The following is a 71122-nucleotide window of genomic DNA, read 5'->3' as shown; positions in this document are numbered from 1 at the left end:
TAGATTCAATGGAGATATTGATTTTCGATTCAGAGACCAAAATGACCATTTTCTACTTCCACTTTAATCCTTGTGACACCTCATGCACCTTGTCAGCGAAAAAACATTTGTCACCCCATCAATTAACAAAAGTTTTTAACGCCAGAGACTAAACTGATAACGGAAATGCACGTTTAGGACTACTTTGTATTTAAATAAAATTTCGTGCTTATAATTTAGGCGCGTTTTGATTTTCGTGCTTGTAAAAAATAAAATTTAAAAACAACCCTGAAAATATATATATTTTTTGTTTTAAAAAGGTCTCTGGCCCCACTATTCAGTTGAAGTGGCATGATTTTGGCCACGTGGCAGTTGCTGACTGTGTAACTTTTGCCACTTAGCAGTCCCTGGCCCCACATAATTTTTTTTCAAAATTCTGAAATTAAAAATCATAAAATAATTAAAAAAACTGAAAATTAAATTTTCGATTTTTAATTAATTTTTTTTTCAAAATTCTGAAAATTCTTTTTTTTTTTAAATTAAAAAAAATCTGAAAATAAATTCAAAAATCATAAAAAAAAAAACTGAAAATTATATTTTCAAAAATTCATTTTTTTTTTAATTTGAAAATTATATATTACATTTTTTTTCGAAAATACTGAAAATTATATTTTCAAAAGTTATAAATTTTGAGATTATATAATTTTTTATTTTATTTTTCAAACATTTATTTCCAGATTTTAAAAAAAAAATCCAATTTTTTTCTTCATATTTCAAAAAAAAAATTGGAATTTTTAATATTTTTTAATTTTAAAAAATAATTTTCAGAATTTAAAAAATATTTTTAAATTTTTTAATGACGTGGACTGCCACGTCAGGGAAACGTCACAAAAGTTGCACAGTCTGTAACATCCCGTTTTCCCAACTTGAAATTTTTTAGCATAAATCAGAGTAAAACACCTTAAATGGAATGCTACACTTCTTTCAAACGTAAATATAGCAAAATTACTATTTATTTCAATCATTTCATAATATCAAAATTAAATCTCAATGCAGCGGAAAATATCTTAATAAAACATCATGTTGGCACAACGGCCTCAACTTAAACAACTTAATAAAAATCCAGTTTAAACAGTCTTCAACATAAAAGTCATAACAAATCACGTAACATATGGAAAACAATAAAGATCTTCATCCCGTTATGTATTAGAGCACCTAAGACTCGTGTAAACTGCAACTAATAGCTACTACTCTGCATCACCTCCAAGTTACCCATATGAAGGACAACATTTACAAGCAGAAGGGGTGAGATTCACAAACAATATTAAGCATATAATTCATCAATTACATTTAACAACTTAAACTTCATCAATTTATAATAATAATTCTTCGTATAGTACTTCATTAAATCATCAATCAACTTCTAGTCAACATTAATATCATATTCATCACATCATGTACATTCATCATATAACAACATAATCATCACATCATAAACCTCATTGTATAACAACATAATTCATCATATCATAAACATCTTATCATAATAATATAGACAACACAACATAATCATCACCTCATAATAACATAGTCAACATAACTTAATCATCATCTTATAATAATGTAAACAGCAACAAATCATCATAATAATGTTTTTACTTCTTTAACTTTAGTAACACTTACTAATTCAACCAACAACGACGACAACAACAAGATTCAACAACAACGACAACAACTCAATCAACAACAACAACAACAACAACAACTCACTCAACAACGACGACAACAACTTAATCAACAACAACAACAACAACTCACTCAACAACGACGACAACAACTTAATCAACAACAACAACTCACTTAACAACAACGACGACGACGACTTAATCAACAACAACGACAACAATAACTCACTCAACGACAACAACAACAACTTAATCAACAACAATGACAACAACTCTCTCAACAACGACAACTACAATATGCATGTGGCACCATTTTCAATATGTTGAATGACTAAGCATTTCGAGGCATAAGCCCTCAAAAATTTGAATGATAAACATTCCAGGGCATAAGCCCTCAACAGTTGAATGACAAAGCATTCAAGGGCATAAGCCCTCAACGGTTTTATGAGTATGCAATGGACTCAACTTTGTGTATATCAACATACAACTCAGCAACATCAACGGCAACGTAGACAACCACAACAACGACTGTGCATAAATAATTATGACTTACTCCATAACTTGGTCAACTTAATGATATTAATAATCAACAACAGCAGGGACAACAACATAAGCAACTTGCAACATAGCAATATTAATAATAACAACTTGAATGATATAAACAACAATATTTTCTATATCACACATTTTCCTCATAATATAAATATCTTAAACTAACTAACAATCATTAATAATTTGATTCAGGCTCTTTGTAAGTCTATAACTTATTAACAACTTCTATTCCTATCCCAAGATCAACTCACAACATGGATTAAATACTCTTAAACACCTTAATTGAACTCATAGTACTTCTAGTTTTGAGCTTTGGAATTATCCCATAAGTTTTGGATTAACTTAGAAATGGTTGTGCTGAATTTTTTCATAAGATTTCATTAAGACCTACTTGGAGTATTTTCATCATATCTCAAAAATTAAAAATCATTTTCAAGTCAAACCAAATTCATTGGAAAGCTAACAAAATTATCTAAAACTTTCATGTTTACACCAAGATCCAGTTCAAAGCGGAAAGGGGTGAAAAATAGTGAAATACGAAGGATCTGATTCACAAAAATCGTGCCACGTTTTTATGCCCAGAACCATTGAATTTTCGGCCAACAAAAGTGTGCCACACTTGCAAAATCGTGACACGTTTTAACAGCATCAGGTCCAGAAATCTGCTTCTCAAAAAGTGCGATTTTCACCATTTCGCGCGTAAAATTCCAACCGTTAATCGGATTTTGATGTCGTTTTCGCCTACACTCTCCTGACACTTGGCTCTATCATAATCTACAACTATTTCAAGTCTCAACCACCCCAAAATCGATTTCCCAAACCTCACATAATCTCTTGTTTGCAAAAATGTTTAGACTCCGACTTTTCAAGCATAAACTCCAATTTCCATCGACCCAAACCCGAAAACTGATTGGGAACTTAGTCCGTGATTAATCTGCAATCTAACATCCTTTATCACCCTAATCCATCAGATTACCTACTTCTTCCAACGATTCAATTCTACATTCTAACCCTAATTCCCAAATTCATAAACAACTACATGTTAAATCAATTTCAGAATTTACATGCACTATGATTATTGAGAGTTAGCCTCACCCTTACCTTAGATTGAAGGACATAACTCTACAGAAAATCCGGTTCTCTTCACTTGGCTCTCCTCTTGGTTTTCTCTTGCTTTCTCCCAAAACTTCTGTTTGTACGTGAAACTGCTTCTAACCCTATTTTCTCCTTTTTCTCAGTAAATATAATCTTCCAATATTTAATTAACTCCCACTTAATTCACTTAATTCTCACTTATTCTATTAAATAATGAAAATAGTCATTTAATAAAGGCTTAAATATTGCACTCGTCCCTGCAAATATGGCCCGTTTAAGTTTTGGTCTCTGTAAAATAAAAATTCAGAAATCTGAGCCCATTTAAGTCATGACAAGTCACCAAATTGCCTACGTGGCGCAAGCTGATTGAACCCATTTTGTGTTTTTTGGTCCCTGCAAAAAAATTTGTTTTTTTTGCAGGGACCAAAAACAATTTTTTTTTTTACAGGGACGAAAACTTAAATGACCCATATTTGCAGGGACGAGTGCAATATTTAAGCCTTTAATAAAATACACCACACCACAAAATCAACATAAATCATTTAAAATCATATAAAAACTTTAAATCAACTAAAAATAATTAAATAACAATTAGGGCGTTACACAGTCAGCAACTGTCACGTGGCCAAAGCCATCCTATGTCAGCAAAAAAGTGGAGTCAAGGACCTTTTTAAAACAATTTTTTTTTGCAGGGATGTTTTTTTTTTTTTTTTTTTTTTTACAAGGACGAAAATCAAAACGCGCTCAAATTACAGGGACGGAATGCATATTTAAGCATTTTTTATATATTGAATAAGTTGTTACAATGTATGTATGCCAACAATTTGAATTGTAACAAATATTATTATCACACCCCAAAAAAATAAAAATATAATTATCAAGACATAGATACGATTATTAAACATCTACTAAAACTTATCTCATCGGGCAGGAATGAATATGAATACGAGTTTATTGTGAAGATAATCAAAGAAGTTTCCAAAAAGATTTACCGTTGCGGATTACCCTGTTGGAACCGAATATCGATTGCTAAAAGTAAAGTCGTATCTTTTAGATGCAAAATTTGATGATCGAGTCCAGATGGTGGGGATTTATGGAATTGGTGGATTGGGTAAAACAACACTTGCTCGAGCAATTTATAATTTGATTCGATTTTGGTGTTTAATGGAAAATTTGATTTTGAACAAAAGAGATAATTAAATGAGATTTAGAGATTTGTGATTTAGGGATTTGAAGAATAAATTTGGGATTTAGGGATTTTAGATTCAATGGAGATATTGATTTTCGATTCAGAGACCAAAATGACTATTTTCTACTTCCACTTTAGTTCTTGCGACACCTCATGCACCTTGTCAGCAAAAAACATTCGTCACCCCATCAATTAACAAAAGTTTTTAACGCCAGAGACTAAACTGATAACAGAAGTGCACGTTTAGGACTACTTTGTATTTATTCCCGAGTTAGAGACTTTTGTGACAGCGAGGTTCTGAGTCAAGGATTAAAGTGACTATTTACTCGCAATTTTATCAAACTTATTTTTTTTAAGCATCAAAAGTTTTCTTTTTTGTCATAGTCTAGGATATGAGTTTTTCTTTTCAGCGAAAAAATTATTTTTATTTTTTTAACTACGAGAATGTAATAGTTTCGAATTTCCATATTCTTTTTGAAATTGAAGTACATACTTTTATTTGTAGATTATTGTAGATTAAGTTTACAATTTGATTTTAAAAATGCAATTATAAATAAACTAAAAAAGTTAAACGTAATTTGTTTATATAAAATTAGATGAAAAGTTAAACTCAAGCTTTCAAACTGCTAACTTGTTTGGCTATCATTTCAAACTTGGGTACCCACTCTACTATTGTTTTTTCTTCTTATCATGTTTTAAATTGTTGCAGCTGCTACGACGCATGTTGCGACGCAAAATAATTTTAAATTTTCACAAATAACATAAAGTGACATCATCAAAGTTACTTCATTGTTTAACCACTATTCTAGAGTTTGATTTCTTTTCTTCAATAAAGGTATGTATATTCATAATCTCTAAATCATATTGGAATTTGGAGTTCCGGAATTTTAATTTCTTATGGAAAGATTTGAAAGAACATGGTTGAAATCATCTGATGTGATTTCTAATGCAGTCGTTAGACCTTGATTACTTTCCCAAAACATTTTTCAGTTTCATTTTTTAAATTTATGTTCATTTTTTTTCAGTTTTCTACAGAAGAATGCATCTTTAGAAACATTGAAAATATTCTTTTAACAATTTTTAAAATTTTGGAAAATGTTAGACCTGATTTGGATTTATATTATCTTATGTTTTATTAGTTGACATGAAAATGAAAACATGAAACATAGGAAGCAAACAACTCTTTATTTTTTATTGTCAAATCATTTTATCTTAATTGCAAAAGAGGAAACCTATGCTTTTCTATTTTTCTTTTACGCTTAAATATGCAATTCGTCCTTATAATTTGGGCGCGTTTTGATTTTCGTCCTTGTAAAAAATAAAATTTAAAAACAACCCTGGAAATATATATTTTTTTGTTTTAAAAAGGTCCCTGACCCCACTATTCAGTTGAAGTTGCATGGTTTTGATCACGTCGCAGTTGCTGACTGTGCAACTTTTACCACGTAGCAATTCCTGGCCCCACATAATTTTTTTTCAAAATTCTGAAAATTCTTTTTTTATATTAAAAAAATCTGAAAATAAATCTAAAAATCATAAAATTAAAAAAATATGAAGATTAAATTTTCGATTTTTAATTAAAAAAGTTTTTTTTTCAAAATTCTGAAAATTCTTTTTTTTTTTAAATTAAAAAAAATTGGAAAAAAACTGAAAATTAAATTTTCAAAAATTCATTTTTTTTCGAAAATACTGAAAATTATATTTTCAAAAGTTATAAATTTTGAGATTATATAATTTTTAATTTTATTTTTCAAACATTTATTTCTAGAATTAAAAAAAAAGTCCAATTTTTTCTTCATATTTAAAAAAAAATAATTAGAATTTTTAATTTTAAAAAATATTTTTAAATTTTTAATGACGTGGACTGTCACGTCAGGGAAACGTCGCAAAAGTTGCACAGTCAGCAACTGCCACGTGGCCAAAGCCATCCCATGACAGCAAAAAAGTGGAGTCAAGGACCTTTTTAAAACAAAATTTTTTTGCAGGGATGTTTTTAATTTTTTTTTTTACAAGGACGAAAATCAAAACGAGCTCAAATTACAGGGACGGAATGCATATTTAAGCCTTTCTTGAATAAGTTGTTACATTGTATGTAATGTATGCCAACAATTTGAATTGTAACAGATATTATTATCACAGCCCAAAAAAATAAAAATATAATTATCAATACATAGATACGATTATTAAACATCTACTAAAACTTATCTCAACGGGCAAGAATGAATATGAATACGAGTTTATTGTGAAGATAATCAAAGAAGTTTCCAAAAAGATTTACAATTGCGGATTACCCTGTTGGAACCGAATATCGATTGCTAAACGTAAAGTCGTATCTTTTTGATGCAAAATTTGATGATCGAGTCCAGATGGTGGGGATTTATGGAATTGGTGGATTGGGTAAAACAACACTTGCTCGAGCAATTTATAATTTGATTGCTGATAAATTTGAATGTTTGTGTTTTCTTCACGACGGGAGAGAAAGTTCAGCTAAACATGGCTTAGAGCATCTCCAAGAGAAGCTTCTTTCCAAAACAGTTGATTTGGACATTAAGCTAGGAGATGTTAATGAAGGAATTCCAATAATAAAGCAAATTAAAGGCTAGGACGAAAGAAAGTTCTTTTGATTCTTGACGATGTTGACAACCTAAGGCAATTGCAAGTTATGGCGGGCGGACTTGACTGGTTTGGTCCTGGTAGCAGAGTGATCATTACTCGAGACCAACATTTGCTAACAAGTCATTCGATTTATATAAAATATCAAGTAAATGCGCTAAATAGGAAAGAATCCCTTGAATGTGGAAAGCTTTTAAAAATAGTATAGTTGATTCAAGCTATGATGACATTTTAGACCGTGCAATAGCTTATGCTTCTGGCCTTCCGTTGGTTTTAGAATTAGTAGGTCCAGCTTTGTTTGGAAAGAATATAGAAGAATGGAAATCTACATTAGATAGGTATGAAAGGATTCCTAATAAAGAGATCCACAATATACTTAAAATAAGCTTTGATGCTTTGGAGGAAGACGAACAAGGTGTTTTTCTCGACATTGCTTGTTGCTTCAAAGGGTATGATTTGGGAGAGGTTGAAGATATTCTTTGTGCTTATCATGGTCAATGCATAGAATATCATATTGGAGTGTTGGTCGAAAAAACTCTCATAAAGATTATTCAGTTGAGTTCGCATGCTATTGTGACACTACATGACTTGATAGAAGACATGGGTAAAGAAATTGTACGACCAGAATCAACGAAAGAGCCTGGAAAGCATAGTAGGTTGTGGTTCTACTGAAGCAGGTTTTGATTTCCTTTTTCTGTGATAATATTACTACATATTTCATAGTATAGTGTAATTTTTCTTGCTAAATTGAACTTGTAAATTATTAATGGCCGATAGGAACTACATGAGTATGGAGGTGCTGAGTTTATTTTTACAAGAAGTACAAGGTTTCCGGAGTGGTTTGAGCACCAAAATAGGGGGCCATCGATATCCTTTTGGTTTCGTAGCAAGCTCCCCACCATAACACTCTTCGTCGTTTGTAAATTGATGTGGGGTAAATATGACTCAGACTCAACACATAACGAAGGCCACAATAACGAACTCATTCCATTGAATGTACAACTGTTCATCAATGGCTATGAATACGGATTTTGCAATCTCGAGGTAAAGCAGTACCATAGGCATGTGTTTGATTTGCAACTGCATGACAAGAGTCTCAAATCTATACTGGACAAAGATGGAAATGTTTTAAAAAAATGAATGGCTCCATGCAGAGGTTAGGTATATGAAATCAATTCGTATAAAAAGCGGAATCCATGTACTCAATCACAAAAGTAGCTTGGAGGATATTCAATTCACCGATCCTTCCTTGTAAAAAGAGAAAAATAGTTGATGGTGATGATGATCAACATTCCGAATATTTCATTCAATCACAAAACCACCTCTTCGTGAAAATACATAGGTTTTTCTTTACACACTTTGTGCTTGTATTATACTTGTTTCGCTACAATTCACAAGTCAATTTTACACACAACCACTTGCAAAAATTCTGTATACTAAATGAATGATGTAACTGTCTTTATTTTATTGGTATATATTGGGAAGGATCCCCTTTCTTTTTCCTTGAGTGTCAAATTTTCATTAAAGCCAATGGAAGCTCTACTTTCAAGGTATCTTTGAATTATGTGATCAAGAGAAAACAAATCAATATATTAAAGTACAGTAAAAAAGAGAATGAAAAATCTAAACAAAACACCCTTCTTTGACTTACACCTTTCAAGAAAGTCAACATTTTCATAAGATTTGCAAATTCATAGTATTTGATCATTTGTCACCATTGAGATGGTTAGAATGAGTTTGTGTCACTTTTATGTTTTCTGTTCTCCAAGAAGAGTCCACTAGTGGAAGTTGGTATTCATCTGGTTTCAATGCCAAGGAAAATTCAGGCAATGTTGGAGCTGTCTCCATGATCCTGTTATAAAATATAAAATATTGTTTTCATTAGTCCTCTTCTTTTTCATTTACCACAAGAATGATTATTAAATTGCAGTTAGGAAACAAGGTTAGTCATGAAATCGGGAAAATTTACCTTTCGTGAGTGTATAGATCACGGTTTATTCGCACCTTGCTTGAAGTATCCTTAGGAATTTTTTCAGAGAGATATTTCATGGTCCCCCAAAGTGGTGGATTTCTGCATCATGACTGCAAGTTAGATGGACCATAATACAGCACAAGACCGGCATTATAGTATAGTATAGTATAAGAAACCACTGTCATGATAATTCTCAATGAATCATGATCGATAAATGTCTTCCGAAGATGTTACAGACTCTTGCAGAAGTGGAATAAAGATCCTCTCTATTTCTCAGAAAATTCGAAATTGAGAGCTCTATTACTATAGTTTTTGGTATATAAAATTCTTATTATGTCACAACTCACAAGCTCTTGAAATATGTGTCTTTATACACCTACAAATATAGTTACATACTAACAACATCCTCATTATGATCCTCAAAAGTCAATCGGAGATTCGAGAATAATTACCAGTTTTCACTCAAATTACCTATAGTGAGAGCAAAATCAATTTGCTTCCAGGGGTGAAACTATGGACCAAATTTTCAAAAGTACAAAACACTAGAAGAAACTCATGATCACAAGGATGCCAAATACAACATGCTTCACAGGATTAATCAAAACAAGAGAGTACAAAATTTTGTGGACCATAGTTTATTTTTGTGCAAAACAGAAAACAAATGTGAAAATCGCTAGATTAATGAGCTAGAATTGTAAATAGTGATTACTACAACCCTTTTCTTGGGAATTGAAGGGTTAAGACCAAAAAAAAGAGTAGTTATATTATTAACCATGGAATTCTTATATAACAGACTTCATTTTCTATATGCAAAAGAACTTCATACGACAGATATGTGTATACTTTATACTATACGACAGATAATAGCATAGCAGTGTGTAAAGGGGAAGATAATAGATAACCTTGACAATGGAGGAGCAGTGTTGAATGCCTCACACAACTTTTTGCTTTCTTTGAAATATTCATCTGCTGCTTGCAAAGCAGCTACAGCCATCCCATGAGATTTCTCTGTATTTCCCTCATCAAGAATCAAACCATGATAATAATATGCCACAGCCTGGTAAATCGTTTTTAAAGTTCATCGTAACATTAAATATTGTTTTGTCAATAATACCCTCAAGTAGTTATTGCAAAGATAGAAGTAGGTGGAATGAGATAATAAATAGTTAAGGCTAATGTTATAGAAAAAATACAAACCGTTCTATCAAAAGTAATAAAATTTAATAAGTTTTCTTGGTATGATTAATATCTTTAAAACAGCGACTAAAATGGAACAGAGAGAGTAGTACTATGCTGGAAGACATAATAACCAAGTATAACGACATAAATAACTGAGAGGAAAAGCGTATACCTTAGCTTCAACATATTTCCATTTCACAAGAAGGTGATGTTTTTCTCCCCATCCATTCGCTAGCGGAAGGTTCATAATGTTATCTTGAGCCTGTAAAACAGAACAATGTAAGTAATCAAATCAATTTTTTCTGAACAAATGCACACATGTTAAAGACATAAAAAGAGCTTATTGAATAAAAACAAACATATCTAAGGACAAAATAAATGTTATGACACAATGCAGACCTAAAAGGAAACAAGTCGAACATCCCATAAGAAATTTTCGACATAAGCAAAAAAAACAGTTAAGTACGGATCTCATATCATAAGAAACAAGTTATCATACCTGTTGCCAACATTTCAGCATCTCACATGCAAGTCTACGCTTCACTGCAAGAGTTGCTTTAGCACTATCAATCGCCATTCCAATTTGTATATCTACACCCTGAAGGAAAAAAAAAAGTAAAGGAAATCAATAAACATAAAATATGGATGTGAACAAAACTAATGATATCTAGTATCTAAACATTGAGCATTCCCCTTATTCTAGTGAAAGATTCTCCATACAAATTATTGGCTTCGAATCAGACATTACATTACTTGAAATAAATCCCCTAGATAAAAAAAATTCCCTTAGAACAGTATTAAGAAAACTAATGAATTTTAGGATGGACGAAACAGTTGTTACCTCCATGGAAAACATGAGCATAATATTATGATGGATGCATTATTCCCTAGCGATGCTAAATCAACGGTTTGCATAATCGACATAACTTTGCGATAAGATAACTAAATAAATTTCCATGTTAGGGAAGCAGATTAGTTTTTAGCCACTGAGGAACAATGATACAAATGACACTTGACGAGTCTATGCAAAAGAAACATCAATACCTGTCCTAAAGCTTGTAGAGAGAGTGCTCGGAGAACTCCTTCCGCTAGGTCAACTGGTAAGTTTCTCCTAAAATCAAAGCCAGAGTAATAAACATCAAAGGAATGAAGAAGGTTATTTAGATTAAACAATACAAAAATGGGACAATCCAGATATGTACAAACCTGAGTTCTGCAGGTAGCTGTGGAAGAACATGTTTGACTGCGCAATCCAGATATCCAGAAGCCTTTAAGAAGATATCAATAGAAGTTCGTCTGCTTTCTATTAGTCGATACCAAAAGATTAAATTTCACATTATCGGATTGTGGCAAAATGGAACAAAAAAAAAAGAATATATTAACTACTTTTCAGTTTAATTTGCCTATTGCGACAAATTAGCAATTACTAGTCATTAAATGTACATGCACGCATGCACGATCACAGAAGCACACAGAAGAAACAAGATCATTTGATAATGTCAAGTTATTACGCGGTTGTCACCATTTATACGCGATTTGCAAGCATTTACCAATCTTTTTGTAGTATTACTTGGTACATACCATCTGATACTCTCTGCTGATGACCGTCACTGGATGATCTTGGAAGCAGCAGCAAATTAGCCTTTGACAGTAATAGCATTGACATCAAATGCAAAACCGACAACACCTCATACCAAGCATTAGACATGGTTGTTTCCTGTAAAGAGCGCACAAAAGTAACCGGAACAAATTGATCAGCATTCTTCTCTATAGGAAGTAAATTAAACTCAAAAATATGTATGAATTTTAGAAGGTACCTCTTTTTCATCTTCTTGGTTCATCCAAACAAACTGTACTTTGTATTGTAAATGACTTCCTACACCATAAAGATAAGTAATAATAATCAGTATTTTGTCTTACAGAGAGCATACATCAAACACCGGGGTCTAGCACAAGTGGTTGGTGCGCATGGTGTGTAAATGGTTTAAACATCGAGGTACTAACGAACAAACACAAGATTTACCGTCTTTAACTAATCCTAGAAGAACCGGCAAGTAATCTTCAAGAGCCTGAAGAAGATTAGCGAGCGTTGAACCACCTGAAGATGAAATCACACGACACCGATGCATCAATAAATTACAACACAACTTATATATCATAGAATAATTTTACCTTTGCTAAAAAACTAACCATGTTGAGTAACACTTTTTCTTTTTGTTCTTGTAATTGTAGGTCCTTCTTGGCTAGCCATTACAACTATACGCGTTCTAAGAGCAGATATCCGTTCGATTATATTCTTCGACAAATAATCACCAAGTGATGATTGAGAAAAATCAACAGGTTTCGGGATTCTTAAACCAGGAACATATACTGAAACCTCTCCAATACTCCCCGGCCTCCTTCGATTTCCACCAGAATCCTTTGGAGTTGATCCTATACATCCCATCTCTGAAGGTTTATTATACCTGCTGAATGCTGATACAAACAAGTTACAATAAATCAACCTAAGAATCTCTATGATTCATAGAAATGTTGATTCATTTTATTGAAGTATTATGATATTGAAAACCACTTACAAGGAAGCTAAGAGATTAACACTAAAAAGTCACTAACAAGACTAATTAAATGCCAAGTTGCCAACCAACAAAAAGTAGTATTAGGTTGCTCACGAGAAGCATTACATTTAACTTATAATGGCACTCTCCATTCTCCACATCATTACTTTATATAAACAAACAAATATTTTATTCATTAGCATTATTTTTGTACCCTTTTTTAGGCTCTTGTCATCATCACCATTAATGATTGTCTCTTATTCATCCACTCTCTCATAAGCTAAAAAAATCTTCTTTATTACAAAAGATAAAAAAAGTCAAAATATTTTTGAACAAGTTATTTTCATAAACTATCCTGAAGAGCTTATGAAAATTAGCTGAAACAACTTATAAATATGTCAGAAGTTGTTTTCATAAGCGTTGTCAAACCGTCTAACAAGTATTTATGTAAGTACATAATCTCAAATAAGACGATCCAAACTGACCGTTAATTATTTAACTAACAAACCTTGTCCTTAGCCTTGGTTGTTGACTAGTCAAGTCAAAAGTTATGGTATTTTCTGCATAGAAAATTCACAGGTAGGGCTTTTGAGTTTAAGAAAGAAAATATAAAAAATAGAGATAAAAAGAAACAATATCACAAGAACAGCATGAGATAAGACAAGTGATGTCCGTGTCAATGTTTAAAAATTGAGCCAACTAGACAAAAACCAAAAAGTTTTCAAAAGATTAAACTATGCTTACACGGTTTTAATAACACTTAAATGGTTGCTTCAAGTAAAAGTTTTAAAGAGATAAAATTCAACAAAAGAAGGATAATTGAGAGTAAAGGGTATCCAAAAAGAAATCCAAAAAAATTAAACAAGCAACAATTGGAGAAACTCAAAGGAAAACTTTTGGTTTCATTAATCTCTTTCTTGTGCCAATTCATGAAATAACGTGTCTTTTGAAGCTTCAGAAACATAAAACTAAAATTAAAAATAAAAGGCTAACCAACAATGTTCCAAAAATGAACAATTCAAAAAATTAAATATTAAAACATAAAAAAAAATAGGCTTAATTACTATTTTGGTCCCCTAACTTATTTTTTGGTTTCATTTTGATCCCTTAATTATTAAAAGTTTCGTTTTGGTCCCTTAACTTACTTTTTGGTTTGTTTTGGTCCCTTAACTATTAAAAGTTTCGTTTTGATCCCTTAACTTAATTTTTGGTTTCGTTTTGGTCCCTTAACTCTTCCTCCGTCAACCACTTTGGTCCTTTATGTTAGGATGAATGTAGGCTTAATTATTCAGTTGGTCCCTTAACTTATTTTTTGGTTACGTTTTGGTCCCTTAACTATTAAAAGTTTCGTTTTGGTCACTTAACTTACTTTTTGGTTTCGTTTTGGTCCCTTAACTACTAAAAGTTTCGTTTTGGTCCCTTAACTTATTTTTTGGTTTCGTTTTGGTCCCTTAACTCTTCCTCCGTCAACCACTTTGGTCCTTTATGTTCGGATGAATGTATTAGAGTTAAGGGACCAAAACGAAACAAAAAAAGTAAGTTAAGGGACCAAAACGAAACCAAAAAATAAGTTAATGGACCAAAACGAAACTTTTAATAGTTAAGAGACCAAAAGAAAACCCAAAAATAAGTTAAGGGACCGAAACGAAACTTTTAATAGTTGAGAGACCAAAATGAAACCAAAAAGTAAATTAAGGGATCAAAAGAGTAATTAAGCTATGAATGTATTAGAGTTAAGGACCAAAACGAAATCAAAAAATAAGTTAAGAGACCAAAACGAAACCAAAACTTAAGTTAAGGGACCAAAACGAAACTTTTAATAATTAAGGGACCAAAATGAAACCAAAAAGTAAGTTAAGGGACCAAAACGAAACTTTTAATAGTTAAGGGACCAAAATAAAACCAAAAAATAAGTTAATGGACCAAAAAAGTAATTAAGCCAAAAAAATATTATTGTCGATCAATTATTTTGATTAAAAAACAACAACAAATATCCATAATTTGGATTATTAAAAAAAACCATGTGACAAGGGACTTGGGTCCGTTTAAACAAATGGTCAAAGATTTCATCGGTGACTCATGTAAAGAAAATTTTTGCATGTAAAGAAAATCATGTTGAGAGGGGAAAATCCACCTATGCCACACAAGTTTTTTGCAAAAATTAATCACCCCTAAATTGCAAGGAAACCTTCGTATTTATAACGTAAAAATATCAAACAAACATTTTTTGGATTCATCCTAAAACCACATTTGAACTAGCTTGAGCTAATTTTCCAACATGGGAAAAATATAGGGACTAAAACCGAACAAAAAATAGTGGAGGGGTCAAAACAATATAGAGAGAAAAAAAGGAAGAGAGATAATAAGACCAAAATATAAGTATAAGAGATAAAGTTGTTTAATAGTTGTCACAAAATAAAAAATAAATGTTCAAATATAATTTCTCAATAAGGGTGGGAATAGGGAGACACAATAGAGAGAAATATTACTTTGCATTAAAAAATTGATCAAGTCCCTATATTTTTCGTATCATTATTTTTGAATGCAAAGTAATATTTCTTCATTAAATTGTGATTAAATCAATGATATTGTGTCCCGTTACCATAGTACAGTTGACAGAAACATGCATTATAATATGCAGAGTTGGAGTTCGAATCCCGGAGGTCCGGACACCTCATTTATTCATCTTTTTAGCCTACTTAACAAAAAAAAATCAATGATATTGTAAATCTTTGTCTTAACCTTTTGACTTCTACAAATTCAGAGTTTTTATATTTCATAATTCTATTGGAAGGTAGTAGAGTTTGAATAATGATTATTTAAATAAACAGTTGATTTTACTGTTTTTGATTGAATATATTGACCTTAACTAAAATTTATTATCCACTTTGAGTCTAGCTAATTATCTAATAAGATGATATACTGTATGTATGTGTGTGAAATTGTTAGAAGAATCTTTGGTAAGTGACGATGTACAATTGATAATAATTCAATTTAATTTAGAGAAATTGGATTTAGATTCTGTTTTTGTTGTGAAGATTTTGTTGACGAGTGATATATAAGTACCTCTATAAGACTGAAAGAACAATAACATTTGACGAGATTTAATTGCACAATATAATTTTTTTTTTAAAAGGAACTAAGATTTCTTGCAATATATATTTTTCCATAGACACAGTCAAATGTATTTAACTATAAGTCTAATTGGTAAAGAATTCAAGCACCCATCATTTATTTTTTGTATTAACCTCTGGTTTTTTTACGTGAAATGAGTTCTACCTAATTAGGAATTCTGTCAGAAAGTAAGTAATGTCTGACAAAAAATTGTTCAAATAAAAAATCAAACTCGTTTTTTTTTTTTTTAACTATTTATCATTTGATAAAACTCATTAACTATTTGGTTCAAACACCTACCATTTTGATCACAACATATTATCGGTTGTTACATTTGTTTCTAAAATATTTTTTCAGAATCTACCTATAAAATTTAATAGGATATATATGAAGAAAAAAAAAAACATTGTAATGGTAATTAGGTAACAATTCATCTCAGGGTAAAACTTTGAATGTTACCACACTATTCATGATTGAGTCATTTAAATAGTATATGTCTGGACTAACCAACGCCGGTTTCACGAGTGGCTTAGTTGGTTGGATTGATTTATTTGAACCCCACTTTCGCATCCTCGGTTCGAAACTGGCGAGAGGGAGAAAGAGAGAGTATATTTGATTTAATAAGGTATTTTAAAATACCTTTCTTTTTATTTTTTATTTTTGGACTGGATCTTATGTAAATATAGACTGTATTGTTTTTTTGTTTTGTTATAATGAAGTCCTAACTTTCCTTTAAAAAAATAATTCCAAACTTAAAGAAAAAGCATAATATTTTGTCTTAATGCAAAATTAACTTCATCGTGAAATTGTGATCGAGTAAGTTGGATTATATTATGGTCCTTATGAGCATAGCTAACTTGGTAGACATCTAGGGTTGAATTAAGGATTTTAGATTTATTCATTTTAGCGAGTGAATTTTTTGGCACTATGTTACTTGAACAAAACAAAAACAATTGTATTATATTTGTTCCTATAAGCACAACTTAATATGTAGGGATTGATGTTCAAACATAAATTTATCCATTTATTCATCTTAAAGAGTGGAATTATAGCCTCTAAACTAATTAAAAAAAAAAAAAAATATATATATATATATATATATATATATATATATATATATATATTTTCTTAAATCTTGTATTCTTAGAAGAAAGAACTACTTTAAAAACGATTTACCAGGCTGTGGCATATTATTATCATGGTTTGATTCTTGATGAGGGAAATACAGAGAAATCTCATGGGATGGCTGTAGCTGCTTTGCAAGCAGCAGATGAATATTTCAAAGAAAGCAAAAAGTTGTGTGAGGCATTCAACACTGCTCCTCCATTGTCAAGGTTATCTATTATCTGTTCTCAAAATAGACCTATGTGATTGTGCATGTAAAAGTACTATCGTACTATTCTTGTTATAAAATACTTTGGTTTACGATGAATTTAGTTTCTTGTTAAACAAGGGTGTTTTAGGAAAAATTGGAGTCTAGCTGGTTAAAACAAAAGCTCATTTTGGATTGATAATATCAGCTTTAAGCCAGTGTTGATCCTTGTTCTTGTATAGTTAATAATTTATGTCCATATGGTAGAGTATACACATATCTGTCATATTAAGTAGTACTTTTGCATATAGAAAATGAAGTATGTTCTACAAGAATTCCATGGTTAATGATATAACTATTCTTTTTTTGGTCTTAACCCTTCGATTCCCAAGAAAAGGGCTGTAGTAATCACTATTTACAATTCTAGCTTATTAATCTAGCGATTTTCACATTTGTGTTCTGTTTTGCACAAAAATAAACTATGGTCCACAAAATTTTGTACTCTCTTGTTTTGATTAATCCTGTGAAGCATGTTGTATTTGGCATCCTTGTGATCATGAGTTTCTTCTAGTCTTTTGTAATTTTGAAAATTTGGTCCATGTCTCACCCCTCGAAGCAAATTGATTTTGCTCTCACTATAGGTAATTTGAGTGAAAACTGGTAATTATTCTCGAATCTCCGATTGACTTTTGAGGATCATAATGAGGATGTTGTATGTATGTAACTATAGTTGTAGGTGCATGAAGACACATATTTCAAGAGCTTGTGACATAATAAGAATTTTATATGCCAAAAACTATGGTAATAGAGCTCTCAATTTCGAATTTTCTGAGAAATAGAGAGGATCTTTATTCCACTTCTGCAAGAGTCTGTAACATCTTCAGAAGACATTTATCGATCATGATTCATTGAGCCTGTAATGCCGGTCTCGTGCTGTATTATGGCCCATCTAACTTGCAGTCATGATGCAGAAATCCACCACTTTGGGGGACCATGAAATATCTTTCTGAAAAAAATTCCCAAGGATACTTCAAGCAAGGTGCGAATAAACCGCGATCTGTACACCCACGAAAGGTAAATTTTCCAGAGTTCATGACTAATCTGGTTTCCTATTTGCAATCTGATGATCATTCTTGTAGTACATGAAAAAGAAAAGGACTAACGTAAGCAATACTGCTGTATTTTACGACAGGATCATGGAGACAGCTCCAACTTTGCCTGAATTTTCCTTGGCATTGAAACCAGATGAATATCAACTTCCACCAGTGGGACTCTTCTTGGAGAACTGAGAACATAAAATTGACACAAACTCATTCTAACCATCTCAATGGTGACAAATGATCAAATACTAGGAATTTGCAAATCTTATGAAAATGTTGACTTTCTTGAAAGGTGCAAGTCAAAGAAGGGTGTTTTTTTTTTCTTCCCATTCTAGTCAATAGGAAAAAATAAATTAGGTTTTTTGTTTAGTCTTTCCATTCAAGTTTTTTATTGTACTTTAATATATTAATTTGTTTTCTCTTGATCCACATAATTCAAAGATACCTTGAAAGTAGAACTTCCATTGGCTTTAATGAAAATTTGACACTCAAGGAAAAGGAAAGGGGATCCTTCTCAATATATACCAATAAATAAAGTCAGTTACATCATTCATTTAATATACAGAATTTTTGCAAGTGGTTGTGTGTAAAATTGACCTGTGCATTGGGGTGAAACAAGTATAATACAAGCACAAAGTGTGTGGAAAAAAAAACCTATGTATTTTCACCAAGAGTTGGTTTTGTGGTTGAATGGAATATTCAGAATGTTGATCATCATCTTCATCATCATCACCATCAACTATTTTTCTCTTTTACAAGGAAGGATCAGTGAATTGAATATCCTCCAAGCTACTTTTGTGATTGAGTACATTGATTCCGCTTTTTATACGAATTGATTTCATCTTTGAACCTGCATACCTAACCTCTGCATGGAGCCATTCATTTTTTAAAACATTTCCATCTTTGTCCAGTATAGATTTGAGACTCTTGTCATGCAGTTGCAAATCAAACACATGCCTATGGTACTGCTTTACCTCGAGATTGCAAAATCCGTATTCATAGCCATTGATGAACAGTTGGACATTCAATGGAATGAGTTCATTATAGTGGCCTTGGTTATGTGTTGAGTCTGCGTCGTTACCCCACATTGATTTACAAACAACGAAGAGGGTTATGGTGGGGAGCTTGTTACGAAACCAAAAAGATATTGATGGCCCCCTATTTTGGTGCTCAAACCACTCTGGAAACCTTGTACTTCTTGTAAAAATAAACTCAGCACCTCCATACTCATGTAGTTCCTATCGGCCATTAATAATTTACAAGTTCAATTTAGGAAGACAAATTACACTATACTATGAAATATGTAGTAATATTAACACACAAAAAAGAAATCAAAACCTGATTCAGTAGCATGCGTCTAGACATGGATGTCAAAGATTTGCAGTGCAATGCGGACAAACGTTTTAATTTTGGAGGAACCCCTTGAATTTCTCGAAGATACTTGCAACTGTTGACATTAAGCAAACTTAAAAGACAACATTGTTCAAGACATTTCGGAAGAACTGTGAAATTGTTCCATGACAGATCTAAATGTTCCACATTAGCAAACCATGTTAGAATTATTGGAAGAAAATCATCTGACGGGTTACATTTTGGGAGTCCAAGTATTCGTACATCTGAAGGCACTATGGAGCTCAGTTCAGCATTTTGTTTTGGAAATAGACAACCTGAAGCATCAGTCAATAATTTTGGCATCGTGAGAATGCTACTTTGTAGAATTTGCTTTCCATCTCCCCATAGTCGTAACTTTTCAAGCCGAGTGAGATTTTGAAATGAAAATGGCAATTCTTTTATGGAAGTTCCCACACAAAACATGTCAGTTATATTCTCCATCTTTCCTAATATTTCTGGAAATCTCTCAAGACTATTACAATATGAAAGCCCCAATGCTTCTAGAGATGTCAACTTTAAGGGTGGAAAACTCTTTAGATTGCTGCAACCATAAGCATCCAATATTTTCAGCTTATTAAGGAATCCAATAGAATCATGAATTGTGACTAAATTCTCACATTTTCGAAATGAAAATTCCACTAAATTTTTGAGACCAGATACGTCCAATATCTGTGTTAGACATTCAGAGTTGTCTAAATTTAACTTTTTCAAATGTACAAACCTCTGCAAAAAAAATGGAAAAGAAAAAAGTGATTAATCCATAAGTGATGTGTATTGGTATATACTACATAATGAGGAAAATGGAATTACTATCTCTACCTTTTTTAATGAGCTAGACAACTCAAATGATGTAAAGCCATTTCCAGGTAGCTTGCATATAGAAAGTTTCTTTGGACAAAAATCATGTGGCAAATACTGTGAAGGATATCCAGGCCATTCCAAGACTCTTAAACTGTTTGGAAGTTGTTCAGGAGCTCTAGAAAAGCGACCATTTTCTATAATAAGTGTTTTGAGGTTTTTCATCTTCTTCAATTCATCTCCTTTCCATTCTACCTCTTCCTCCATCTCCTCTTCCTCCTCAAATAATGGGAATTTCAAATATATAATTTCAATTTGACTTGTTCCCTATGAAAAATTGTAACATAAACATTAATAATCAAAGTAGATAAACCAAGGTTAAAGATAGAAATTAAAACCAAACCATCCATGTATAAAATCTTACTCACCGAATTTTCTTCTAAGACTTGAACTATATCTTCATAGAACCACAACCTACTACGCTTTCCAGGCTCTTTCGGTGATTCTTGTCGTACAATTTCTTTACCCATGTCTTCTATCAAGTCATGTAATGTCACAACAGCATCCGTACCCAAATGAATAATCTGTATGAGAGTTTTTTCGACCAACACTCCAATATGATATTCTATGCTTTGACCATGATGAGCACAAAGAATATCTTTGACCTCTCCCAAATCATACCCTTTGAAGCAACAAGCAATGTCGAGAAAAACACCTTGTTCATCTTCCTCCAAAGCATCAAAACTTATTTTAAGTATATTTTGGATCTCTTTATTAGGAATCCTTTCATATCTATCTAATATAGATTTCCATTCTTCTATATTCTTTCCAAACAACGCGGGACCTACTAATTCTAAAACCAACGGAAGGCCAGAAGCATAAGCTATTGCACGGTCTAAAATGTCATCATATCTTGAATCACCTATACTATCTTTAAAAGCTTTCCACCTAAATAATTCAAGGGATTCTATCCTATTTAGCGCATCTACTTGATATTTTCTATGAATCCCATGACTTGTTAGCAAATGTTGGTCTCGAGTGGTAATGATCACTATGCTGCCAGGACCAAACCAATCAAGTCCTCCCGCCATAACTTGCAATTGCCTCATGTTGTCAACGTCGTCAAGAATCAAAAGTACTTTCTTTCGTCCTAGCCTTTGCTTTATTATTGGAATTCCTTCGTTAACATCTCCTAGCTTAGTGTCCAATTCAACTGTTTTGGAAAGAAGCTTCTGTTGGAGATGTTCTAAGCCATGTTTAGCTGAACTTTCTCTCAAGTCATGAAGAAAACACAAGCATTCAAATTTATCACCAATCATATTATAAATTGCTCGAGCAAGTGTTGTTTTACCCAATCCGCCAATTCCATAAATCCCCACCATCTGGACTCGATCGTCAAATTTTGTATCTAAAAGATACGACTTTACTTTTAGCAATCGATATTCGATTCCAACAGGGTAATCCGCAACATGAAGAGGGACACGCTCAGTCTTGTTGGAAACTTCTTTGACTATCTTCACAATAAACTCGTATTCATATTCATTCCTGCTCGATGAGATAAGTTTGACTAGATGTTTAATAATTGTATTTATGTATTGATAATTATATTTTTATTTTTTGAGGTGTGATAATTATATTTGTTACAATTTAAAATTATTTCACGTCACAACATGTGTCGTAGCAGCTGCAACAGTTTAAAATATGATAAGAAAAAACAAGAGTAGAATCAAGAGTGGGTACCCAAGTTTGAAATGATATCCAGCCAAGTTAGCAACTTGATTAAGAGCCATCTTCCATTTTTGGAGCTTCTCTTTGTTATTTTTGAACCTCTCTTCAAGATCAGTCATTCCTTTACCATAACTCCCAGTCTGATGTCGCACATGAGAAGGATCCACATCATAGAAAATAGGCAAAACGAGACGACCCTTCCTCTTGACACACTCAACTATATGCACAAGTTCATCTAAGCAAAACGAAGAAGAAGCATAATTGGTAGAGAAAATAGGAATGGCTATCCTAGATTCTTGAATTGCCTTCACAAGTGAGGGTGTGATTTCGTCCCCTCTTTGAAGCTCTTTGTCATCAATGAAGGTGCGAATTTTCTTGTCAGTTAGAGCTTTGTAGAGATTGCCGGTAAAACCAAAGCGAGTATCTGCACCTGTGAAACTGAGGAAGACATCATAGGTGAAATTACAAGAGAAATAAGAGGAAGGTGATTGCATAGCTATGGGAGTTGAGAAGAATAGTGATGAGGTTTTTGTTAAATGAAACAATAACATAAATGAAAACAGTAACAGAAAGAAACTTTTACAAATGGTATTGCAGTTGACCCGGTGTGACATTCCTTTATATTTCCTATACGGTCCCACTATTTTGACATGAAACTGCCGGCCATAAAGAAAAGAACAAGAATTGTATTATTTGAACAACTTATAATATAACAATAGATTTATAAAAAAAAATAAGCATTGACACGAAAACTAAACTAATAGAAAGATAGAGTAAAAATATAGTAAATATAAGAGATAAAGTTATTAAAAAAATAATTATACAAATATAACTTGTTCGAAGAAAAAAACCTATAGGATATATGACACATAACCGTCCCGTTATTTATGATGGGGATTGGGTAGTTGATTAGAATTGAGGAAAAAGAGAGATTCTGAATTAAAATCCAAAAATATATATTAATCTAATCAATTGTCATTAAGTCACTACAGCCACTGCTTCAGTTCTAGTTAATGGAAGTCCTACATATGAGTTTCCTCTTAAGAGGGGTCTGCGTCAAGAGATCATCTCTCTCCTTTTCTTTTCCTTCTGGTCGCTGAGGGATTGAATGAAATGATGACGTTCGATGGTTGCAAATAATTTATTCATTGGTTACGGGGTCGGTATTAGAAGCTCAGCGGTGGTCTCCCACCTCCAGTTTGCTGATGACACGTTGTTACTCGGTGAGAAAAGTTGGGCCAATGTGCGTGCCTTGCAAGCGGTTCTGTCTTTATTTGTGGTGATGTCTGGATTGAAAGTGAATTTCCATAAAAGTTTATTGGTCGGTGTTAATATTTCAGAGTCTTGGTTGAATGAGGCGGAATCTATTATGAATTGTAAGGTGGGCAAAGTGACGTTTCTGTATTTAGGCCTCTCTATTGGAGGCAAACCTCGGAGATTGTCGTTTTGGGAGCCTATTGTGGATACCGTAAAATCTAGATTGTCGGGTCGGAAAAGTTGTTTCCTCTCTTTCGGAGGTCGTTTAGTTCTTCTCAAGTTTGTTATGATTTCTCTGCATGTCTTCGCTCTTTCCTTTTTCAAAGCTCCGTCAGGTTTCCACTAGTGTTGATGACACAGAGGACCTTATCTGGCATAAGCAGGTACCCTTGAAGTTCTATATTCTTGCTTGGCAATTGTTGCGAGATAGGTTGCCGACAAAAACCAACTTACTGGACCGTGGCATCATCTCAGCCGAGGCTAGTATGTCTGTTGCGGGGTGTGGACATGCTGAGTCTGCATCTCATTTGTTTTTGCATTGTGATATTTTTGGATCCTTGTGGCAGCATGTCAGATCTTGGTTTGGTGTTTCAGGATCATTTTCTAAAGTTTACTCATTTTCTAGGTGGTTCGAAGGCGAGACGCTCTTTTCTTCAACTTTTATGGCTTCTTTGCATTTGGTTAGTTTGGAATGAACATAATAACAAGTTATTCAATAATATCCAAACTCCCATCATAGATCTTATGGAAAAAATTAAGTATAATTCTTAATGGTGATTGAAGACTAATAATGTCACTTTTGTATATGGCTCTCAGAAATGGTGGTCGGTCCCATTGTTATGCTTGGGTATCGGCTGACCGTAATTTTTGTACCTATATAACTGACTGGTTGTATTTTGGAGTGACCCTTTTGATACACCTTATGCTAATAAGGTTCCACTCTTGTTGTTAATATATTCCATTTTTGATTCTTCAAAAAAAAAAAAACTAAATGATATTTTGAAATAAAAATTTAAAAAATATAATAATTTAAATGATTAATAAATTCTCGTGAAAATAACTCGGTTGATAAGGATATTGAATTATATATTTATTTGAGTTACATGTTAAGGTCAGAAGCATAAGCTATTGCACGGTCTAAAATGGGCTCCGTCTCCGGTACATGAGCTTCATGGCTCTTGTATCATACATGGCTCCCATTTTCAATTATTTTTTTGTGCAAAATGAATTTCAGCCTTTGGATGCTAGTGAATGGATGGAATGTAAAGGTTATGTGGACCATAATGTGTGAGTATTTAAACATTAATGCTGAGTTTTTAAAAATGCAATGGAATGTGGATTAGCTTTAATAAAGGGTGTTTTTGCCATTTTTTCAATAAATATTTGTAAACATTCAATAATATTAACAATTATTTAAATATTTTTTAAATAATTATCGAAATGTTACGTGACCAAGAGCAACGCGTCTTTTACTAGTAAATGGATAAAGATAAAATGAAATTTAATTTTAAAGAGGTTTGATGAAAATTATCAAACTCCATTATAATGTATTAGCAATTGTAACCAAGAAATCAAATTCCATTAAAATTCTTCCAAACGGTTGCTAGGTTTGTTACATTTATTAAGACAATGCCAAAAACACCATTTATTAAAGCTAATCTATATTCCATTGCAATTTTAAAAACTCAGCATTAATGTTTAAATATTCACACATTATGGGCGACATAACCTTTACATCTCATCCATTTACCAGCATCCGAAGGCTTAAATACATTTTGCACAAATTTTTTTTTTTGAAAATTCACGTACAAGAGACGGCACCTCTAAAATGCCACCATAGCTTGAATCAACTATACTATTTTTTAAAAGCTTTCCACCTAAATAATTTAAGGGATTTTTTCCTGTTTGGTAAGACCAGAAAATTAACTTATAGCTCATAGCTTATAGCTTATAAGCTCGTTTGACAAAAAAAGCTCTGTTTGATAACATTTTTTCACCATGAGCTAATAGCTTATTTTGCGAGCTTATAAGTTATTTTTCAAAAGCTATTCAAAGTAGCGTTTGAGCTTATAGCTTATAGCTTCTCACTTTTAATTCCGGTTTTACCCTTATTATTTTACCCTTATTATTCTAACTAAATTCCATTTTTTACTCTTAATCATTTATTATATTATAAAGTAAAATACATATGTTTTAAATATGAATGCTATTTTTTTTTTATGAATGAAAGATCCTTTTTTTTTCTCAATAGAAAAATAATTTTTTTTTACCGTTACGTTTAAGTTTTTTTCGTTACAGTTATTACTTTTTTTTGTGTGACTATTTCAATATTTAATGTCACATTTTTTTTTTTGCGAAATGACACGTTATTTTTGTGTGATATATCAGTAGAGAATAAGAACAAGGACAATAATTTTCTACAACAAAAAAAATTAGAACATTATGTTTACCTTCACTATATATATAAACTATATTTTATTTATTGTTACGTTTAAACTTTTTTACACTTTATATCTAATTTTTTTAGGCAAATGAAAATAAATATAAATTAACATTTAGGAACTAAAAATTAATTTAATAATATTAAATTAATAATTTTTAATTTTTAAATACTTTAAACATTAATTGATATAAACTTTATTATGAATTAAAAATGTCCTTTTATGTAATTTTACATCTATCAGCTAATCAAACCGCTAATTTTACCTAACACTTCAAGTAACATCAGCTATCAGTCAATAGCTATAAGCTATCAGCTAGCTTATCAATCATCCGCTATTTTTACCAAAGAGAGCCTTGATATTTTCTATATGATTACTATGCTGCAAGGACCAAACCAATCAAGTCAATAATGTTGGTCTCGGTAGCAAAAAATAAATAAATTGAAAATAATATCCAAACTAGTCTCTATCATTGAAAATTGTTGTTAACACTTAAAAGAAGGCTGAAAACACATGTAAAAGATGCAAATGCCTACTCGGTAATTAATTATCGCCGGTTAATACCATCAGTAGTAACTACCTAAGTTAACTGTCAATGCGTCCTGCACATATGCAGAAACTGCAGAATAGAACCATCAGTTTCATTTTTCGTAGTAACTACCTAAGTTAACTGCCAATGCGTCCTGCACATATGTAGAAACTGCATAACAGAAGCATCAATTTCATTTTTCTCTCAAATTCTCTCCAATTCCATTTTCACAAAAATCAACTCAATTATCTCCATAAAAACACAAGTAAGTAGTATTAATCATTTGTAATCATAATGTTAGTTTGTGCAGGTTTTTTTGGGCAGTTTGTATGTGGTTAGGGTTGATCTAGGAATTGACATTTTGATAAATGTATGTGTAATTTATGAATTTAGAAATGAATGTAGTTACTGTAATTGATGTTTAAATTAAGTAGAATGTGATTTTGAATGGTGTCAAATTAAAACAATGATATTAAGTTATATTTTGCACTAAAACTATTTCTTAAAATGCCTAAATGTGATTGAATTGATTATTTAGTTAGTTTATGATGTTATAGATGACTGTAGTTGCTAGGAATGATGTTTGGATTATGTTTAAGTGCAATGTGGTTTTGAATGGTGTTTATATTATGTTGTGAATGTTGTTTAGATTGTGTTGTAAATTGTGTTTAGATTTTATCCTAATTTTCTTTGTTCAATGATGCTGATTTTTTAAAACTATGTGTAGATATGTCTGATCATGATTAGGGGCAGCAAATTGACCCATCTAAGTTGATATCTGGTAGGGTTGCCATGATTGTTAGCGTTAGGTGGGCAAGGGTAAAGACGCATATCCCAAAGAGGGGAAGAGGCCGAAGGTCGAATCTAAATGATGGTGAAGGCAGTTCTCAGGCTACACAGTCACAAGTGGATGACCCGACCCAGTACCTAAATTATCAGGATCAAGTACACGATACCACAGATGGTGGTTATGACAACCAGCAGTTTTTGGATGGTGACGATGTTCAGCAGGGCGAGGATGTTGTGCCTCAACTAGACGAGGATGACCTTGCATCTCAGGCAGCATCAAAGCAGTTACCTGATCAACCTCCCTTTCCTGGAGGACCTCTCAATATATCTCTATTGTCATCTTATGCTTTGCATGTTGCATTGCCACTGTGGTATAATGCAAATAATGTAAGTGTTATTTATTTTTTTTGGTACAAAAGAGGGCAAAAGTCCATATAAGTGTTATTTTTAATTGTATTAAATTATTCTTTGCGTAATTTTTTATATGTGATACTAAAAAAATATTATATGAACATATGTAGTTGTATGTTATTTTTTATTATTTTTTTCAATAATTGTTTGGGTAAATTTAAATTACGCTTGTCAAATAATTAGTGATGGTTTTTGGATCCGGTAAGAGCGAGCGGATTATATGATTTGATTTATACAGGCTACAATAATATAAAGTTTATTTTTTCTTGCAATATATATTTTCCATAGCCACAATCAAAAGTATTGAATTATAAGTCTAATTGGTAGAGAATCCAAGCACCCACCATTTGTTTTTTTTAATTAACATCCGGTTCTTACTGGAAATGAGCTCTAGTAATTAGGAGTTCTACCAAAAAGTAATGTAAATTTGATTTTGTAAAAAAAAAAAGTAATGTAAATTTAACAAAAAATTATCCAAATCAAAAATCAAACTTAGATTTATTTAAATGATTCATCATTTGATGAAACTCATTGACTACTTGGTTCAAACACCTATTATTTTGATCACAGCCTATTAATAATTGTTACATTTGTTTCTAAAATATTTTCAGAAATGCCTATAAAATTTAACTGGATTTATTTATATGGAAAAAATTCATTGTAAGTAGATAACAATTAATCTCACTACCAAAAAAAAAGATAACAATTAATCTCACCGTAAAACTATCACTTTGAATGTTACCACACTATCCATGATTGTGTATTCTTCCACAAATATCAGTAATTATTTTTGTCCTATGTACCATTGTCATGTGTTGTTGACGACTTGAGTTGTTACTACTTACTATACGAGTATACGGCCAGAAATAGGAAAACAAAGCCATTTAAATAGATTATATCTGGAACAGTCATCGCCGGTTTCACGAGTGGCTTAATTGGTTGGATTGATCAATTTGAACCCCACTTTCGCATCCTCGGTTCGAAACTGGCGAGAGGGAGAAAGAGAGAGTATATTTGATTTAATAAGGTATTTTAAAATACCTTTCTTTTTATTTTTTATTTTTGGACTGGATCTTATGTAAATATAGACTGTATTGTTTTTTTGTTTTGTTATAATGAAATCCTAACTTTCCTTTAAAAAAAAAAAACCAAACTTAAAGAAAAAGCATAATATTTTATGAACTTAAATATGAAAATAGTCCCTGCAACATTTTGGTTTTAGTCTCGGTAAAAACATTTTTTTGATTTTAGTCCAAGCAAATATAAAAAATTTGGTTTTGGTCATTGGTATTTTGTTTTAGTCCTTGTAAAATTGGATCATATTGGATTTGGTCCTTGTAATATGTAGAATATTTTATTTTAGTCCCTCAAAATGAGGACTAAAATGAATATTATAGGGACCAATTTCAATATGAAATGATTTTACAAGGATTAAAACAAAATACCAAGGACCAAAACCAAATATTCTATATTTGCAGGGACTAAAACCAAAAAAATATTTTTATAGGGACTAAAACCAAAACGCCAGATATTTGCAGGGACCATTTCCATATTTAAGCCTATTTTATGTTAATGCAAATTAACTTCATCATGACATTGTGATCGAGTAAGTTGGATTATATTATGGTTCCTATGAGTATAGCTAACTTGGTAAACATCTATATAAGAATTAGAGTTTGAATTCTGGATTTTCGATTTATTCATTTTAGCGAGTGAATATCTTAGCACTATGCTACTTAAACAAAACAAAAACAATTCTATTGTATTTGTGTTCCTATGACCACGACTCAATTGATATAGACATTACAATATGTAGGGATTGATGTTCAAACATAAAGTTATCCATTTATTCGTCTTAAAGAGTGAAATTATAGCCTCTAAACTACTTAAAAAATATATATATATATATATATATATATATATATATATATATATATATATATATATATATCTTAAATCTTCTATTCTTAGAAGAAATAAGTCCAAATATTTTCAAAGTTTGATTTAAAATTAGTAAATTTTGAACAATATTTATTAGATTTAAACCCAAGTTTAGATATAAATGTTTTTTTTTTTTTTAATATGATGATGAATGCTTCATTCTTATTCATATCCTAAATTTTATCTGAATTATTTACTTTTGACTGTAGTTATTTAGCAGAAGTTGAGTTTGACGATGATCAATAAGTATATGCATCCGTAATTAACATCTTAGCAAATCAATTAATAATGTTAGGGCATCCACGTTGGAGAGATTCATTTGCGGGTGCTTAAGTGGATCCCATTCGAACGAGTTAGGTTTCCATTTATGTTCTTTATTTCTTCTATTTAGAGAGATAAAAGACACAAAGAATTTTTTTTAAAAATAAAATAATTAATGATTATGGAGCTCCACCCATATATTTTTTGTGTCTATCTCTTTTTAAATTGCATACCCCAATTATTTTGCTAAATGGAGAGGATTTTGCTCCCACGCGGACACATAACTCATTTATAATTTTTTAAATTGTACTCCCTCCGTCCCAAATTGTATGACGTTTTGGGCAGTTCACGCATATTAAGAAATGCAATTAATATTGTATGGAAAAGAGATATTATGAATTGTTTTACAAAATTGTCCTTAATAAATAACATGGGAAAAATAAATGAAAGAATTGAAAGAAGAGAGAGTAATAAATAATTAAGGTTATAATAGAAAAAGTAAGATTAATGTTGCATTGATATTCTAAAGCGACATATAATTTGGGACAATTTTTGTTCTCTAAAGCGACATACAATTTGGGACGGAGGGAGTAGTACATAATAAACACTTAATCTCTTCAACTTAACACCTCACATAAATTTATTAAATAAAATCAACTAATAACTTTATATCTTCTATCAATAACTCTATATCTCAAATAAAAAAATCATTATATTTCAATAGTTTGATATTAAATTGGTGTCGGACCCTAGGAGAAGGTGGTGCTTAAAGAAACACTTATTCCCTATAAGCATTCATCATATTATCTCTCAAATGGGGTGCCTATTTGGTACCATAACTTATGTAGCCAAAACTGTCACATTGGAAATGGTCTTGGAGGAGGTCGTTCTGTTTCACGGTGTCTTCCTTCCTCGTCGTTCACGGTGGTGGCAACTGGAGCTCGTGCTTTTTGATTTGCTTGTCAGTCACATATCGTTGGTGGGCTAAAATTTGGGTCTGTTAGATCTAGATCGGTTCTTTGCTAGTAAGACTTCATGATCCAACATGTTTTCTGCGATTCGACCACAGTGATGCTGGAGTTGTTGCAGATGGGTTTTCTGGTTCGTTGTTGTTGTGTCCGACTTTTGATTCATTGATTATTTTCAAAGTTGTTGAGCCCTGCAGGTATCACAGTTGGTTCTGCTGACACGCGACGGTCTTGTTGTGATATGTGATTTCAGACGATGGGCTATAAATAGCCGTAAATTGATTGGTGGTGATTCGGTTTTGTACGCCACCGCAATCTCACAATTGTGTTTGGTGTTGTCGGTGTCTGTCGTTTGGTCATGCCTTTGATTTCTCTGATTATTATCAAGAGTCGTTGAGTTATGCATGTTCCAAAGATATGGTGACACATCGATGTTGTTTGAATATCCATCACGATCATTGTGATTGACTTCTGACTGCTTTGGAATAGTCATTTGTACGATCGACACTTGACACGAAAGAGTCGGTGTTGCTTGTTGGCTCGTTGTAGGGAGTTGTTAGTTCATGGATTATTTCGTGTTGATGATTAGTTCATACACAAGATAGTTGACCTTTGTTTATTTATGATTAATCTTTGGAGGTTGGATCATATACGTGACTTAAAATGTTTGTAATGCCAGTTTGAATTGTCTTGCACATTTATGTGTTTTTATTGGGTTAAGTGTATGCCCTCCAATTTTTTCTGCATTTTTTTAATTATATATGAACACTTGACATTAGATTAGAGTATAGTTGAGAAATCACATATTCTTTTTCTTGATAATTTTATTATGCTCTAACCTAATAAAAAAAACATTACTTAATAATTAAATTATGAGCACTACTTTTATCGGATGATGTTTTTTATAATGTTCTTAACCTCTCTAAATAAAATCAATCTAAAACAAATATTGACTTAACAACGGAAATCAAGACTATATTTATAAATTTTTTGTAAGGATGAAAACATATCATTAACAAAAATTACCCCCTCCAAATGTGCTGATGCGTTGGCGAATATGACATGTGATGAAGGTTATTATTTGATGTTATATGAGCATTGTCTTGCTCAATTTATTTATTATTTTTAGCTGACTTTATCGGTATTTCGACTGCGCAATTTGTTAAGCGGTAGTTCTCTCTTTTTCTGGGCTAAGGCTCTCTTTTTATCCAAAAGAAAAAAGAAAATTACCCCCTCCAATTCTTTTTTCGATCCAGTAGTCTAGTGGCTAGAGCTTCCATAATTTAATTGTGGATAGTTGGATGTTCGAGGTTCGAACCTCAACACATTCATATAATATACAATATCCTTACTAACTATACTAAATTCACGGAAGAGTTACTCCCTCCAATTCTATATAAAAATAAAAAAAAGTTAAATCAACGAAAATTGACTTGTATTATTCAAAATTTCAATCTAATAAATTGCCTATTTGTAGACTCTGCTCTTGGCTATAAAATCCCATAGAACATAGATATTTCGAATACACAAATTTTCCCTCGTCTACCTATCAACCTCATCTAGGGTTTCAACTCAGGTAACCGCTCTTTCTCAAAACCACAATTTCCTTCAACCTCTTCTTCAATTTCAATTCTCAAACTCATTATTTCAATCCCTTTACACAGTTTTTCTGCATCATTCTCAATTTTGTTGCTGAAGAATGGATCCAAAACCATGTGATAAATCAGTGAAAAATTCTTCAGATTTCATGTCTGAGAAGAAGATTCTCCACTCAGTTGATAAATCAATTGCATGCCCCACCCCAGAGAAGAAGACTGAACCATTATTAGCCACCAATTTAAAAGATTCAAATACCCAGCTTCCAGAAAAGTATGAACCCTAATTAAATTCAACATTTTTTCCAATTTTTATAGTAAAAATTTGATTTTTGATTTTTTTTTGAATGTTTAGTAAAAAAAAAAATGTAATTTTTGATTTTTTTTGATACAGGTACAAGAATATTGGTGATTTGTTTAGTGATATGAGTTGCGCACTTAGATTGTTGCATCTGCGTAAAAAGTCTCCAACTTTTCAAAATATTTGCAACAAGGTTGAAGTTCTTGCTAAGAGGTAATTCTTTTGTTTCCCTCTAATTAAAATAATATGTATATGTATGTCTATGAAATACTGTCACAGACAAAACACTGACACTGACATGTTGACACCAATAATTATTTGAAAAAATGACATAATCAAATGTAATCATATTTGTCGGACACCGGACACACCTTCAATTAGAAGTATTGGTGCTACAAATTACAAGTTGTATGTGTGTTTGGGTTTGTGTATAAGTGGGTCAGATTTGTCAAGTAGTGCATATAGCGGCACTATGCCGTAGTAGAATTTTAACAAACTGCTTTTGTGCAGTGATATGCGATTTAGTAAAAAGTGTTGTCAAATAGTGTAATGAACTTTGAACAAACTGCTATTTTCTGAGATCCGTGTTTGACTTCATTGAAGCTCGCCAAATGTAGTCAAAGTTTAATGCTATGGCACTGTAGTGTAGTGAACTTTGAACAAACTGCCATTTCTGAGATCCGTGTTTGACTTCATTGAAGCTCACCATATGTAGTTAAAGTTTAGACTGTAGAGGATCCATTTCCTTTGACTGATTGATTAAGGAAGTGACTGTAGTGTGTTTTATTTTCAGAAACTTCTCTTATGCTCATCTAGCACAGATGAAGTATATACTTCCCAAAGGTATAGAAATTGAAAAGGTGGTTGTTGTGGATAAGAAGAGCTTGTGTATGAAGCCGGATTTGAAGATAACCTTGGTATTTGACGTTGTAGAAGATCATTCCGAACAGTCTGCTGATTTGGCTCTTATTCGATATTTTAATTCCAAGCTGATTAATTTCTTTAATCTGCATCCTGAGGTAACAAAATAACATTTTGTCCCCCAAAAATCGTATAAAACAAAACATTACTCAATGCCATAAAAAAATTGTCCTGTGTTGTTCTGCCTTGTGTTGTACTGTTCTATCTTGTACTGTTCTGTCCAGTACTTACTGTTTTGCAAACCAAACACACCCCAAGATTACTACTGTTGTGGTGGCATTTAGGTTTTCATTCTCTGCAAAGTACTCTGTGCTGTGATTTGTGATTCCATATGGTAGGTAGATGGAAGCATGTTAGAACTAGTTGAATATGTATTAATCATAATAATAAGGTGTTGTATGATATTTTGTTGAAAATATATTGGATCATTGATGATTACATAAGCATGTTATACTTGGTTGAAAATTTATTAATGATAATAATAAGGTTTGTATGATATTTAGTTGAAAATACATTGATGATTATGTAAGAATGTTATACTTGGTTGAAAATGTATTGATGATAATAAAAAATTATTATATGAGATTTAGTTGAATTGAAAATGTTGTTGATGATTATGATTTATGAGATTTTTTGGCTACTGGTTATGCTTACCTTTTTTTTTTTTTTTTTGAAAGAAGGTTATGCTTACCTTTTGACAACTGCTTTTCTTTGGGTATGTAAAAGAATTTATCTCGTCACTTTAATTTTGATTTTAATTTTTTGTTTTTGCTTTTTGTTGTGGATATCAGGTGACTGATATTCCAGAGGCCGCACTACCAGAGCCCTTTAGCCAAAGACCTTATAACTTGATTTTCAAAGATGGAACTGTAAATTTGTCAAAAGAACTTTCATCAACTTCCAATGAAATTGAACTGTCACTGAACAACTTACATCTGAGTCCATCTTTTAAAAGACACTTTTCTCAGAAGAATGTTGCTAACGAGACTGAGCTAGTTCAGAGCTTTTCATCATCTGAAAACTCTATGTCATCCCATGAATCTGACTGGCTGGATAACCAAGAAAGTGAAAGCACATGGCAGAAAGAATGTACACCATTGTCTGATTGTGTGAGTAATAATGTAGAAAGAGGCAAGCAGAAGGAATCACAGTCCATGTGTATTCAACAAAATGTTATTAATACACCAGTACATAAGATCTACCATCCACATTCTGTTAGCCGCATTGAAAGCCCTGATTTGAAAATTGTTTCTTGTACGGATAGTTTGTTGACACACACTCCTGCACAGTCAGCACCTGAGAGATTGTTGCTCGGTTCTGATGTTAAGCTTCAGAAAATGACTGCCCAAAAGTCTGGGTCGTGTTTTAAGCCTGCAAAGAGAGTGCTCGACTTTACACTCACCGAAGGCAGCGATGCTTTCGACAGTAGAGTAGACATGTCTAAACCTAGCAGAGGATGTTCTGAGGACTTCAAATCTTTTGATTCTGTTTCCCCGCCTCAGGAGGTATGCGCCTGCTATCTAGTTTTTGTTTTAATTTTCGATTCATCCCTAAAATCATACTTTGATATTCACTTATTATTCTATTTTGTACCTTTCAATTTATCCTTGATGGAGAGCTTGCAAAGAAAGCAATTTATTTTCCTGACATTTAGTAGTTCATGTTAAATTCTAACTAGTGAGTGGGATACTCATCATATATTCATGCATGAAAAAAGAGGAGCCTCAGAGATTGTTATAAGATAATAATGAACATACTGGGTGAGAAACATGTCGAAGATTTTGTGTATGGTTGTCAGCAATGGTGGTTGAACCCGTTGTCTTGTTTGGGTATCGGCTAACTGGTGTACTTGTAATTATTTGATTGACAGATTGTATTTTGAGTGGTCTTTTTAGTACGCTCTGTGCTAAAGAGGTGACTCAGTCTGTGTTAATATATACCATTTTTGCTTCTTCAAAAAAATTAAGAGTGAAACATCGAGGATGGTTATACAAAAATGGTTAAGTTTTTATTTATAACACACTTATTATATCGTAGTTTAGTCAATTTCTTAGATTGGCTGTGTCAAATAGTAGAGATGGTTTATATTTTTAGAATACTCCTCTCTTTCTAGATTGACGACTAGAAAGGGATTTACTAACTACACTTCATTCATTTTGTATTTTCTTACTTTACTATTCTCCCATGTTCTTGCTCCATTCAAATCTCTTGTTTATTCACAGTTCACAAGTATATGCTTTTGGTCTTTGTTTATAATTGTTCATACTTTTGAATATTCTTGATATCTAATATCCCTTACTTCCGCACTTTGGATCTGATCAACATTTATCTTCCTTAATTTTTTTTACTGTAAAAGCAATTTTTTCTTTCTTGAAAGGAATTGATTTCTTGTTAATTGGTTTCTCGATGCAGGTAGATGAGAACCTTAGTCATTCTTTTCAGAAAATCAACGTAGATCAACACTGTTTGGTTGCATCGGATAACAATCCTTCATCATTGGTGGAACTGGTTAATGTGATTGATTCTATATTTGACTCTGTCAAAAGAACTTCAATGACAAAAGAGGAGCTCTTGCAAAAGATAATGATGAACTGTTTAGATTTTGTTAAGATTAGTATGTTCTAATTCTATTTATTATAATGTACATGTTTTCTTGGTAATAAACATTCTGGCTAACTAATCTTGTCCTCTCAATAGGAGAAGCTGAAGAACAGATTGAGATTTTGGAAAAGACTGTGCCAGACTGGCTTTGCAAAAAGGTGGTTTCTTCTGGAGACACTATGTACTGGTTGGTCTCTTTCTTTTTTTCACTGATGAAACCTTAGTTCTTTTAGAGTATCAGTCTCTTTTAGGGAAGTGAAAATTTTAGTCCAACTTAAAACATGAAATTCCAGCCTTCTTTGGGCTATAAGAAAACAATTTTACATATATCATGGATATAATGGAATAGCAGAACTTTAGATGTTATTGGTAGCCAAAATCCCTTGGCGTTGACTTCAAACTAGTTATTTATTAATTCTCTTTGTGTTCTTAAGCTTGTAGTTTATAAAACCTATTATATTTGCAGTGTCAAGAATGCGTTAGATTTGGACTCAGTTCGATCGAGGCTTCTCAGCAATGTCAACAAAGGAGATGAGTGAAAGGCTTTTGTTGAATGATATAAATTGTTGCTCTGCATTGCTTGGTTAATTGTTGGTTGGATTTTTGCACTTATTGTTTTAGTTACAACAACCAGCTATAGTTAATATTGTTTTAGGATGACCCTTAAATAATATGGATATTAATGCCAATTCCAATTCTGGTTAGGCCAATAATGAAGGAGTTATTGTCAACTTGAATGGTTCAAATGCGTCAAATAAGGAAGGTAGGAAGTAATGACAGTCACGCTACTACTTTTAATGCGGGAACCAGCCATATGACTCGTATGATTGCAGATAGTTGCTCAATAGACCTTTTAATGTAGCCTCCAGTTGAATCATAATAACTTTTGATCGATTGTTTTTGTGTGTAGTAAAATTTGATCGACTCTTAATTCGATTAACTTAAATTTGTTTGTGTTTTTGAATAATTTTGAAGGGTATTCTGAGCAACCATCTTGATTACGTCCATTGTGGTTGATTTACTATATTAGTCCCCAATTTTCAACATTTAGGCGTCTTTCAATTGCTGAAAATATAGTTGTGTGAACTAAACAATTTTTTTTCCTTTTCTTTTTATCTATCTGATTTAGAAATTGTTCAATAGACAGGATAAAAATGGATAATGTGACCAAACAAAAACAAGAATTCATGTGATTGTTTAGAAACAATAATGGTAACACCCGCAATTTATGTATCTGCATAAAAATATGATTATTTAATTGACCAAATGATTGATTTAATTCACAGTTTCATATGAAAAAATAGGTATCTGAAAGTGTAATGATATTTAAACAATTATTTGATGATAAATGTTGTTATACTTTGTTTCTCTCTCTTGTTATTAGACTAAAACAACATAGAAAGAAAAGAAAAAAAGGGTGAGATGAAGTAAGAAAATAACAAAAGTATGATCGAACATTATCATAAAAATTGTCCTAAAATGATAATTTTAATATCATCTCTAAACATTTTTGTTTAATCTATAGGCTTTAATATGTGTTTCGTCCCTGCAATTAGGGCTCATTTAAAAATTGGTCCTTGTAATCGCTAATCCTGGCAAACTACCCTCCCAAAGTTTAATCATTTAAAATTTGGTCCCTGAGCCCAGTTAATCACTGCCACGTCACTGATTAGCTGACGTTTATCCTTCCTCAACCTAATTCAAGGTACACAGTTCTTTTCTTCCTTCTTTATTATTGATGATATACTATAATTTGTATCTAGTGATCCATGGCTAAATACTAAAACGTTTATCAGTTCATTGATTATGTACCTACAATGAAATTCTCTCACAACATTTCTGATCACTCATTATTTATTTATTTATCGTAATGACAATGGCATGGCCTACATTATTCTCTATGTAGATGACATTATCCCAACTGCTTCATCCAATTCTTCATGAGTATATTATTTCAAAGCTGAGTTCTGAAGAATAGATTATTGAACGTGCATGAATGTCCTGATGTAAGCCATCTCCAACACTGATGGATACCAAATCCAAATTCAGTGGGTCCTCGGGCAATCCCTATTGTGATCCAACATATTATCATAGTCTTGCAGGTGCATTACAATACTTGACATTTACAAAATCAAATATATCATATACACATCAACAAGTGTGCCTCGTTATACATAATCCCAAAATCAACACATGTCTGCCTTAGAACATGTCATTTGTTACATTCATGGTACTGTTAAATTTGACCTCCAGATGTATTCTTTCTCCATCAACAAGCTCGTATCTAACACAAACTAATTGGGATGGATGTCCAAACACAAGAAGATCTACATATGGGTACTACGTATATCTTAGTGGCAATTTGATCCCTTGGTTCACAAAACGTCAACATACCTTGTCCCGATCGAGTGCAGAGGGAAAATACCGAGGAGTAACTAATATAGTGTCTGAATCATGCTGTATTTGAAATCTACTCTTAGAACTACATTGCAATGTTACAAAAGCAACTTTAGTCTATTGTGACAACATCTGCGCGTGTACCTATCCGACAATCCAGTTCAACATCAAGGCACCAAATGTAACATCCCGTTTTCCCAACTTAAAAATTTCAAACATATAATCAGAGTAAATCATCACATAAACGGGATGTAACACTTCTTAAATCATAAAACAGATAATTAACTAATTATCCTCATCAACATAATAGCAGCGGAATTAAATTCAACGTCATAAAAAGTCTTGGCACGCAGGCCTCATCAAAACATCTCTTAAGTTCAGTTAAACAACTTATTCATAAGTCAAATACGCAAAGGAAAGAGAAATAGCCACTAAAGATCCCCTCCCGTTACGTATCAGAGCAACCTAAGACTCTGTGAGGAATAAATCACTCACGACAGCAACACCAGCAACCTACTCTTGATTACCTGCAAGTTACTCATACGAAGAGCAACATTTTCCAAGCAGAAGGGGTGAGATTTCACAAAACAATAATATTAAGCATATAATTCAACAATTATATTTAACAACATAAAACATCTTATTATTCATCATAGATAATAATATATCATAATTCACTTCGTTAACAATTCATATAAGTAATTCACAACTTCACATCTTATCATCATCGACTCGACAAATGCAACTATGCAACTTAGACCTCTTATATGCATGTGGTACCAATACAGGGCATCAAGCCCCCATCGCTATTTGAGTATTAATATACTTCCAAGGCATCAAGCTCACATCGCTAATTGAGCTAAAGCTCCAACGTGTTGAGTACAAAGCTCCAGGGCATCAAGCCTCCAACAATGAAATGCTAATGCATGGACTCGACCTCTTAAACATCTTAATTCGACAACCTCTTATATAATCCAATAATTTGGAAACATCATCATCTTCAAAAACTTAGACCGACTCATGCAGCTTAGTTAAATAACAATTAGCAACATAGGCAGTATGCAAACCATCATGATATAATAATATCGAATGTAAATCAACAACTCAAATATCAAACATAAGTCATGTAATGTATATACAATTATATAACATTATAAGCAACATTAATTCATATGCATCAGTCTTACTGGAACATTAACAGCAAGGTAAACAACTTAGTTTCTAAACTCTAAGATCAACTCACATCAACTCGTGCGACAAAGATCGCATTAACCTAAACAAGGCATTCTGTAACACAAGTACTCGCGAGGCGAGAGCCTCTGCTCGCCATGGCGAGTTCAGGTCAGATTCTCAAAAGTTTCATTCTAAGTCTTTCCAGGTTCAATCTCATTCTACATTCTTTTCTAATCATTATTAGACATGTTCAGGCACTCAAAAGCATCTAAGGATCAACTCAAAAGTTAAAATCACGAAATCTTACATGCTCTCTGGTCAAGCTCGCTAGGCGAGTTCATCTGTTCGCTATGGCGAGCTGTGACGTGCAACTCGCGAGGCGGGAAAGGTTGCTCACGTGGCGAGCGATGAAGTTCATCACTCGCTGTGGCGAGGATCATGGCTCGGGAGGCGAGCGATGAATGTCGTTACGGGAAGAAGTGCAGTTTTTTTTATTTATAAAAATCACTAACTCTCATGGTTTTAAGCCTAATTTCGATTCTAGAATTCATCATAAACATTATCTAAGGTCTAGGGACAATTTCTACATCATTCTAACAACTTTTCACCGTTTAATCATCAATTCTACCAATTTGACCTAGTTTCCAAATCCTCTTAAATTCATCCTAGTTCATGTTAAATGTAACCGTTGATTCACAGACTTAATATAATTGAAAAGTTAGTCTCACCCTTACCTTAACAATGAAAATCGCAGCTCTCTAGGTGCTTCTCCCTTCTCTTGGCTTTTTCTCCCTTTTCTCCAAAATTGATCGTACGTTCAACTGTTTTCTCTAAACTAGGTTTCCCTATTTATATCTCCTCCAACTATCTTATCTTATTTCTCTTTCTCCCCCAAAACTCTCTAAAATCTTAAAACAACCCCTAAACTCAATATTTATTTTATTTTCAAATCTTATTTTATTAAACAATAAAATAAGTCACAACTCCTCATAAAATCATATAAAACCATCTCAATCATATAAACATCTTAAATCACACATATATCATATAAATATAATATAAACTCATCTAAATAACTTCTAGACTCATTTAAATAATTAAATAATTCGAAACGGGCGTTACACCAAACACATTGAAATGGATATACACTTTGTGTGGGAAGAAGTTGCTCGCGGTCAGGTGCATGTATTACATGTTCCTTCTCGTTATCAACTTGTTGATATCTTCACGAAGGGGCTTGCACTACAACTCTTTGATGACTTTAGGGATAATCGCAACATTCGTTTACATCCAGTTTCGACTACAGAGATGTATTAGACTATATAAATATAGAAAGAATATTATTAGAGTTTATTGTAAATAATTACTCATTAGTTTGTTGAGAATTATTAGAAATACTCATTAGTTGTTGAGAATCATCAGAGACACACATAATGTATAGAGTAAATTACACTCCCCTCCTCTCAAAGATGCTTAAATTACACTTCACTCTTCTCTTATGTTAAAATATACACATCACTCCCCTCTTATTAAAAATATATTAGAAAACATTTCACTCCTCTCCCTTAAGAGAAGCTTGAATTATATCCCCCCTTCTTATGTTAAAATCTACACTCTACTCCCTCAATAATAATTTTTTTATTTCTAATAGTCTAGCAAAAAAATAATAATCTAATACACTTCGAAAAAATAGTATTGCGGCCTATTTTAATATAATCAAAATTTGAATACATATTTTTCGCTATTTTTTTTATTCACAATTTCATTAGCATATAGTTTAAACCCTATTATAAAAAAGGAAACAACCCAAAATAAAATTAAAATATGCAAAAAATTACTAAAGACAAAAAAGTATGGTTATTTAAAATTTAATTTTATAATTGTTCAAAAAAATCAATTTTATAATTGTTCAAAAAAGTATTTTTTTATAATTTTATAATTGTTCAAAAAGTATGGTTTTTTATAATTGTTAAAAAAAGAAGTTAATTTTATACCCTAAATTATAAAATTAATAGCAAAATATTTAAATTTAATTATCATTGACATTTAAATTATAAAGAAATGAGTTTATTTTTCTTAAACGGTGGTTCAAAATTAATATATATCATAAAAATATTTATTTATGTTAAAATAGATTAAAGTGTAGTGCATATTTAATTATTAAGAGAGGAAGTTGTAATTCAAGCATCTTATAGGGGATGAGAGTATAAATTTTACTTTTCAAGGGAGGAGGATGTATATTTTAACATATGAGGGGAGGGGGTATAATTTAAGCATCTTTAAGAAGAGGAGAATGTGATTTACTCTAATGTATACATAGCAACCATATCAATGAGAAAGGACGGCCAATATTCATCCCTCTATCATACTTCTTCTATCAATAAATTTAGAATTCTACTCTTTGAAGAGATTTCTCATTTTCACATTGGGATGGACCATACGTTGTTTTTTTTTGGTTACATGGTTAAAGAAAGAAAAAATAGACAAACAAAAATAGACAAGAAGAAACAAGGCTAGCGCCTTAGGAAAACAACTCCTAGCTCATCCATCCTAAGCAGAGGCAGCAGGTTCTCTGGAGGTGAAGAGTGGATAGACAACTCGTCATCATTCGAAGCTCGAAGCTTGGCCAGAAAGTCGGCACACTGATTGCCTTCTCTGAGTGAATGCCGAAGGGAGAAATTTCTAGTACTCATGATGTCTTTGATGTTTTGGATAAGAACAGAATAGACATGAAAATGATTTAAATCATCTTTGATGAGGTTGACAACAAGAAGAGAATCTGAATAGCTCGAAACTAATCGCCAACTTTAAACCATGGTAGAGAGCTGTCAGCTCCGCAAACAATATGTCGTGAGTGTGGCTGATGGAACCCGAATAACCCGCTATGTATGTGCCCTGCGTTGTTGCGAAAGATAGCTCCAAACCCTGTGCGAATGGGATCACTGTTGCAGCTGCCGTCAACAGTCAAAATAGTGCAATGAAAGTTGTTATTATTCCAGCGAATCATCCTAGGAAGGGTAGCAGCGCCGGCAGCTTTGCAGAAAGCAGTGTTGATGGAATCTGCCAAATTAAAAATATTATTACTGAGATGAAATTCTGACATAGTAACATTTTCGAGACACATGTTGTTCCGGTGCCGCCAAATCCACCATAAACCAGCAAGAAAAACCGTTGAGCGCGAGCAGATGGTTTCCTCCCTCAACCAATCAGACACCGAATTAATTAGAGGAGAAGAAAATATGAGAAGAGAAACCAATTCCTTTCCAAATAACAACAGAAAAATTACAATCCCTTAGACAGTGAAATAAAGTTTCTTCATGGACACCGCATCTAGAGCAAGTTGCCGAGTTTGCCATGTTTCGGTGATGAAGTAAGGCTAAAGTGGGGACAACATTATGACAGGCCAACCAAATCAAGAATTTGAATTTTTCAGGGACTTTTAATCTCCAAATCCAGCTCCATGAATCAGTATTTTGGTTATCAGAATCGTGGTGAGAGATTAACCAATTGTATCCGCTTTTAGTAGAGTAAATGCCATTTATGTGGTGGGGCCAAATGTAAGCATCCATGAGTGACGGATTGAAACTTAACCGAATGTTGTTGATGGCTTCTGCTATAGCTGTGGGGGAGGATGGTGTAGAGAGACTGAGAGTGTTGTCCATCATTTGTGATAACATCATGAACAGTGAGGTGAATATCATGAATGTCCACAAATGGTATCTGGGTGCCAAGAGCACCAAGAGTGCTCCAATTGCTGTACCAAAAAGAAGAATTATCTGAACCTGCTCTCCAAATATAACCGGTTTTTAGGACATTTTTAGCACGAGTTATAGAGGACCTAGTGGGCGAGCTATTGCGGTGAGCTGAAGCGTCGAAGAGGAAATTAGAACCATTAGAATAAATGCTGGAAAGAAGATTCACCCAATGTTTGTATGTTTTTTGCACCATGTTCCAAACCAGCTTCCCTAGAAGGCAAGTGTTCGCTTCTCTAGCTGCTCTAATGCCGAGCACCCCTGAAAGCTTCGGCTAGCAACCTTCTTCCAATTAACAAGATGAACACCTCTATTTCCCTTTCCAAATAAAATCGCGAGTAGTTGGAAAAAATCAAAATACAAACAAACACAATCAATTTTATTAATTAATATATCTAATGGTGTAGTTGATATATTGAATATTGGCAACCGCAACCCCCATCTCCATTAAAGACAAATATAGTGACTTGACTAAGCAAACTAATAATTAGTTCCTTTGAAAAAATCACAATACAGCCAAACAACCATTTTGTTTTAAATATCCAAAAATGAGCAAATTATTACTTTAATTTGAAATTGTAAAAAATGACATTGGTCATTGGATATATTAAACTAACGAAATTCCCAACTTTAATTATAATATATGTTTGATTTTTTCAATAATAACAAATGGTTTGGTTAGAGAAACTCCGTCATTGACGTTACTTGCAAAATAATTTATTGTTTATTGTTTATATTTATTATGAAATTTGTGAATTCCTGTGTTGAATTCTTGTTCGAAATTCCATATTCACTTCACACTAAACTTTCATGGCTTCTGTCCCCAAAGCATTCACCTATGATGTGTTCCTTAGCTTTCGAGGTGAGGATACTCGCTACGGTTTCACTGGAAATCTATGGAAAGCTCTCCATGACAAAGGAGTCCGTACTTTCATGGACGACGAGGAGCTTCAAAAAGGTGAAGAAATCACACCATCACTCATCAAAGCCATTGAAAATTCCAACATGGCCATCGTTGTTCTTTCCAAGAATTATGCTTCTTCTTCCTTTTGCTTAAAAGAACTTTCTAAGATCCTTGAGGTGGGTCTTTTTGTTTTGCCAGTTTTCTACAAGGTGGATCCTTCCGATGTACGAAAGTTAGAAAAGAGTTATGGAGAAGCCATGGATAAACATAAGGCCAGCTCTAATCTGGATAAATGGAAGATGTCTCTTCACCAAGTTGCCAATTTGTCAGGTTTTCATTACAAGAAAAGGTATATTCCATCACACTTTATTTCACACTTTATTTTTAAGGACTATAATCAAAATTAGCTATGTTTTCTAATTTTTTTTTAAGCCTTTTTAATAATACATATTGTATTGATATTCTAAAATCGCACAATCACGATAGATGGAGGGCGAAAAACACAATTAAGCCTAATATATAATCGGTGCTAAAAATATAGACAAGTGCACTTAAATGACCAATTTTCTCTTATTGGATAGGGATGGGTATGAGCACGAGTTTATTGGGAAGATTGTTGAACAAGTCTTAAGAAATATAAAACCCGTTGCCTTACCTATTGGTGACTACCTAGTTGGACTGGAGCACCAAAAGCAACACGTGACTTCACTTTTGAATGTTGGATCTGATGATGCAATCCATATGGTAGGGATCCATGGGATTGGTGGAATAGGGAAAACTACTCTTGCTCTAGAAGTTTATAACTCTATTGTCTGTCAATTTCAAGGTTCCTGTTTTCTTGAAAAAGTAAGAGAAAATTCAGACAAAAATGGGTTGATATATCTCCAAAAGATCCTTTTGTCTCAAATTTTTGGAGAGAAGAACATTGAGTTAACAAGTGTTGGACAAGGAATTTCCATGTTACGACAAAGGCTCCACCAAAAGAAGATTCTTTTGCTTCTAGATGATGTTGACAATTTGGAGCAATTAGAGGCCATTGCTGGAAGATCCGTTTGGTTTGGTCCAGGAAGTAGAGTCATCATTACGACTCGGGACAAAAGGTTGCTAACAAGGCATGAGATTGAAATAACATATGAGGTGAATGGATTGAATGATGAAGATGCTTTTGACTTGATACGGTGGAAAGCTTTAAAAAACAAATATAGTCCAAGCTATAAAGATATATTATTTGTTACAAAGTATGGAAGAGAATTAATGGATATGAACGACAAGGTTTTTTCAGGTTATGTGCATGTTTTAAAACGTGCGGTAGCATATGCTTCTGGCCTTCCACTCGCTTTGGAAGTCATAGGTTCTCACTTTTTTAATAAGACAATAGAGGAATGTAAATGTGCACTAGATCGTTATGAAAGGGTTCCTGATAAAAAGATCCAAACGACACTGCAACTGAGCTTTAATGCTTTGCAAGAAGAAGAAAAGTCTGTTTTTCTTGACATTGCTTGTTGCTTCAAAGGATGGAAATTGAAAAGAGTCGAAGAAATACTTCATGCCCATCATGGTGATATCATGAAAGATCACATTAATGCATTAGTGGAAAAATCTCTCATAAAAGTAAGCGAGTCTGGTAATCTGACATTACACGATTTGGTAGAGGATATGGGGAAAGAAATTGTTAGACAAGAGTCACCAGAAAATCCTGGAAAACGCAGTAGGCTATGGTCCTCTAAAGATATCATTCGAGTCTTGGAAGAAAATACAGTGAGCAATAATGATATGGATGATTTGGCTTTTCATTTTAACTTTCATTACGATTGCTAATGCTAAAGTTACAGTTTTGGCTTTCTGCATTATTAATGGTATAAACTTCTACCATACAGTATAATTGGTTGATTAGTCCCTTTTTTTTATACAGGGAACAAGTAAAATTGAAATCATATATTTCGACCGTTGGATTAGAGTAGAATGGGATGGAGAAGCTTTCAAGAAGATGGAAAATCTCAAAACACTCATTTTTAGTAATGATGTTTTCTTTTCTAAAAATCCCAAACATCTTCCAAATAGTCTAAGAGTGTTGGAATGTCGATATCACAAGTATCATTCATCAGATTTCCATGTGCATGATGATAGATGCCATTTTTTCATTCACCCTCCATCAAATCCATTTGAGTGGAAGGGCTTTTTCACAAAGGCAAGTGTAGCATATTTATATCTCTGATCTTATATTAATAATTCCGGTTTAATATTATTCATATATTTCTTATTTATTTGCATGTTTTTCTATTTTCTATTTTTATGTTTTTGCAGAAGTTCGAGAATATGAGAGTTTTAAATCTTGATCATAGTGAAGGTTTAGCAGAAATACCTAATATATCTGGTCTCCCAAATTTAGAAGAATTTTCAATTCAAAATGGTGAGAAAGTAATTGCAATTGATAAATCGATTGGTTTTTTGGGTAAACTTAAAATCTTTAGAATTATAAGTTGTGCCGAAATCCGGAGTGTTCCACCTCTCAGTTTGGCTTCACTGGAAGAAATAGAATTTTCACATTGTTATAGCCTAGAAAGCTTTCCTCTCATGGTGAATAGATTTCTTGGTAAACTTAAAATCTTAAGGGTTATAAATTGTACCAAAATCAAAATTATTCCATCACTCATTTTACCTTCTCTAGAAGAACTTGATCTTTCAGATTGTACTGGTCTTGAGAGTTTTCCACCTTTGGTAGATGGGTTTGGTGATAAGCTTAAAACCATGAGTGTTAGAGGTTGCATCAATATAAGGAGTATTCCAACTCTCATGTTAGCTTCTCTAGAAGAACTTGATCTTTCAGATTGTATTAGTCTTGAGAGTTTTCCAATAGTGGAGGATGGGTTTCTCGGAAAACTAAAAACCTTGCTTCTTAAAAATTGTCATAATCTCAAGAGTATTCCACCTCTCATGTTGGATTCACTAGAAACACTTGACCTTTCAAATTGTTATAATCTCGAGAGTTTTCCACTTGTGGTAGACGGGTTTCTTGGAAAACTTAAAACCCTTCTTGTTGGAAGTTGTCACAAACTCAGGAGTATTCCACCTCTCAAGTTGGATTCACTAGAAAAACTTGACCTTTCATATTGTTGTAGTCTCGAGAGTTTTCTATCTGTGGAGGATGGGTTGCTGGATAAACTGAAATTCTTGAATATTGAATGTTGTGTCATGCTTAGGAATATCCCATGGCTCAAGTTGACTTCTTTGGAACATTTCAATCTTTCATGTTGTTATAGTCTTGATCTTGAGAGTTTTCCAGATATATTGGGAGAGATGAGAAATATACCAGGACTCCTATTGGATGAAACTACCATAGAAGAGTTGCCATTTCCATTTCAAAATCTTACCCAGCTTCAAACATTTCATCCATGTAACTGTGAATATGTTTACGTACCAAGTAGCATGTCAAAACTGGCTGAATTTACCATCATGAATGAAAGGATGTCAAAAGTGGCTGAATTTACCATCCAGAATGAAGAAAAAGTGTACGCAATCCAATCTGCACATGTAAAGTATATTTGCATCAGGGACTGCAAACTTTCAGATGAATATCTGTCACTAAATCTCATGTTGTTTGCTAATGTGAAAGAATTACACCTAACTAACATTCAATTCACAGTTCTTCCTAAATCTATTGAAAAATGTCATTTTTTGTGGAAACTCGTTTTGGATGATTGCAAGGATCTTCAGGAAATTAAAGGGAATCCTCCAAGCTTAAAAATGTTATCTGCACTAAATTGCATATCGTTGACTTCTTCATGCAAAAGCATATTAGTAAAGCAGGTTATGATTTATTTTGCTATTATTTGTAATGTATTTGATATTCTTATTGATATAGACTTAAATTAATTATTTATGACTAACAGGAATTACATGAGGATGGAAACACTTGGTTCCGTTTGCCACAGACAAAGATTCCAGAGTGGTTCGACCACCAAAGCGAGGCAGGATTGTCAATTTCTTTCTGGTTTCTTAACAAGTTTCCTGCCATAGCTCTCTGTGTAGTTTCTCCATTGACATGGTATCGTTCTCAACATTGTGTTAGAGTGGTCATCAACGGAGATACATTTTTCTATACACATGGTTCGAAGATTGGTGCAAAATCACAGGCGGATACGTATCATTTGCATCTTTTCCATATGCAAACGGAAAACTTCAATGATAATATGGATAAATCACTTTTAGAAAATAAGTGGAACCATGCAAAGGTTTACTTTGGATTCAAATTCCATAAAAGTGGAATCCATGTATTGAAAGCTAAAAGTAACATGAAGGATATTCGATTCAGCGACCCAGGGAGTTGATGCTAACATTGTGTTACACTCGGGATGTTGTAGTAAGTATATCATTCATTTTACCCAAATATCCTTCATTCTTTATGCAGAAATATTAAATTTTTGACTAGTTTTATTAATTGTGAAAAGCCCTCCTATCATATCACTAGAGAGCACATTCAAAAGATAATGGTGGAAGCTTTGATTACTCTTTTGGGCTCTTTCTATTATGCTGAAGAATGGATCCAAAAGCATGTGATGAATCAGTGAAAGATTCTTCAGATTTCAAGTCTGAGAAGAAGATTCTCCACACAGTTGATAAATCAATTGCATGTCCAACTCCAAAGAAGAAGACTGAACTATTATAACCCTTCAATCACAAGGATCTGCAAAACCTGCTTCCATAAATGTATGAAATTTAACCAAGTTCAACATTTTTCCAACTTTTCAAAATATTTGCAAGAAAGTTGAAGTTCTTGCTAAGGTAATTCTTTTGTTCTCAAATACGTCAAATTTTAAGGTTGTATTTTGATACTTTCCCTCTAATTAGAATAATCTTTATGTGTATATATCTATGAAGTACTTCCAACATGTCGACACTAATAATTATTTGAAAAAAATAACATAATTGAATGTGATCAAATGTGTTGGTGTTGGACACTGGACACACCTTCGATCAGAAGTGTTGGTGCTACAAATCGGTATGTTTGTATGCGTGTCAGAGTTGTCAAATATACTGTAATAGAATATTAACAAACTGCTATTGTTCTGTGATATGAGATTTAGTACAAAGCATAGCTAAATTTGAACAAACTGTTATTTTCTAAGATCCTTGATTGAGTTCTCTATTGTGCGAACCATATATAGTTAAATTTTAGACCATAGAGGATCCGTTTCCGTTTTTTATTTTTGAATGGCAAATATAATATATTAGATAAAAAAAATGATGCAACGGTACAAAATAAAGTCGTTGGTTACGGAAGTGACTATAGTGTGTTTTATTTTCAGAAACTTCTCTTATGCTCATCTAGCGCAGATGAAGTATATACTTCCCAAAGGTATAGAAATTGAAAAGGCGGTTGTTGTTGATAAGAAGAGCTTGTGCATGAAGCCGGATTTGAAGATCACCTTGGTATTTGAAGTTGTAGATCACTTTGAACAGTCTGCTGATTTGGCTTTTACACAATATTCTAATTCCAGGCTGATTAATTTCTTTAATCTGCATCTTCAGGTAACACTTTTAATTATATTTAAGGGTGTTGCTCTTGTTAATTGTAGTTTCTGTATTTGAAGGAGAAATTTACGCTATCTTAACGGTGGCATATGGGATCTTATTCCACTGTTAGCTTTGATTTGGATTGTGTCTGAGTTATACATCTGACAAAGTCCAATGTAATACTGTCATATTTTGGTATAGTCGGGGTATTGCGGAATTCAAGATTATTACTACTGTGGTGGCATTTAGGTTTTCATTCTCTACATAGTACTTTATGCTGTGATTTGTGATTTCATATGGTAGGTGGATGTTAGCATCTTATAACTAGTTGAAAGTATTATATGATATTTAGTTGAAAATGTATTGATGGTTATGTATGCATGTAATACTTGGTTGTAAATGTAGTGATGATAAAAAAAATTATTATGAGATTTTTTGGCTATCCGTTATGCACCTTTTGACAAATGCTTTTCTCTGGGTCTGGATCGGCTATATTTATTTTTGTTCTTAGAAGTACGTAAAAGAATTAATTGATTTTATCACTTTAATTTTTATTTTTATTTTTTGTATTTGCATTCTAACTTGATTTTCAGAGATGTTGAACTGTCGCTGAACAACTTACATTTTTTGTTTTAAAAGACATTTTTCTCAAAAGAATGTTGTTAACGAGACTGAGCAAGGTCAGAGATTTTTATCATCTAATAACTCTCTGCCATCCCATGAAATTAACTCCCTAGACAACCTAGAAAGTGAAAGCACACGGCAGAAAGAATGTATACCATTGTGTGATTGTGTGAGTAATCTTAATGCAGAAAGAGGAAAGCTGAAGGAATCATTGTCCATGAGTACATAAGATCTCCCTTCCACATTCTGTTAGCCGCGCTGAAGCCCTGATTTAAAAATTGTCTCTTGTACGGATAATTTGATGACACACACACATGCACAGTCACTACCTGAGAGATTGTTGCTCGGTTCTGATGCTAAGCTTCAGAAAATGAATGCCCAAAAGTCTGCGTCGTGTTTTAGGCATGCAAAAAGAGTGCTCCACTTTACACTCACAGAAGGCACTTCACAATAGAGTATACATGTCTAAACTTAGCAGAGGATGTTCTGAGGACTTTTAATCTTTTGATTCTGTCTCCTCACCTCAGGTTTTTGTTTTAATTTTCTACTTATCCCTAACATCATACTTTGATACTCACTTATTATTGTATTTTGTACCTTTCAATCTATCCTTCCCGGAGAGCTTGCAAAGAAAGCAATTTATTTTCCTAACATTTAGTAGTTCATTTTAAATTCTAGCTAGTAAGTTTGGGGTACTCATCATATATTCATGCATGAAAAAGAGGAGCTTTAGAGATTCTTATAAGATAACGTTTTTATTTATAGTATCGTAGTTTAGTCGATTTCTAAGCTTGGCTGTGTCAAATAGATTGTTTAATAGGTTTATATTGGAGATGGTTTAAATTTTTAGAATACTCCTTTCTTTCTAGATTGAGGATAACAAAGGGATATACTAACTGCACTTCATTCATTTTGTATTTTCTTACTATTCTCCCATGTTCCGGCTCCATTAAAATCTCTTGTTTATTCATTGTTCACAAGTATATGCGTGTACTCTGTGTTTGTATGTGTTCATACTTAAGCATATTCTTGATATCTAATATCCCTTACTTCCACACTTCGCATCTGATCAACATTATTTTCCTTAATTTTCTTTATTGTTAAAGCAAAAAATTTCTCATGAAAGTAATTGATTTCATGTTAATTGGTTTCTTGATGCAGGTAGACGAGAACCTTGGTCATTCTTTTCAGAAAATCAATGTAGATCAACATTCTTTGAATGCATTGGATAACAATCCTTCATCATTGGTGGAACTGGTTAATGTGATTGATTCTATATTTGACTCTGTCAAAAGAACTTCAATTTCAATGACAAAAGAGGAGCTCTTGCAAAAGATAATGATGAACTGTTTAGATTTTGTTGAGATTAGTATGTTCTAATTCTATTTATTATAATGTACATGTTTTCTTCGTAATAAACATTCTGGCTAACTAATCTTGTCCTCCCAATAGGAGAAGCTGAAGAACAGATTGAGATTTTGGAAAAGACTGTGCCAGACTGGCTTTGCAAGAAGGTGGTTTCTTCTGGAGACACTATGTATTGGTGGGTCTCTTTCTTTTTTTCACTGATGAAACCTTACTTCTTTTAGAGTATCAGTCTCTTTTATGGAAGTGAAAATTTTTCAGTCCAACTTAAAACATGAAATTCCAGCCTTCTTTGGATATAATGGAATAATAGAACTTTGCAGTTTGATGGAATAGCAGAACATTTGATGTTATTGGTTAGTGTTGTTGTGAGCCAAAGTCCCTTGGCGTTTACTTCAAACTAGTTATTTATTAATTCTCTTTATGTTCTTACGCTTCTAGTTTATTAAACATGTTATATTTGCAGTGTCAAGAATGCATTAGATTTGGACTCAGTTCGATTGCGGCTTCTCAGCAGTGTGACCAAAGGAGATTAGTGAAAGGCTTTTGTTGAATGATATAAATTGTTGGTAATGCTCTGCATTACTTGGTAATTGTTGGTTTGATTTTTGCACTTATTGTTTTAGTTACAAGTTACAACAACCAGCTATAGTGAATATCTTTGGCTGGCGCATAAGGGATTTGTAAGAACTGGTTTTATAAATTGTTCTTAAGCTTTTTAGTTCCCATATTGTATTCTCTGTCTCAATTTTTATTTATTTTGGTTCATTCTGTCTCAGTCAGTAGTGTATTAAATGAAAAAAGTGAATAATAATTTTATCAAATTAACATATTTTTGACAAATTAAATTAACGTTATTAAGAATTGGTATATTCACTACTTTTAATATAAAATGAAAGATATGAGTAGAATTATCTTGATTTCCTTATGAGAGTGTGCATAATAATACATAAGTTATCGAAATAGAAATAATATGTTAAAAAGTGGTGAAAACTGAAAAGTACTCCCTCCGTCCCTTAATAAGTGACACAGTTATTGGAAAAAATTATGAAAATTTGATATTTTGAAAATACTCATCGAGACGAATCTAACGACATCTTATATGATATTATTTATCTTTAATATTAGTAGAAAAATATGGTTAAAGTAAGTTAGATCAAAATTGCACATTTTCAAACAGATCATTTATTGCGGGACGGAGGGAGTACTATTGAATTCACCTTTCTAAAGTTTAAAAGTTGATTAAAGAGTAACACGGCTAAGACCTTTGAATAATATGGAAATTAATGCCAATTCCAATTCTGGTTAGACCAATAATGATGGAGTTATTGTCAATTTGAGTGGTTCAAATGCTCCTAACAAGTAATGTAAGTAAAGACAGTCACGCCTCTAGGTTTTGTTTGGATGCACAAAGAAAGTGAAAGAAAAAAATGAAAAAGGAAAGATTGTCTAAGGAAAGTAAGATTGTAGTAGAAAGTAAGAAGATTGTTTTGGTTATTTGGTACAAGAGAAAGTGAAATAGAAAGATGGAGGAAAGAAAGATCTAAATTTAATAATTGACATTAATACCCTTAAACAAAAATAATATGTTAGTATATATAAACTAATTGTTTATAGTTTTTGTGGAAAAATAAAATGTGGCATAAAACAACCACATGTACTGACAAAACGTTAGGCAGTAAATTATTTCCATAAAAAAAGAAGCTAGGGTTGAATTGAAATAAAAAAGAAGCTAGGGTTGAATTGAAATAAAAAATGAAAAAAGACTTGACCAAAAAAAAGACAACAACTGAAATAATAAAATGAGTAAAGAATAAAAATAGGGGCATTTTGGATATTTTGAACAAAACACTAGTATTTTTCGTTCAATTGTGGGTTGGAAAGTTTCTAACGGGTCCCACAAAAATTCTTTCTTTCCTTAACCCTTTTAGGGAGTTCCAAACAAAAAAAAAGACTTTCTTTCCCTAATCTTTTTTTCCTCTTCACTTTCTTTCCTTTGAAACAAACATACTATTAATGTGGAAATAAGCAGCGATATGACTTCTATGATTGCAAATAGTTTGCTCAATAGACATTTTAATTTAGCTCCAATTGAATCATAATTTATGATCAATTGTCTTTTTGTGTAAAATTTGATTGAGTCATAACAAAAATATTCTACACTCTGTATTAAAAGATGAGAGATAATTATCACAAAAATTATTTTAAAATGGTGGTACAAATGTCATCTCCAAACATTTTAATCATACGAGCATTATCTCTCGGATCTCGTTAACTAGTACCCCAAGACATTAGTTAAAGAAACAAAAAAAAAAAATTTGCATTGAAAACAATATCTTTTATATTTTTAAAATTTTGACTATACAAGTTATAAGATACTCAAACTATATTTAGTTTTCTTAACTCGTGCCCTAAGCACCAGTTAAAATTTTCCTTATCTCTATACGTGGAAACTGCCAGGAAATTGATTGCCTCTACTGATACTGACAAGCGTGTCCCACTTTCATGACTTTAGATACTTCAAAGTCTTTTAAGTCCACACACTGCATTTCATATTCATCATCATAGCTCAATTTTCTACAAAAACTGTTCTTTCATTTGAATCTTAATACTAACGTCATCAAACAACACTCATTCACTCATTGCTTTATCAGTAGTAGGAAATTGCTCCATTATTACTGTAAGTGTGTCCCACATTCACACGACTCTATCTAGCCTAGATACTTCAAAATCCTTCTGTCTCCCACATTCATATTAATCACTATTTACAAGCGTACTCTACACTCTGTAATTCATATTCATCAAACTATGGCTTCCCTCACTGTCACAGATCGATTCAAGTACGATGTTTTCCTCAGCTTTCGAGGTGAGGATACTCGCTATGGTTTCACTGGCAATCTCAAGAAAGCTCTTGATGACAAAGGGGTCCGAACTTTCATCGATGATGAAAAGCTTAAAAAAGGAGATGAAATCACACCATCACTTCTCAAAGCAATTGAAGACTCCATGATGGCCATCATTGTCCTCTCTGAAAATTATGCTTCTTCATCCTTTTGCTTACAAGAACTTTCTCATATCCTTGATACAATGAAAGATAAGGCGGGTCGTTACGTTTTGCCGGTATTTTATAAGGTTGATCCTTCTCATGTACGAAAGTTGAAAAGGAGTTATGGTGAAGCCATGAAAAAACATGATGTGGCCAGCTCCTCAAGTCATAACATGAATAATAAATGGAAGGACTCTCTTCACCAAGTTGCTAATTTGTCCGGCTCTCATTACAAAGGGTACCCTTCTATCTTTGTTTTATATTTCATTTGTCAAGTAAAATAGTCGGTCACTTTTTGACAAAAAAAAAAAGTGAAATAATATCAACTAACTAATAATTTATTTCTTTTCTTATTTTATCTTTAACCATATTATTTGTATCTTTCTTTATCACATTTTCCTTAAAAGCTTAATTGATATGCTAGACTGTAAAGAGAAATTACTCGCAAAAAAAAAAAGTAAAGAGAATGAATTTTTTATTTTTTACATAAAATAGTAAAGGGGATGATAAGAAGCTAAATAATTTTTTTCTTAAAAATATACGATAATTTCATTTGTTGATTCATTTATCAAAAACTTAAACAACAAACATAGCAGATGACAATTTTAGTTATAACATAGACTTACGTGTACTTTTGATCCCCATCTATCATAATTGTGTGATTTTAACCTCCTATATTTTTGAGCGATTTTGGACCCTTATATTTTTCTTCTTTATGATTTTATAGTCTCTCTTATAATTTTCCTCCAAATTTATGTTGTGGCGATATGATTTATTGCTGTGACACTCAACCCATGACCTTTCTTAAAATTTAAAAATATAACTCCAAAAAATGCCAAAATGTTTGTTACCCTAATTAAAAGTTTGTTCCGCTCTTAAGTGTACAAGCTGATTTTTGGCATTTTTTAATTTTAAAGAAAAATCACATTACGTCAATAAAAGAAGATGCCACACCATCAGTGTAAATTTTTAGGGAGTAAACTACCAAATTATGGGGAAACATAAGGGGACGTAATTCCTAAAAGAGGGGGGGGGGGGGGGGGGGGGGGGGGGGGCACCTAATATATAATCAATGACCACTTGAATGACCACTTTTCTCTTATTGGATAGGGATAAGTATGAGTACGAGTTTATTGAGAATATTGTTGAACAAGTCTTAAGAAATATAAAACCTATTGTCTTACCTGTTGGTGATTACCTAGTTGGACTAGAGCACCAAAAGCAACATGTGACTTCGCTTTTGAATGTTGGGTCTGATGATACAATCCACATGGTCGGGATCCATGGGATTGGTGGAATAGGAAAAACTACTCTTGCTCTAGAAGTTTATAATTCGATTGTCCGTCAATTTGAATGTTCCTGTTTTTTTGAAAAAGTCAGAGACTTTAAGGAAAGTGGGTTGATATATCTCCAAAAGATCCTTCTGTCTCAAATTGTTGGAGAGACAAAAATGGAGATAACAAGTGTTAGACAGGGAGTTTCGATATTACAACAAAGGCTTCACCAAAAGAAGGTTCTTTTACTTCTGGATGATGTTGACAAGGATGAGCAATTAAAGGCTATTGCTGGAAGTTCCGATTGGTTTGGTCTAGGAAGTAGAGTCATCATCACGACTCGGGACAAAAGGTTGCTAACATATCATGGGATTGAAAGAACATATGAGGTGAAGGGATTGAACGATGCTGCTGCTTTTGACTTGGTGGGATGGAAAGCTTTAAAAAATGATTATAGTCCCATCTATAAAGATGTTTTATTAGAACAAAAGCAAGGAAGAGAATTGAATGCGAATGAATTGCGTAGATTGAAAGATTTGAAGAATGACGTACGTTTTTCAAGTTATGCGAATGTTTTAAAACGTGCTGTAGCATATGCTTCTGGCCTTCCACTTGCTTTGGAAGTCATAGGTTCTCACTTTTTTAACAAGACAATAGAACAATGTAATTATGTACTAGATCGTTGTGAAAGGGTTCCTGATAAAAAGATCCAAACAACACTACAAGTGAGCTTTGATGCTTTGCAGGATGAAGACAAATTTGTTTTTCTTGACATTGCTTGTTGCCTCAAAGGATGGAATTTGATAAGAGTCGAAGAAATACTTCATGCTCATTATGGTAATATCATGAAAGATCACATTGATGTGTTAGTGGAAAAATCTCTCATAAAAATAAGCGATTCCGGCAATATAACATTACATGATTTAATAGAGGATATGGGGAAAGAAATTGTTAGAAGAGAATCACCTGAAAATCCTGGAAAGCGCACTAGGTTATGGGCCTATGAAGATATAAAGAAAGTTTTTAAAGAAAATACGGTGAGTTATTATAATGATATTTGACTTTTCATCTTTAACGTAGATTTATGTTACTAATAATGCTCATGTTACCCTTTTGGCTTAATGCATTATTTAATGTCACTATGTCACAAATTTTTATACTCCAAATTCTAACAAGTCTATTTATGACAATTGTTAACAAACTTAAAGTAGAAACTTTATCTTAGAAATTGTGTATTCAACATATTAAAATATTAGTAAAAAATAATTTTTTTTACATAAAATTTAACAATTGTTTACTTTTTTAATCCTTAACGAGTGCAATTAGCACTTATTAGCATGACTCTTAATTTATATATACCCTCAATGTATTACATATACATCAGTTAATGAATGCTTGTGTAATTTGTAATAATTTGTCATATCTCCTTAATTGATATGTCGACACATTCTGGAATGCATATGTAATTTTTTTTAACACTAACGGTGTATGTTGTACTTGTCAAAAAAATACGGTAAGGAAAACTAGGGTTTTCTCGTGTTCTAGGGTTTTGAATGATTATTGGATGGGTTGAGAATGATCCCAAGGGTAGTATTTATAGCCTGCTATGGGCTTTTTCTTTGCGTAACTTATGCCCTAAGTAAGTTGGGCTTTTAGTCTTTTATCCGGCTTCTAGAGGCATCTAGAAGCTATCTAAGGCGACGCCTACTAAAGGGCGCGCCTAAGGTCTAGGGAGCCCTTTTTAAGGTCGTTTAGGTCCTTCTAGAGGGTTCTTAAGCCCTTAGGAATATATTGACGGTCCATATGTAAAATAAACTTTTGTAATATATAAAAAGATCATGCTAACTTGTGTCTTAAATGCACAAGTTAATGAGCTTAAAATAGAGCTAGAAAGATAAGTTTTTACTCTCCCTGTTTCAAAATACATTAGTCAATCACTTCACATATGTCAATGCACAACTTTGACCGTTAATATCTTTAATTATCTAAAGTAAAAAATTGTAAAAATTTAATATTTTGAATATATTTATCGATATAAATCAAACAACAACTTACATGCTAATATTTGTATTTATATATTAGTTAAAAATTATGGTCCAAGTAAGTCATGTGAATAGTATACATTGCAAAATTGCGACATGTATTTTGAAACAGATGGAGTATATTTAAAAGATAACTTTTAGGATATTGAATGTACATTTAGATTCTTGAAAAGATAACTTTTACGCCTCAATGACACAAGTTAGTTTTTTCTTATATAAAAATGAAAATAAAAAATAAGTTTTTTATTGAAGGTTAAATTACATCCGATGTCCTTTAAATTATTTAATTGTAACCAATTGATCCTTTAAGTTTTTTTCGTACAATTATTTAAGTTAATTAATTATAACAAAGTTAGTCCTTTAGGTATTTTTCATAACAGTTAGGTTCTTTAAATTATTTAATCGTAATTTTTAGGCCCCGAATAACTTACAATTTTAAGATCTAAAATCGCCTAAATTATTACAGTTCAATAACTTAAAGAACCTAATTAATATAAAAAAACCTAAAGACCAATTTATTACAATTAAATAACTTAGAAGACCTCTGATTTAATTTTACCGTATATTGAAAATACAACATTTGAAACTTTTAATTTAAGATATTGAATGTATAACTCCAAAAAAAAAAAAAAAATTTTAGGGTGTGTTTTGAGAGGAATGGAGGGGAAGACTTACTTTTCTTTTTTTAAATTATAAACATTATAAAATAATTCTTAAAATGATAAATGATCATGTAATACTTCGAAAATACTTAATTTTTTTTTTTTACAATATTCGTAGTTTAAAAATGAAAAGTGAGCTATCCATTCCCTTCGTAAGTCCTCAATTCAAAGTTTCTTGTCTCAAGGACACAATCTAGTTTGTTATAAAAATCACAATGAAACTTTGAACCAGCGAGATCTTTAAATATCAGTTGATTTGTCCTTTTTTTGTTTACAGGGAACAAGTACCATTAAAATCATACATTTCCAATTTGACCCATGGATTGAAAAAAAGAAGGATGCCTCAGATGGAAAAGCTTTCAAGAAGATGAAAAATCTCAGAACACTAATTTTTAGTACTCCTGTTTGTTTTTCTGAAACTTCTGAACATATTCCAAATAGTCTACGAGTGCTAGAATATTCCAATCGCAATCGCAATTATTACCATAGCCGTGGATCAAATCTATTTGAGTGGGACGGCTTTCTCAAAAAGGCAAGTGATTCATATCTCTTTTTCTATATTAATATGATTTTGATTCCAATATAAAATTGAAACATAATTTTAATAATTCTTTTTAGTCTTTTTAATAAAATTTTCTGCATTCAGTATTAGTCTCTGCTCAATTTAAATTTGTTTAATTTATGTTTAAACTTTTGAGTTTTTCAACAATTTTTTGGTAGATGTATTAAACATATTACTAAATGTTTCTCTGAAAAAATTGTCACAAAATTTGATTTCAACGTCCATATTTTGTTACTTATATCTTTAACTTTTGTCGTTTTGAAAAATTTATATTTAATTCTTTTCATGTTAATAAATTCTAAATTTTAGTAAATGAACCTTTCATAGTGTTTTAAGTTTGTCTCAAAAAAATCGTTCAAAAATTTATTTAAGAATTTAAGAATAATTAAACAAACTTTGTTGTAGTAGGGACTAAAAAACCTATTAAAATTATGTAAGGACTAAACTTATAAGTTCTTAATTTTATAGGGACCAAAAACAAGACAATAGGTAATATCAAAGGATGGAATTTGATAAGAGTCGAAGAAATACTTCATGCTCATTATGGTAATATCATGAAAGATCACATTGATGTGTTAGTGGAAAAATCTCTCATAAAAATAAGCGTTTCTGGTAATGTAACATTACATGATTTGATAGAGGATATGGGGAAAGAAATTGTTAGACGAGAATCACCTGAAGATCCTGGAAAACGCACTAGGTTATGGGCCTATGAAGATATAAAGAAAGTTTTTAAAGAAAATACGGTGAGTTATTATAATGATATGAATGGTTTGACTTTTCATCTTTAACGTAGATTTTATGTTACTAATAATGTTCATGTTACCCTTTTGGCTTAATGCATTATTTAATGTCACCATATCACAAATTTTTATACTCTATTTATGCGAAATTCTAACAAGTCTACTTATGACAACTTAAAGTAGAAACTTTATTTTAAAAATTATGTTCAACATATTAAACTATTAGTAAAAAATAATTTTTTTCTACCTAAAATTTAACAATTGTTTACTTTTTTGAATCCTTAACGAGTGCAGTTAGCACTTATTAGCATGACTCTTAATTTATATATACCCTCAATGTATTACATATACATTAGTTAATGAATGCATGTGTAATTTGTAATAATTTGTCGTATCTCCTTAATTGATATGCCAATACATTCTGGAATGCATATGTAATTATTTTGGGTCTTGCTAACTAGTGTCTTAAGGACAATGGTTAAGGATTCTATTAATAGAAATATTATCTTGGAAATACAAGTTTTTATTTTTGTCTTAACAATAATTACATCACTTTTCAATGCAAACTTACTTATTTTAGTACTTTAACCAATGTCCTAAGGGCAATGGTTAGAATAGAATTCTCCAATTTTTTTTAACACTGACGGTGTATGTAAATTAAACTTTTGTAATATTTAAAAAGGTCATGCTAACTTGTGTCATAAATGCACAAGTTAATGAGCTTAAAATAGAGCTAGAAAGATAAGTTTTTACTCTCTCTGTTTCAAAATACATGTCGTAGTCAATCACTTCACATATGTCAGTGCATAACTTTGACCATTAATATATTTAATTATCTAAAGTAAAAAATTGTAAAAATTTAGTATTTTGAATATATTTATCGATACAAATCAAGCAACAACTTACATGCTAGTATTTGTATTTATATATTAGTTAAAAATTATGGTCAAAGCAAGTCATGTGAATAGTACACATTGCAAAATTGTGACATGTATTTTGAAATAGATGAAATATATTTAAAAGATAACTTTTAGGACATTGAATGTACATTTAGATTCTTGAAAAAATAACTTGTATGCCTCAAGGACACAAGTTAGTTTTTTCCTATATAAAAATGGAAATAAAAAATAAGTTTATATCGAAGGTTAAATTATATCAGACGTCCTTTAAATTATTTAAGGAAAATGCTAGATATCAAGAATGATTTTATCAAGAAAAATTTAAGAATGACATGGCAGAATAATGACCCTTAGATTTCAGTCTTATTTATTATCCTTTCATAAAAAATAAAAATAAAATACATAACATCCACCACCCCATGATTTCCGGCCAGGCTGAGATTTTATTGGCTAACCAATTGATCATTCTTGAATCTTTCTTGATTATTCTGTCATGTCATTCTTGAATATTTCTTGATATATAGCATTACTCATTATTTAATTGTAACCAATTGATCCTTTAAGTTTTTTTCGTACAATTATTTAAGTTAATTAATTATAACAAAGTTAGTCCTTTAAATTATTTAATCGTAACTTTTAGGACCCGAATAACTTACATTTTTAAGATCTAAAATCGCCTAAATTATTACAGTTCAATAACTTAAAGAACCTAATTATTATAAAAAAAAAAATTTAACAACCAATTTATTACAATTAAATAACTTAGAAGACATCTGATGTAATTTTACCCTATATTGAAAATACAACATTTGAAACTTTTAATTTAAGATATTGAATGTATAACTCTAAAAATATAAAAATTTAGTGTGTGTTTTGAATGAAGGGTTTATGAGAGAGGAATGGAGGGAAAGCGTTATTTTTCTTTTTTAAATTACAGACATTATAAAATAATTCTTAGAAAAATAAATTAACAAAAGAAAATCATGATAAATGATCATGTAATACTTCAAAAACACTTAATTTGTTTTTTTTTTTTTACATTATTCGTAATCTAAAAATTAAAAATGAGTTATTCCCTCCATTCCCTTTTTAAACCCTCAATCTAAACACACACTTAAATTTAGTTTCTTGTCTCAAGGACACAATCTAGTTTGTTATAAAAATCACAATGAAACTTTGAACCAGCGAGATCTTTAAATATCAGTTAATTTGTCCTTTTTTTGTTTACAGGGAACAAGTACCATTAAAATCATACATTTCCAATTTGACCCATGGATTGAAAAAAAGAAGGATGCCTCAGATGGAAAAGCTTTCAAGAAGATGAAAAATCTCAGAACACTAATTTTTAGTACTCCTGTTTGTTTTTCTGAAACTTCTGAACATATTCCAAATAGTCTACGAGTGCTAGAATATTCCAATCGCAATCGCAATTATTACCATAGCCGTGGATCAAATCTATTTGAGTGGGACGGCTTTCTCAAAAAGGCAAGTGATTCATATCTCTTTTTCTATATTAATATGATTTTGATTCCAATATAAAATTGAAACATAATTTTAATAATTCTTTTTAGTCTTTTTAATAAAATTTTCTGCATTCAGTATTAGTCTCTGCTCAATTTAAATTTGTTTAATTTATGTTTAAACTTTTGAGTTTTTCAACAATTTTTTGGTAGATGTATTAAACATATTACTAAATGTTTCTCTGAAAAAATTGTCACAAAATTTGATTTCAACGTCCATATTTTGTTACTTATATCTTTAACTTTTGTCGTTTTGAAAAATTTATATTTAATTCTTTTCATGTTAATAAATTCTAAATTTTAGTAAATGAACCTTTCATAGTGTTTTAAGTTTGTCTCAAAAAAATCGTTCAAAAATTTATTTAAGAATTTAAGAATAATTAAACAAACTTTGTTGTAGTAGGGACTAAAAAACCTATTAAAATTATGTAAGGACTAAACTTATAAGTTCTTAATTTTATAGGGACCAAAAACATATTTTAGCCTATTAATAAATCCGATTTAATATTATTCATTAATTTCTTATTTATTTTCATTTTTTTTTGGCAGAAGTTTGGGAATATGAAAGTTTTAAATTATGATTGCGATACACTATTAACAAGAATGCCTGATATCTCTAATCTCCCAAATTTAGAACAATTTTCAATTCAAGATTGTACTAGTTTAATTACAATTGATGAATCTATTGGCTTTTTGAGTAAACTTAAAATCTTGAGATTGATAGGTTGCCATAACCTCCACAGTGTTCCACCACTCAATTCAGCTTCACTGGTAGAACTCAATCTTTCACACTGTCATAGTCTAGAAAGTTTTCCTCTCGTGGTGAGTGGATTTCTTGGAGAACTTAAAATCTTGAGGGTTATAGGTTGCAGCAAAATCAGACTTATTCAATCTCTCGTGTTACCTTCTCTAGAAGAACTCGATCTTTTAGATTGTACTAGTCTTGACAGTTTTTCAAATATGGTGTTTGGTGATAAGCTTAAAACCATGAGTTTTAGAGGTTGCTACGAGTTAAGGAGTATTCCACCTCTCAAGTTGGATTCACTTGAAAAACTTTACCTATCATATTGTCCCAATCTCGTGAGTATATCACCTCTCAAGTTGGATTCACTAGAAAAACTTGTCCTTTCAAATTGTTATAAGCTCGAGAGCTTCCCAAGCGTGGTGGATGGGTTGTTGGATAAACTTAAAACCCTGTTTGTTAAAAATTGTCACAATCTCAGGAGTATTCCAGCTCTCAAGTTGGATTCACTTGAAAACCTTGACCTATCACATTGTCGCAATCTCGTGAGTATCTCACCTCTCAAGTTGGATTCACTAGAAAAACTTTGCCTTTCAAATTGTTATAAGCTCGAGAGCTTCCCAAGCGTGGTGGATGGGTTTCTTGGAAAACTTAAAACCCTGTTTGTTCGAAATTGTCACAATCTTAGGAGTATTCCAGTTCTCAAGTTGGATTCACTTGAAAAACGTGACCTATCACATTGTCGCAATCTCGTGAGTATATCACCTCTCAAGTTGGATTCACTAGAAAGACTTGTCCTTTCAAATTGTTATAAGCTCGAGAGCTTCCCAAGCGTGGTGGATGGGTTTCTTGGAAAACTTAAAACCCTGTTTGTTAAAAATTGTCACAATCTTAGGAGTATTCCAGCTCTCAAGTTGGATTCACTTGAAAATTTTGACCTATCACATTGTCACAATCTTGTGAGTATTTCACCTCTCAAGTTGGATTCACTTGAAAATTTTGACCTATCACATTGTCACAATCTTGTGAGTATTTCACCTCTCAAGTTGGATTCACTAGAAAAGCTTGTCCTTTCAAATTGTTATAAGCTCGAGAGCTTTCCAAGCGTGGTGGATGGGTTGTTGGATAAACTTAAAACCCTGTTTGTTAAAAATTGTCACAATCTCAGGAGTATTCCAGCTCTCAAGTTGGATTCACTTGAAAAACTTGACCTATCACATTGTCACAAACTTGTGAGTATTTCACCTCTCAAGTTGGATTCACTAGAAAAACTTGTCCTTTCAAATTGTTATAAGCTCGAGAGCTTTCCAAGCGTGGTGGATGGGTTGTTGGATAAACTTAAAACCCTGTTTGTTAAAAATTGTCACAATCTCAGGAGTATTCCAGCTCTCAAGTTGGATTCACTTGAAAAACTTGACCTATTACATTGTCACAATCTTGTGAGTATTTCACCTCTCAAGTTGGATTCACTAGAAAAACTTGTCCTTTCAAATTGTTATAAGCTCGAGAGCTTTCCAAGCGTGGTGGATGGGTTGTTGAATAAACTTAAAACCCTGTTTGTTAAAAATTGTCACAATCTCAGGAATATTCCAGCTCTCAAGTTGGATTCACTTGAAAAACTTGACCTTTCAGATTGTTATAAGCTCGAGAGCTTTCCAAGTGTGGTGGATGGGTTGTTGGATAAATTGAAATTCTTGAATATTGTAAACTGCATCATGCTTAGGAATATCCCACGGCTCAGCCTGACTTCGTTGGAACATTTCAATCTTTCATGTTGTTATAGGCTTGAGAGTTTTCCAGAAATATTGGGAGAGATGAGAAATATACCAAGACTCCACTTGGATGAAACTCCCATAAAAGAATTTCCATTTCAATTTCAAACTCTTACTCAGCCTCAAAGATTTGTTTCATGTGACTGTGGATATGGCCGCTTACCAAATAGAGATGTTGTGATGTCAGAATCGGCTGAACTTACCATCAAGGCTGAAGAAAAAATGAACCAAATGCAATCTTCACATGTAAAGTATATTTGTGTCAGGAACTGCAAACTTTCAGATGAATATCTGTCAATAAGTCTCATGTTGTTTGCTAATGTGAAAGAACTACACATAACTAACTGTCAATTCACAGTTATTCCTAAATCTATTGAAAAATGTCAATTTTTATGGAAAATCGTCTTGGATGATTGTAAGGAACTTATGGAAATGAAAGGGATTCCTCCATGCTTAAGAGAGTTATCTGCACTAAACTGCATATTGACTTCGTCGTGCAAAAGCAAATTACTAAATCAGGTTATGATTTATTTTGTTTTTATTTGTAATGTATTTTATATTTTTCTTGATATAGTTAAACTTAACATTAATTATTTATGACTAATAGAAATTACATGAGGCTGGAAATACTCGGTTTCGTTTGCCACGTGCAAAGATTCCAGAGTGGTTCGACCACCAATGCGAGGCAGGAAAGTCAATTTCTTTCTGGTTTTGTGGCAAGTTTCCTGCCATAGCTCTCTGTGTTGTTTCTCCACTTACATGGGGTAATTCTTCTGAACACCTTGTAAGAGTGATCATCAACGGAAATACATTTTTCTATACACATGGGTGGCAGCGTGTTATGGGAACTCAGCCGGACATGTATCATTTGCATCTTTTTCATATGCAAATGGAATACTTCAATGATAATATGGACAAGGCACTTTTAGAAAATAAATGGAACCATGCAGAGGTTGACTTTGGATTCCCATTCATGTTTAGTGGAATCCATGTATTGAAAGAGAAAAGTAGCATGAAAGATATTCGATTCACCAACCCAGAGAATGATGCTAACACTGTTCACTTGGGATTAAGTAAGTATATCTTTCATTTGACCCAAATTGCCATAAACTATCCATTTTGTAATGACAAGTTGGCATATGTTCACAGAAATATTGATTTTTTTTCGTAGTTTTGATAATAGTTAAAAGTCCTCCTACCACTAGAGCTCATTCAAAAGATAATGGTTGTTACGATATGAGTTTCTACAATGGCAAAAGCTTTGATAACTCTTTTGGGAAAACAAACCAAAACCATGCTGATTTTATTACTATGTACAATGTTTCTTGTTGATTGTGCTTATTAAACAGAGATCTAACTCTATCCCTTGTTGATTTGATATAACTAAAAATAAGTTTAAAAAAGCCTATGAAATCCAAACATGCCATAGTATTTGTCCTGGGTGTCAAAAAAATAAAGTGGAAGAATGGTAAAATTAGAGAAGGAATGGTTGTTGAAAATATTATTGGTGCACAAATTTTATTGGCTTTCTTACATTAGACAAAGCATATGAGATTTTGTGGTTACTGGATAAGCTTACATTTTTGTAACTGATTTTCCTGGGTCTGACTCCGCTATATTTCTTTTTGTAGTTATTTGTTAAGCGGAGAAATTTGAAATTCTCACTTATGCAAAAGAACTGATTTCATTACTTTAATTTTATTTTTTGCTTTTCATTGTTGATAAGGTTACTGATCTTCCACAGGTCATGCTACCAGAGCCCTTTAACTTGTCAACAGAACTTTCATTAACTTCCAATGAATTGAACCGTTGCTGAACAACTTACATTTGAGTTCATCTTCCAAAAGACAGTTTTCTCAAGAATGTTGCTAACCAGACTGAGCAAATTCAGTGCTTTTCAACATCTGAAAACTTCCTAGAAAACCAAGAAAGTGAAGCACACGGTAGAAAGAATGTACACTGTGTTGGAACAAAATGTGTTTCACAATAAACCTTAATGAATTTTGATGATAACAACATATTAAAAATTGTCAATTGGTTATTGCTAACAATTGTTCAAGTGTACAGGACCATAGGCAAAGTCATTCAATTTCAATAGGTCTTGGAAGAACAATGGAGAGCAAAGGAATCCAAAGCATCTGAAGAAAACTGCGTCTGAAGCTAAGAAGTGCTTCTGAAGTAACAAGTGCCTCTGAAGATGACGTCATCAGAAGCAGAAAGTTCATCAGAAGCAGAAGACCATCAGAAGCAAGGTTTCATCAGAAGCTATACCATCACCAGAAGCTACAAGTGATTAGTAAATTTAAACTGAAGATTCAAAAGAGCTGTTTTTCGTTTCAACATCGTCTAGAAGAACGAAGAATTGAAAGGGAGGTATCAACGGTCATTTGAAGAACACTGGGTACTTGTCCTTCGTTAACAGAGTTGACAAAGTACAAGTGTACAACCACTACCTCCACTACTCTGTTTTTGTCTACGCTATCAGACAAGACAACAGCTCTGCCTGCAGAATTGTTCCTTCAAGATGGGAATGAATTTGAAGTTGATTCTTCAAAGGACTACACCCAAATCAGGCAAAAGATTACTGGTGGATGATCAAAGGAACTCAACGACTCTTAGACGTACTAAAAATCTCAACGTCTCTTTCACACCTCTATATAAAGGAGTGAAGACTTGAAGATTGGCAAGAGACATCAACACAAGTTAAAAGCGCCAAAACTCTGCCAAATTTGATTCTACAAAGTACATTGAATTTCTGCACTGATTTGATACATCTTAGAAATTCATAAGTCTAGAGTCTTTATTGCATTGTATTGTGAACACCACTGATTGTATATCAAGTGTTCAATTCAAACATTTTCTTTGTATTTTTGTTTGAATAGAAGCCTCTCGCCTGCGTGCTTGAGCATTAGAAGACTCTTGCTTTAGTGCTTGAGCATTGGAAGACTCTCGCCTGCGTGCTTGAGCATTTTGAGAAGTCTCATACTTAGAGAGTATTGAGCATTTGTAATCTTTGTGATTATTAGTGAAATCTCCTTGGAAGTGCAAGGAGGACTGGACTACTTCCGATTTGTGGAAGGAACCAGGATAATTGCTTGTGTCTCTCTTTCTCTCCCCCCCCCCCTCCCCCTTCTTGTGTTTTTCCTCACCTTCACACTGTTGTTTGATTTTGTGAGTAATCTTAATGCAGAAAGAGGCGACCAGAAGGAATCATTATCAATGTGTTTTTTCAACCAAAAGATATTAATACACCAGTGCATTATATCTCACCTCCACATTCTGTAGCCGCAATAGTTTGGAAAGCCCTGATTTGAAAATTGTCTCTTTTACTGATAGTTTGTTGACACACACACCTGTGCAGTCAGTTGTTGATCAGTACTTACTTATGTTAACCTTCAGAAAATGATTGTGCAAAAATCTACATCATGTTTTAAGCCTGCAAAAAGAGTGCTCCACTTTATACTCACAGAAGGCAGCGATGATTTGGACAATAGAGCAGACATATCTAAACCTAGCTGAGGATGTTTTTAGGACTGCAAATCTTTTGATTCTGTTTCCTTACCTTATGAGGTATGCCTGCCATATTGTTTCGGTTTTAATTTTAGACTTATTCTTAGAATCATAATTTGATATTCACTTATTATTTTATTTTGTACCTTTCAAAAGCAATTTTATTCTAAAAGCAATTTATTCTCTCATTTAAGTAGTTGCCTTCCTGCTAATTGGTTTGTTTCTCAATGCAGGCAGAAGGAAAGCCTTGGTCACACTCCTTTGAGGAAACCAACGTAGATCAGACTGGTTTGGATGAATCGGATAACAATCTTTCATTATTGGTGTGATTAACTCTATATTTGGTATGTTCTAATTATATTTTATTATAATGTACACGATTTCTTAGTAATAAAAAATCTAGCTAACTAATCTTATTCCGCCCAATAGGAGAAGCTGAAGAACAGATTGAGATTTTGGAAAAGATTGTGCCAGACTGGCTTTCCAAGAAGGTTGTTTCTTCTGGAGACACTATGTACTGCTGGATTTCTTACTTTTTAAAGTATCAGACATGTTTAGGGATGTGGAAATTTGAGTCAGGCTTAACATGAAATTCGATCCTTCTTTGGACTACAAAAAACATAGAATTCTAAATTTATATAATGGAATAGCAGAACATAGCAGTTTGATAGAATAGCAGTCCTTTTGATGACATTAGTTAGTGTTCTTGCAAGCCAAATCCTGTCATTTACTTAAAAGTAGTAATTTATTAATTTTCCATATATTCTTATTCTTATAGTTTATGAAACCTGTACATTTGCAGCGTTAAGAATGCGTTGGATTTGGACTTGATTCGATGAAGGCTTCTCAACGAAGCGAACGAAGGAGATGAGTGAAGGGTTTTTGTTGAATGAGATAATGAACGTTAATTGATATGTTGCAAATGATTGTTGGTAATGTTGTGCATAGCAAGGGAATTGTTTGGTTGCTTTGCGCTCATTGTTTTGGTTACAAATATACTGAATATCTTGGCTGGCACAAAAGTGATTGTAAGAAAAGTAAACAGAGATTCCGAGAGGGATCAGAACACCATACACAGAGCTATGGTGAATTGCTTTGGTCCCTCATTATATGCACGGCAAGGCTGAAGCGCCAAGCTGTAGCGTCTCAAATACCGCTGCAAAAAGTACAATGGGACATAAGACATTGCAGGGTATGATTAATGTGGTTCACTTTATTTCATTTTTCCAAAATCACTCCAATTACTACAGAGCTCTTTCAAAAGATGATTACGAACAATTAAGTTTTTTCACTTTATAACAATTATGTTATGATTCTAGTTATCAAAGTATTACATGTTTTCTAGTTGATTGTTATCAAAGTCCAGTTGATAGTTACAATTTTGTTAATGTGGCTTTTCGATGGATGCATTGTTATAAAGTGAAAGCTCTTCTGTCTATGAACACATGATTCTAATTTTTAAGGGTGCAGGTTTTCTTTTTTGTTTATTTTCTTTACCATGCATATTTTTACAACTATTGCATACCCACTTACCTGTTATACAATAACCACACACACACCAGTGGTTAGGAATTTAACCAAGGATATCTTGGGATTCACTCCATATTCTGTTCTACTGTTTCAACCTATACTATAAAAGAACTCATAGAGAAACTACCAATTTTAGTCGGGTTTTATGCATAACTGACGTAAATTTCAACAAATGAAGACCTAACCATCAGACTTGCGGAAACCCGGGGCATTCAAAGAAAAAAAGGGTAGCTGCCTCCACTTCACACCTCCTCTTTGATAAGAGGCAACAATCTTCGATCAACAAGGTTTTCCTTCGTTGGCATTTTTTAAACCAAGACATGACACCTTCAACGGGACCAACTTGTTCCAAATTTTGAAAAGAAATAATCTCTACAAAGAAGGCCGTCATGTATAATTACTGAATAAACATAACTTGCAGAATAAGTTCCTCCATTGTAATGCTTCCATATCTATCTATCCTTAACACCTTGATTCAGTGAACATGTTCATCTCTCACTGAAATAATTCCCTCCTCCATGACCCTGCCCACTGCCCCTAAATCCACTCCACCATGTCCTCCACATTGCATTGCAAAATTTGAAATTGATAAAAGCCGATTAAATCTTGAAGCTAATGAACCACCATCAATCCAACTATCATACCATAAATATGTTTCCCCTCCGTTTCGTACCAATTTGATATTGATTTAAAACAAATGTGTTGGTATAGGCAACATTGTACAGAAAAGCCCGACCAAAATTGATAGTTAGTGAGATAGCTACTTTTTGAGGTTCTTTTTATTATGATATTGATTAAAAATTGAAATTGTAA

General features: G+C 32.4%; 7 protein-coding genes and 1 long non-coding RNA gene across 11 annotated transcripts; 6 read left to right on the top strand and 2 right to left on the bottom strand.

Annotated features, from left to right (window-relative positions):
- Positions 1–7689: 7689 nt before the first annotated feature.
- Positions 7690–8196, top strand: LOC25496720 (uncharacterized). Its single transcript, XR_005642231.1, has 2 exons — positions 7690–7790; positions 7891–8196. It is a non-coding gene; the product is annotated as an uncharacterized lncRNA (long non-coding RNA).
- A 362-nt stretch (positions 8197–8558) lies between these two features.
- Positions 8559–12999, bottom strand: LOC11415070 (uncharacterized). Of its 2 annotated transcripts, XM_024786682.2 has the most exons (12): positions 12841–12999; positions 12455–12739; positions 12288–12362; positions 12082–12140; positions 11846–11981; positions 11471–11567; positions 11309–11375; positions 10764–10862; positions 10437–10526; positions 9988–10142; positions 9083–9184; positions 8559–8965 (listed from the first exon to the last, which is right to left on the bottom strand). In XM_024786682.2, the coding sequence occupies exons 2-12, from the start codon at positions 12708–12710 to the stop codon at positions 8818–8820; spliced, it is 1284 nt and encodes a 427-aa protein (XP_024642450.1). In that variant the 5' UTR covers positions 12711–12739; positions 12841–12999; the 3' UTR covers positions 8559–8817. The 2 variants fall into 2 exon arrangements, with proteins under 2 accessions (XP_024642450.1, XP_003620119.2); XM_003620071.4 differs by lacking the exon at positions 12841–12999 and having other exon boundaries at positions 12455–12834.
- Positions 13000–18833: 5834 nt separating this feature from the next.
- On the bottom strand, positions 18834–22902 carry LOC11417284 (TMV resistance protein N). Its single transcript, XM_003620078.4, has 5 exons — positions 22276–22902; positions 20964–22080; positions 20557–20862; positions 19684–20460; positions 18834–19583 (listed from the first exon to the last, which is right to left on the bottom strand). Exons 1-5 carry the CDS (start codon positions 22875–22877, stop codon positions 19098–19100), a joined length of 3288 nt encoding a protein of 1095 aa, XP_003620126.4. The 5' UTR covers positions 22878–22902; the 3' UTR covers positions 18834–19097.
- A 9401-nt stretch (positions 22903–32303) lies between these two features.
- Positions 32304–37245, top strand: LOC11422247 (CDT1-like protein a, chloroplastic). Of its 3 annotated transcripts, XM_039826582.1 has the most exons (9): positions 32304–32436; positions 32525–32729; positions 32850–32969; positions 33550–33775; positions 34469–35182; positions 36090–36291; positions 36375–36465; positions 36745–36861; positions 36984–37245. In XM_039826582.1, exons 2-8 carry the CDS (start codon positions 32560–32562, stop codon positions 36815–36817), a joined length of 1596 nt encoding a protein of 531 aa, XP_039682516.1. In that variant the 5' UTR covers positions 32304–32436; positions 32525–32559; the 3' UTR covers positions 36818–36861; positions 36984–37245. The 3 variants fall into 3 exon arrangements, with proteins under 3 accessions (XP_039682516.1, XP_024641683.1, XP_013452871.1); XM_024785915.2 differs by having other exon boundaries at positions 36745–37024; XM_013597417.3 differs by having other exon boundaries at positions 32364–32729; positions 36745–37024.
- Positions 37246–44362: 7117 nt separating this feature from the next.
- LOC25496717 (disease resistance protein RPV1) lies at positions 44363–51916 on the top strand. Its single transcript, XM_024785909.2, has 9 exons — positions 44363–44853; positions 45086–46262; positions 46417–46692; positions 46809–48311; positions 48395–48864; positions 48953–49286; positions 49811–50033; positions 50831–51169; positions 51804–51916. Exons 1-5 carry the CDS (start codon positions 44411–44413, stop codon positions 48830–48832), a joined length of 3837 nt encoding a protein of 1278 aa, XP_024641677.1. The 5' UTR covers positions 44363–44410; the 3' UTR covers positions 48833–48864; positions 48953–49286; positions 49811–50033; positions 50831–51169; positions 51804–51916.
- Positions 51917–54546: 2630 nt separating this feature from the next.
- LOC11412673 (disease resistance protein RUN1) lies at positions 54547–59648 on the top strand. Its single transcript, XM_024786570.2, has 3 exons — positions 54547–55291; positions 56164–57364; positions 59309–59648. The coding sequence occupies exons 1-3, from the start codon at positions 54816–54818 to the stop codon at positions 59615–59617; spliced, it is 1986 nt and encodes a 661-aa protein (XP_024642338.2). The 5' UTR covers positions 54547–54815; the 3' UTR covers positions 59618–59648.
- A 404-nt stretch (positions 59649–60052) lies between these two features.
- LOC120575854 (protein SUPPRESSOR OF npr1-1, CONSTITUTIVE 1-like) lies at positions 60053–62805 on the top strand. Its single transcript, XM_039826583.1, has 2 exons — positions 60053–60339; positions 62466–62805. Exons 1-2 carry the CDS (start codon positions 60148–60150, stop codon positions 62772–62774), a joined length of 501 nt encoding a protein of 166 aa, XP_039682517.1. The 5' UTR covers positions 60053–60147; the 3' UTR covers positions 62775–62805.
- A 443-nt stretch (positions 62806–63248) lies between these two features.
- On the top strand, positions 63249–67338 carry LOC112422550 (disease resistance protein RPV1). Its single transcript, XM_024785681.2, has 3 exons — positions 63249–65788; positions 65877–66342; positions 67014–67338. The coding sequence occupies exons 1-3, from the start codon at positions 63317–63319 to the stop codon at positions 67034–67036; spliced, it is 2961 nt and encodes a 986-aa protein (XP_024641449.2). The 5' UTR covers positions 63249–63316; the 3' UTR covers positions 67037–67338.
- The last annotated feature ends 3784 nt before the right edge of the window (positions 67339–71122 follow it).

This window comes from Medicago truncatula, chromosome 6, assembly GCF_003473485.1.
Source record: "Medicago truncatula cultivar Jemalong A17 chromosome 6, MtrunA17r5.0-ANR, whole genome shotgun sequence".
Taxonomy (NCBI): Eukaryota; Viridiplantae; Streptophyta; class Magnoliopsida; order Fabales; family Fabaceae; genus Medicago; species Medicago truncatula.
This window is presented reverse-complemented; position numbering and strand designations above follow the sequence as displayed.

Bases quoted from the DNA above. Each gene is read 5' to 3' on its own strand.
- LOC11415070 (XM_024786682.2), bottom strand. From the start codon at position 12,710: ATGGGATGTATAGGATCAACTCCAAAGGATTCTGGTGGAAATCGAAGG. The intron at 10,143-10,436 runs GTATACGCTTTT...ACGATTTACCAG, and splicing joins GGAAATATGTTGAAGCTAAG to GCTGTGGCATATTATTATCA. The intron at 8,966-9,082 runs GTAAATTTTCCC...ATTTTATAACAG, and splicing joins GATCTATACACTCACGAAAG to GATCATGGAGACAGCTCCAA.
- LOC11417284 (XM_003620078.4), bottom strand. From the start codon at position 22,877: ATGTCACACCGGGTCAACTGCAATACCATTTGTAAAAGTTTCTTTCTG. The intron at 20,863-20,963 runs GTGAGTAAGATT...AATTTTTCATAG, and splicing joins AAGTCTTAGAAGAAAATTCG to GGAACAAGTCAAATTGAAAT. The intron at 19,584-19,683 runs GTTTTGATTTCT...AATGGCCGATAG, and splicing joins GACGCATGCTACTGAATCAG to GAACTACATGAGTATGGAGG.
- LOC11422247 (XM_039826582.1), top strand. From the start codon at position 32,560: ATGGATCCAAAACCATGTGATAAATCAGTGAAAAATTCTTCAGATTTC. The intron at 33,776-34,468 runs GTAACAAAATAA...TGTGGATATCAG, and splicing joins TCTTTAATCTGCATCCTGAG to GTGACTGATATTCCAGAGGC. The intron at 36,292-36,374 runs GTATGTTCTAAT...TCCTCTCAATAG, and splicing joins TTTAGATTTTGTTAAGATTA to GAGAAGCTGAAGAACAGATT.
- LOC25496717 (XM_024785909.2), top strand. From the start codon at position 44,411: ATGGCTTCTGTCCCCAAAGCATTCACCTATGATGTGTTCCTTAGCTTT. The intron at 46,263-46,416 runs GTGAGCAATAAT...TTTTTTATACAG, and splicing joins GAGTCTTGGAAGAAAATACA to GGAACAAGTAAAATTGAAAT. The intron at 48,312-48,394 runs GTTATGATTTAT...TATGACTAACAG, and splicing joins AAAGCATATTAGTAAAGCAG to GAATTACATGAGGATGGAAA.
- LOC11412673 (XM_024786570.2), top strand. From the start codon at position 54,816: ATGGCTTCCCTCACTGTCACAGATCGATTCAAGTACGATGTTTTCCTC. The intron at 55,292-56,163 runs GTACCCTTCTAT...CTTATTGGATAG, and splicing joins TCCGGCTCTCATTACAAAGG to GGATAAGTATGAGTACGAGT. The intron at 57,365-59,308 runs GTGAGTTATTAT...TTTTGTTTACAG, and splicing joins AAGTTTTTAAAGAAAATACG to GGAACAAGTACCATTAAAAT.
- LOC120575854 (XM_039826583.1), top strand. From the start codon at position 60,148: ATGAAAGATCACATTGATGTGTTAGTGGAAAAATCTCTCATAAAAATA. The intron at 60,340-62,465 runs GTGAGTTATTAT...TTTTGTTTACAG, and splicing joins AAGTTTTTAAAGAAAATACG to GGAACAAGTACCATTAAAAT.
- LOC112422550 (XM_024785681.2), top strand. From the start codon at position 63,317: ATGAAAGTTTTAAATTATGATTGCGATACACTATTAACAAGAATGCCT. The intron at 65,789-65,876 runs GTTATGATTTAT...TATGACTAATAG, and splicing joins AAAGCAAATTACTAAATCAG to AAATTACATGAGGCTGGAAA. The intron at 66,343-67,013 runs GTAAGTATATCT...GATCTTCCACAG, and splicing joins CACTGTTCACTTGGGATTAA to GTCATGCTACCAGAGCCCTT.